Consider the following 71,939-nt stretch of genomic DNA (forward strand, 5'->3'; position numbering starts at 1 on the left):
CCCTGCCCTTGGAACAAGCAATGTGTGTTTACATACATCCGCTGTGAGTTCCAATGTCAGCAATACCTTTAGGGTGTACTGAAGCCAACCGAGGCTTCCCAGGTAGCACTAGTGATAAAGAATTTGCCTGCCAGTGCAGGAGACATTAAAAAAAAAAGATGCAGTTTTGATCCCTGGGTCAGAAAGATCCTCTGGAGAAGCGAATGGTACCTCACTCCAGTATTGCCTGGGAAATCCTAAGGACAGAGGAGCCTGGAGGGCAAAGTGTTGGACATGACTGAAGCGACTTAGCACACAGCACAAAGCGAACAGACCACTTCTCAGCCCCGCGCTGCTGCCTCCAGTCTAAGCGCCTCCTGCCTCCCCGCAAGTCCCCAATTGCCTCCCAGAGTCTGCTTCTCCTCCTGCCCATTCAATCTCTCCACCCGGCAGAGAGAGGGACCTTGTCCAGGCAGGCTGTCAACATCTTCCCCTGCAGGGCTCTCTCCTCAGCCAAAAAGCCCAGGTCCTAGTGGCCCACTGGCATCACACACGTGGGGCCGTCACATCTGTGACCCTGCAGCTCCCTTCCCCTTGCTCACTCCCTGGGACCCCAGGCCTCCTCCAGGTCCTAAGGTCTGTGCACTTCTGTCCCAGAGCCTCACTCATTCAGCTTTCAGATCTCTGCTCACGTGCTACCTCTCGGGGCCTACCCTCCCGTTCTTCAGGCCTGCAGCTGCCCTAGTTTTCTTTGTCCATGCTCTGACTTTCTCTTTCCCACAGCACCAATCATCTGATGCACTGTTTATCTTACTTTATCTTGTTTATCCGCCCCTGTGCTGTGCTGTGCTTAGTCGCTCAATCGTGTCCAGCCCCTGACTATATGGAAGACTTGAAGGCAGAGCTCTCTGTTCAGTTCACTGCTACATCGCCTGTCTTTGGAGCAGTGCTGAAACAGTGAACACTCAGAGCTGTTGGGATCATCTTGAATGGAGAATGCGTGAATGAGAAAATTTCTTCCGGGGTATTCGCATCCCCGCTGCCCCCCCAGAGGGAAATGAGCTGAACCTGGAAGGCCGCAGTGACCGATTTCCTTTTGCTATCTCTCGCTCACTCCCCTCAGGCCCTCCTGCACCACTACTTCTTCACAGCTCCCCTGCCTGTCCACCCCTCGGAGCTGCCGATCCCCCAGCGCCTGGGGGGACCTGCCCCCAAGGCCCACCCAGGACCCCCGCACGTCCATGACTTCCACGTGGACCGGCCTCTCGAGGAGTCACTGTTGAACCCGGAGCTGATTCGGCCTTTCATCCCGGAGGGCTGAGATGCAGGGCCAGGCCCGGTTGGCTTGTCCCCCCAACTTCCCGCCCCTCCCAAGGACAACCCAAGCCACTCGTTCCTCTGCTCCAGCCTGATTTGGACCACGGTGGCCCTGGTCCTGGCCAGACGATGAGGCCATCCAGCAGAGGGCGCCCTCAACCTGTGCTGTCGGCCTCCCACCTGTGCGCTGCCGAGGGATGCATCTGAAGGAGGCTGTGAGTTCCACTCCTATGCCTGCCATCATCAGGGATTCCACCGGTCAGGGATTGTCCCAGTGGAACCATCTAACGGAGCACTGAGTTTACGATGTCCTCATGTTGGAAACCCAAGTGAGAAGGAAAGTTTGGTTTGATTTTGTTCTCAGACATTAAACACTAGTTCAATTTTGAGATTTATTATAAAAACCCTGAGTAGTTCTATGTGACGTACGCCCCTCTTCCATAGTTCATATAGAGAGAAGTGGCCGAGGTGGCATCATCTCTTGACCCTTGTTTCTCTCTGGTCACTTGGAAAGTGCCCCCATTCATGGCTACTTTAGTCTTGGGGGCTTCCTAGGTTCTTCGTGTAACAGAGCTCCTTTTAGAGGTGAGGTGGCAGAAGGCAAGGGCCAGGGATGGCTCAAGTTGGGGACCCAGTAGCGACCCTCCACACCTTAAACTGGTTTACCAGCATCACCCTCAGGATAAGGGTAGGCTGGGACCACATGAACCTCCTCTTCACTCAGAGATATCTTGCAAATAAGACAGACATTCCTGGAATTTATTTGTTAATTCAGTAAATACCAAAACAATCCAAACTTGCTTTTGTCTTTCTTATTTAATAATTTGGTAAGCCAACTCTAAAATATATATGTGGAAATGAAAAGGTTAAGAGGAGGGAGAAGCAGAAGAAAAAGAGAAAAGCAATGAAAGGATTTACTGTATCAGATACATACCAAGACATATCACAGGGCTATAGTAAATAAGACAGTGTGCTACTTGTTCATGGATAGATTAAAAACAGACAAGTGAGAGAAACTTACTAGCAGTGTTTTATTCAAAATATACATTTTGTGCTCATATGTATAAACTTCTGCAAGCGCTGAGGTTACAGAGGTGACTAACTGCCACCATCACTGCCCTCTAGGCTCTTTGAGGGTAAAGCACAGTAAATTCAGTTGTTGCTTGCAGGGATAAGTTTAAGTGTCTCATGTGACTTTAAAGGTGTTTTAAGGATCTGGCCTCTGCCTGTTTGTCCAGGCACATCTGAAGACTAAGCTTCAGTCTAGCTCAATTTCTGGTATCTCTTACCTCCATATGAATGTGGGTCTGGACCCAAACCCTGATCACTGACACTCAGCCAGTTCTGCTCACAAAGACTCTATAAACCTTACCCCCACCCCCGACACAGACCCTAGCCTTGACCTTGAGTCTTATATTTAACCTGACTCTATTACCCTGACCCTGGCAAATACCCTCACTCTCAACTTCACTCAGTTCTTTAGCAGCCCCTTCCCCACCCCACCTCCCGCCCAGCCAGTGGCCTGGATTTGATCTTAGCACTGACTCTGACCCTCATCCAAACGCTGACCTCATTTGACCTAGAACTTAACCTTGTCCTTGAACTTGGCTCTCATTTTCACCTTAACCATGACTGTCTAATTGATATTTATCTTACATTGTTTCTCATGTTGACCCTGGGATTGATCTCGGGTCTCCTGCATTGCAGGCAGATACTTTACTGTCTGAGCCACTGTACTCAAGCTGAAACTGAAACTAGTCTGCACCCTAAACCTGATCATGACTCTGGTTCTGACACTCATCTTGCCATGGTCTCACACTTGGCTGACACCACTGACACCCTGATCCCATCATGACCTTGAACTTGACCTAGACCTTAACCCTGAAATTGAACTTCAGGGTGATATAGCCCTTCATGATTATGATGACTCTGATCCTCAGCCTGATCATCACCTCCATCTTCACCTATCCTCACGTTGAAACTTAAGCCTGATTTTGACTATAAGCCAAACTCTGACCCTCTGTGGTAAGCAGACTAATGTTCCCCTAAAAATGCCCATGTCCTAAGCTATGAATATGCTGTTTTACACACAGAAGGGATTTTGCAAATGTAATTAAAGGAATGAGATGTAAAGAGTGTCCTGGATTATGCATATTGGGCCAGTGTAATCGGAGGAGGGGAGGGAGAGTTGGAGGAGAACTTAATTCCTGCCAGCAGTAGAAATGGAACCCCACCTTGACTTTTTATTGACCTTGACTTTCATAATGTCATGCTCACCCTGACACTGACATTATCCTCACATTGATCTTGACCCTGAATCCAACACTGATTCTAATTCTGAACATCAACCTCATCCTCAACTTGACCCTGAATCCTACTCAGAACTGGACATGCATTGTCAACCTGAACCCAACTTTTACTTTCATCCCCAAAATACCATCTTTCTTATCCTGACATTCATCCACTCACTGACCCTTTGCAATGGAGGCACAACTTGATCTTGACTCTCACACTGATCTCAAACGAACTGGATCTTGAACCTAACCCTGGATCTAAAATTTCCCTCACACTGATCTTGTCCTTGAACCTGATTCCAATGACATGTCCCTGACCTTTTTCTTATCTAACCCTTAACCTGACATAGAATTTTACCTTGAACTAGACAGTCACCCAAGTTCTGATCTTCATCAATCTGTCCCTGATCTTACCCTCATCCTGACTGTGACCCTAACTGCTCTGACACTGAGCTAGATCATGATCCTCACCCTTACACTAACTCTGATCTTTGATATGGTCATGACCAGGGCTTCCCTGGTGGCTCAGAGGTTAAAGCATCTGCCTGGAATGCAGGAGACCCGGGTTCGATCCCTAGGTCGGGAAGATCCCCTGGAGAAGGAAATGGCAACCCACTCCAGTACTAGGGAGGAGCCTGGTAGGCTACAGTCCATGGGGTCACAAAGAGTCGGACACGACTGAGCGACTTCACTTTAAGTCCAGAGTGATGTCCGGGGTCAGGTCCAAGGCGCAGGGGTCATGACAAAGGAGACACTAGGTGAGGGCCAGTGCCAGGGTAAGAGGGAGGCTGGGGGTCTCTGTGAAGGTGATTGTGAAGGTGAGAGTCATGGCTAGGGCAAAATTCAGGGTGAAGAAATGTTAGGGTGTGTCAGGGTCAAGTGAGGGTAATAAGAATAGGGGTGGGGTAGATGTCAGATGCTAATGAGGTCAAGGGCGATGATTAGGGTGAGGCTGAAGAAAAGGGACAAGGTCTGGATAAGGGCCAGCACCAGGGCAAGGGCTCAGGAGGTACTTGGTGCAGGGGCACCACAAGTTCCAGTGTAAGGGTCAGTGCAAGGGCCAAGGTCAGAACGAGGATGAATGTCAGTATAAGGGGATGAGCGAGGTTCTGGGTTACTGTCAGGACAAGAGCAAGTGCCAAGGGGAAGCTCAAAAGCCAGTTGAAGACTAACAGAAGCGGAGCCGGCGTGCTATTACTGTGAGGAGCCAACAGCACCGCGGCTGGGCAAGAATTAAGGGGAAACCGGCGGGCTGGGCGGGGCGCGGCCTGCGGAAAGAGGTTCAGCTTGAGGGGCGGGGCTCGGCCTACGGGGGCGGGGCTCGGCCTACGGGGGCGGGGCTCGGCCTACGGGGGCGGGGCTCGGCCTACGGGGGCGGAAGCGCAGCGAAGGCGTGGCCAAGCCCCGGCGTCCTGGGCGGCGGGCGCCATGGAACCGCAGTTGGGTTTGCATGAACTATTGCATGTCTTTTCCTTCTTGGAGGCTCGCGACCTGCTCTGCGCCGCCCAAGTGGACAAGGTAGTGCGTCCTGTCCCAGGTGGGAGGCAGGGCTGGGTTCATGGTCACGGGTGTGTCCACGGTTGGTCCGTTCCCTCTAGGCCTCAGTTTCCCAAATCTGGGAGGGGGCGTGCGGCGGCCCTGAATCCGCCCGGAATCAGCAAGAGGACGCTCGTGGTCCCCGGGGTGGTGGACACTACAGCGTTTGAAGGGGTCGCTCAGAAAGCCTCTTACTCCTGCGCCCTTCCATCTGTCTATAGTGTGTCCAGAGCTCCTATTGGGTTGACCTGCTCTGGGTACCTGTGAACAGAGTTCACCCCCAGATTGACTTAAGAGATCCCGCCTCTTCTGGATTGTTCTGAAAGTTCCCTTCTGGGGCCTGCCCGGAAATCCTTGCTCTCCCTGTGAGTGGCACCTCCTCCTGCAGGCTCGGGCTACCCCTTCTCAGCCAGTTGAACTCCCATACTGGCTGTGTTCCCTAAGTGCCTGTTGAATGTGGCAGTCTGGTCTGCGCTTCTGCGCATGTTACAGGTGTTGTGAGCACTTTCCCCTCTGTGCGCTCCCTCAGCACAGCTGTAACCAAATGATCGTACAGTGTTGTGAATTTGTTAAATATCTGCTCCTCACCCCCTACCCCCACTAGACTCATTTCTAAGAGTGGGGAATTTGTTTCTTGCATCACTGTGTATAAAATCACTGTATAATCATTGTGTGTATATACTCAGTATATGGCTTGATATTTAATTGTTCAGTCACGCCAAGTCGTGTCCCACTCTTTGCAACCCCGTGGACTACAACACGCCAGGCCTCTCTGTTGCTTACCATCTCCCAGAGTTTGCCTAAATTCATGTCCATTGAATCGGTGATGCCATTCAACCATCTCAACCCCCTTGATATTTAGGGTCCTCAGTAAATGTTTGTTGAGTGAAAGAATTTCTTCACTTTTAAAAATACATTATTGTATCACTTTACAAAAGGTAAACAGACCTTTACCTGCTTTGTGTAATTATAATTCAAATGTGTAGAGTAAAATCCTGGGTTGTTATCCCCAATTGTACCTGTAACGTATTAGGGTGTCTTTTTGGTGCTCCAAAATTACTGCAGATGGTGACTGCAGCCATGAAATTAAAAGACACTTACTCCTTGGAAGAAAAGTTATGACCAACCTAGATAGCATGTTGAAAAACAGAGACATTACTTTGCCAACAGAGGTCCGTCTAGTCAAGGCTATGGTTTTTCCAGTGGTCATGTATGGATGTGAGAGTTGGACTGTGAAGAAAGCTGAGCACCGAAAAATTCATGCTTTTGAACTGTGTGTGGTGTTAGAGAAGACTCTTGAGAGTCCCTTGGACTGCAAGGAGATCCAACCAGTCCATTCTGAAGGAGATCAGCCCTGGGATTTCTTTGGAAGGAATGATGCTAAAGCTGAAACTCCAGTACTTTGGCCACCTCATGCGAAGAGTTGACTCATTGGAGAAGACTCTGATGCTGGGAGGGATTGGGGGCAGGAGGAGAAGGGGATGACAGAGGATGAGATGGCTGGATGGCATCACTGACTCGATGGACGTGAGTCTGAGTGAACTCTGGGAGTTGGTGATGGACAGGGAGGCCTGGCGTGCTGCTATTCATGGGGTTGCAAAGAGTCGGACACGACTGCGCAACTGAACTGAACTGAGGTGGTGCTAGTGGTAAAGAACCTGCCTAACAGTGCAAGTGACTGTACGTGGTCAGGGACGTGGGTTTCATCTCTGGGTCAGGAAGATCCCCTGGAGGAGGAAATGGCAGCCCACTCTAGTATTCTTGTGGGGAGAATCCCATGGAGGAAGGAGCTTAGTGGGCTATGGTCCATGGGGTCACAGAGTCAGACACGACTGAAGCGACTTAGCATGCATGCACACCAGTAGGGAAAATGAGTATCAGGTAGTGAGTGCGTTGGCTGAGGTCACCCAGGTAGTCCCCCAACAGATTTAGAAAGGGAGCTGCCTTTTACCCTTTGACAGGAGCAGGTTCTCTAGGTTCTGGTTAGGTAAAAGGAGGTCAGTAAACCCTGCCTCACAGTGTCATCATGAAGGTCAGGTTCTAACAGAGAGATTCTCAGAGGACTTGAAAGTGAAAATATTAGTCGCTCAGTTGTGTCTACTCTTCTGCGACCCTGTGGACTGTAGCCTGCCAGACTCCTCTCTCCATGGAATTCTCCAGGCAAGAATACTGGAGTGGATAGCCATTCCCTTCTCCAGGGAATCTTCCTGACCCAGGGATCAAACCCAGGTCTCCTGCATTGCAGGTAGATTTTTTTACCATCTGAGCCACCAGGGAAGCCCAAAGGTGGGTAGCATCTATTTTGTAGGTTCCATTACATTTTATAATTATTAGGGATTATAAGTATTAGGGAAATAAGATCTCAGTTGGGTTTTGAACTGGGAACTGTGTAAAAGGAGAATGGATAATCTTGCCAGGTTTGATCTTTGCAAAATGTCAACTTTACATTCCTTCCAGCCAAAAATTCCTTTTTTTTTTTTTTTTTTAAATACGACTATACTGATTCTCAGTTGTCACACACAGAATCTTCAGTTTTCATTGCAGCATGCAGGATCTAGTTCCCTGATCAGGAAAAACCCAGGCTCCTGCATTGGCAGTACAATGTCTTAGCACCTGGACTACCAGGGAAGTCTCCAAAAAGACTTCTTAAGGGCTGAAATATTTTGAACTTGGATGAGTGAGAGCTGCAGAAGTAGGAGCCTCGGCTCAGACAGGATGGTTGTTACTTCTACCAGGGCCTGGTAAGCCACATATCTGGATGGGAGCCTCAGTAGGTCTGGGCCACAAAAAGCTCCTCAGTGGGTTCCATGAGGATGGGTAGGCTCCTGAATCCAGGGTGGCCCAGCTAGAGAGGCCAAGAGGTTCCAGGATGCAGGTGTGGCCTGAGGGAGAGGGAGGCATGGCACTCTGATCCTGTCCCAGGGCCACCTGAGCCTCTTCCAGACATTTCTGCAGAGAGTAGTTTGTGGGAATAGGGCCTATGTACCCTCCCCAGATAGGAGTTCCGTTCTGCCACCTTGACATCTCTGGGACATCTCTTTAGCCAGGGCCTTAATTTACTCAGTTGTAGCAGCCTTCTTATGGGTCCTGCTGCTCTGCCTTCTTCAGTTCTTCCTTTCATAGCATCTAGTGACCTTCATGAAACACACTTTGGCTTGTCAGTCTGCCGTTTACAATTCTCAAGTGACTTCTCACTGTTTTTGGCCTTCCAAGAGTTGGTTTAAGCCTGTCTCCAGCTCCTTTCTCTGTGTTCTGATGAAGGCAACCTGCTCATCATCTTTTTCACACTTGTGAATCTTTGCCAAGGTGGATGTCTCTCCCTGAAATTGCTTCAGGCATTTTCTTAGAGGACAGCCACTCATCCTCAGGGTTTGATCCATCATTTCTTCTGAACCTCTTGGCCCCAGTTGAGCTGGTCGTTCTTTCCTTCCTCGTTCATTGTTCGGTGGGTTTTATTTGATTGTCTGAATGTGTCACCTCAGGGTGAGTGTTCTTGAATGCCAGCACTGGACCTCATTCAGCGCTCTGTTGCTTCCACAGGGCCTGGCAGGCTAGGCCCTGATTGCTTGCTGACTGAACAGATGACTGTCTTCTCTCCCCTCCTTTTCTAGGTCTGGAATGAGGCTTCAAGGACCAAGGAACTGTGGAGGTGAGTGAAGGAAAAACCAGGCCTCTCAGGAGAGAGTATGCCTTGAAGGAGAGAGGGGTGGCCCTTTTCAGCACTCACTGCAATTCTGTTAAGGAAACAGGAACAGACAATCCACGGCTCCTACCAGCAGAAAACTCCTCCCTACTTGGAGAATAAGACTTTTCTTTAATAGTGAAGTGAAGCTCACTCAGTCGTGTCTGACTCTTTGCGACCCCATGGATTGTAGCCTACCATGCTTCTCCGTCCGTGGGATTCTCCAGACAAGAATACTGGAGTGGGTTGCCATTTCCTTCTCCAGGAGATCTTCCCAATCCAGGGATCAAACCCGGGTCTCCCGCATTGCAGGCAGATGCTTTACCATCTGAGCCACCAGGGGAGCTCATATAATATATAATAGTATATTGAAATAAAAGAGACTTTATTAATCAAGTGGAGGTTAATCTTAGGGGCGAGGGTACCAAACTCAGGGGCAGACGTGGATAGCAGATTGAATGCAGCTGGCTGATAGACAAATTGATGGACAGATAAGCCATTTTGATTTCATCTTTGCTGTAACGGCATTGTTCAAATGGGTATATCTTTCCTTTTCTCCTTTGCTTTTCACTTTTCACAGCTATTTGTAAGGCCTCCTCAGCCATTTTGCTTTTTTGCATTTTTCTTGGGGATGGTCTTGATTCCTGTCTCCTGTACAATGTCACGAACCTCTGTCCATAATTCATCAGGCATCATCAGGCACTCTGTCTATCAGATCTAGTCCTTTAAATCTATTTCTCATTTCCACTGTATAATCATAAGGGATTTGATTTAGGTCACCCCTGAATGGTCTAGTGGTTTTCCCTACTTTCTTCAATTTAAGTCTGAATTTGGCAATAAGGAGTTCATGATCTTGTTATTGCTGACTGTATAGAGCTTCTCTATCCTTGCCTGCAAAGAATATAATCCATCTGATTTCAGTGTTGATCATCTGGTGATGTCCATGTATAGAGTCTTCTCTTACGTTGTTGGAAGAGGGTGTTTGCTATGACCAGTGCGTTCTCTTGGCAAAACTGTATTAGCCTTTGCCCTGCTTCATTCTGTACTCCAAGGCCAGAATTGTGTGTGGTTTATTCTGTGTGGATCACAATAAACTGTGGAAAATTCTGAAAGAGATGAGAATACCAAACCACCTGACCTGCCTCTTGAGAAACTTGTCTTAGGTTAGGAAGCAACAGTTAGAACTGGACATGGGACAACAGACTGCTTCCAAATAGGAAAAGGAGTACGTCAAGGCTGTATATTGTCACCCTGCTTATTTAACTTATATGCAGAGTACATCATGAGAAACTGGGCTGGAAGAAGTACAAGCTGGAATCAAGATTGCTGGGAGAAATATCAATAACCTCAGATATGCAGATGACACCACCCTTATGGCAGAAGAGAAGAAGAACTAAAGAGCCTCTTGATGAAAGTGAAAGAGGAGAGTGAAAAAGTTGACTTAAAACTCAACATTCAGAAAACGAAGATCATGGCATCCGGTCCCATCAGTTCATGGTAAATAGACGGGGAAACGGTAGAAACAATGAAAGACTCTTTTTGGGCTCCAAAATCAATGCAGATGGTGACTGCAGCCATGAAATTAAAAGATGCTTGCTCCTTGGAAGAAAAGTTATGACCAACCTAGACAGCATGCTAAAAAGCAGAGACATTACTTTGCCAACAAAGGTCTGTCTACTCAAAGCTATGGTTTTTCCAGTAGTCATGTATGGATGTGAGAGTTGGACTGTAAAGAAAGCTGAGTGCCAAGAAATTGATGCTTTTGAACTGTGATATTGGTGAAGACTCTTGAGAGTCCCCTGGATTGCAAGGAGATCCAACCAGTCCATCCTAAAGGAAATCCATCCTGAATATTCATTGGAAAGCCTGATGCTAAAGCTGAAACTCTAATACTTTGGCCATCTGATGCGAAGAATGGACTCGTTTGAAAAGACCCTGATGCTGGGAAAGATTGAAGGTGGGAGGAGAAGGGAACGACAGAGGATGAGATGGTTGATTGGCATCACCGACTCAATGAACTTGAGTTTGGGTAAACTCCAGGAGTTGGTGATGGACAGGGAGGCCTGGTGTGCTGCAGCCCATGGGGTCACAAAGAGTCGGACACGACTGAGCGACTGAACTGAACTGAACTTGTAGTACAGTGCTCACAATTGAAATGGGTAGAATGCCAACCCTAAACCCTAGTATTTGTTTTCATTTTTACTGATAAGCGGGGGTAGAAATTTCCCTTTGAGTAACGCAAGTGAGTATATTTCTTGCAGCAATTCAAAACAATCTCTGCAGCAGCTTATCACCTAACCCCCACATATGTGTCGTGTGTCACCATATTGTATGCACCTCCAGGTTCCTGAAGCAGATTGTTCAGCTTGCCAAGTCACAGATGGGTTTGCGGTTGATTATTATTTTTCGGTGTCTGGTGTTAACTCTTTTTAGCATAAAGTCGTTGCTTAAGATTGTACCTATGTTCATATAAAAACACTGGGTTTCTGTTTCTGGGACAACACATGCCAGGAGTGTTGTCACATGCACATAGCATTTCTGATGCTGTTCCTGTGTGGGTACCAGAGCCCAAAATTCCTCAGGCCCAGTGAAATTCTTATGGACACAGTAAATGAACGTGATTAACTGATCACGTGTTTTTAATATGTACTCTAATTTAAAATACTTCATGTTACTTCTTTAAAATTCTTCATGACCTTTTTTTCCCCTTTGACCTTTTAATTAAATTGTGCCATTTCTTTAACACACTAAGCATTCGTTTTTTGGTTAAAAGTAAAACTGCAAACATTTCCTTTTAAGGTACGTAATTTCTGTTGGGTACATTAGATTGTTTTGCTATCAGTTGGTATCTGAAAGGTTTTGATGCCCAGGGTTTTGATTTTTTCACTTGATACATCTTTGTATTTCAGAGATGTATAAACTTTACCCATACGCACACTTCAACCGTATTGACAGTGTGCCCTTTTTTAGTCAGATCCTTTGGTTTTATTTCTTCTGAATATTCATCATGGTTCCTACTTACGGTTTGATGTATAATGGCCTTAAAGATGTAGAAACAGGCTTCACTTCCACAAAGAAACATGCTTTCTCCCTTTTTTCCTTAAAACTACATTGTCTTCTTGGTCTAGTTTTTATTTTCAAACTGTTTTAAGTTGACATATGTGTACAAGAAATTTCCCTTTGTGCTTATTTCACCTAAATGAAAATCAGCAACATGAGAGTAATGATGTGAGGCAGCTGACATTCAGCTGCTTAGTCCAGGAGATGACACAGAAGGCTCCTGGCGGAGCTGCTGCTTTTTTTTTTTGTTGGTGCCATTCAGCTTGCGGGATCCTTGTTCCCCACCCAGAGACTGAACTAAGGTCCTCAGCAGTGAAAGTGCAGAGCCCTCACCACTGGACTGCCAGGGAATTTCCTGAAAGCCCATTCTCGTCTGAAGGGAACAGTTCTCTGTGACCCCAGACAAGTTTTATCAGGTGGTAATTTGATTTCAGTATAGCTAAATCATCATCTTTTACCTGATTTGTGTGTGAAATTTGATTTTTAAGTGTGTGCAACTACTTCATGTAGGCCAGTCCTATGCAAAGGGATTCCCTAGTGGCTGAGATGGTAAAGAGTCTGCCTGCAATGCAGAAGACCCAGGTTCAATCCCTGGGTTGGGAAGATCCCTTGGAGAAGGAAATGGCAACCCACTCCAGTACTCTTGCTTGGAAAATCTCGCAGACAAAGGAGCCTGGCAGTCTGTGGGGTTACAAAGAATTGGACATGACTGAGTGACTTCATTTTCGCTTTCAGTCCTAAGCAGACCAAACAAGGTAATCTGGCTACCCATTCTGCCCACAGGCTGTGAGTATGCTACTTCTGGTAGAATAAGCAGAGTTTCAGTGAGTATAGGAAAACCTGCCTCCCACCTCAGCACTGGATCCCTCAAAGGAGATTGAGGCCTACATAGACAAAGTGAGTTGTCCAGGCTAATGTTAATAGATGCTGAAACTGGGAATTGAAACTAGGCCTACTGATGCCAAAACACCTTCAAATGACTGACTCCTCTTCTGCCTGGGACTGGGGCCTGTGTTTCAGGCAGCTGTGTCTGAGACGCTGGTCCTCCTGTAAAGTCTCCCAGATGACGCTGGGCACACAGACATGGAAACAGTACTATCTCCGCCGATCTGAGCTCGAGTTCCGAATGGCATCTGGGCGGCCAGAGGACTTTACCTGCAGAGCCCTTGCTGGGCACAAAGGTATGGGGTGACAAGTGGTAACTCTGTACATTTCCCACGGCTTCCCTGTCACATCTCCAGGGATTTGGTCTTTCAGCCAGTTAGTTGGAAAGTGCCTCTTAATGAGGCTATGCCCTTGCTGGTTTCTGTACTTGTTCTTTATAATTTGATCCTCACAGAGATCATTACATCTGTTTCAGAGTAGAAAGAAACTAACATAAGGAAGTCGTTCACAGTTACATGACCAGTGGGATGGTAGGCAGTCCTGGGCATGATACCCGGGTTGTAAGTCTGAAGCCCTAACTCTGTGTGTCCACTGCTGTGCTCTGAATCAGCACTGCTTCTGAGAGAGAAAGAGGGATGACTGTCCCACCTACCAAGGTGAGTGTTCATATCCTGAGCACCCATATGTGTGCTCAAGGCAAGTCTGTGTTCTCTTTCAGGAGAGATAGATGATCTGGCCTACATCTCAACCAGCGAGTACCGGTTTGATGGTCAGGACAAGTCCGTGGTGTGCACCGTGTCCTCAGATGGCACCGTGCGTGCCTGGGATCTGCATGAGGTGAGCTGCCTGGGAGGGGGCCAGGATGAGCGCTATGGATTCTGCTGTGTCCTCAGTCTTGCAGCCCTTTGCCTTTATTCTCTTTAACCATTACAGTCAACTTGTGAGGTGTGGGAGTCCCACTGTACGGTGAAAAGTGTGAGCTGCAGGAGGCTCAGTCACTGTGCCAGGTCACTCTTCAAGCTTGAGTCTGATTGATCGCAGGTGCCCTTAACTGTCTGCTGCCCTGCCTCAGGGAGATGGGCATTTTTACAGTGCCTGATGGAGGCTGTTCATGCAAGGGGATGGCAGCTGGCTTGCCCAGTTTTGTGGTGTCCACGTTGGAGCTGATGTTGGCCTCTGGGTGGTTTTGCCCAGATAAAGCAACTTTTACTCACCCATTTGCAAACTAAGTGTTAACAACTTCAATAACTATTAGTAATTTCAGACTTGGTTGGCACTTATAGTTAAAAAGTTTCCCTATCCATTTTCTCATTTGATTCCCACAGTAGCCAGTATTCTTCACAGTATTCATTATTATTATCATCCTGATTTTATACAGGTTTAGACTGAGACAGAGAGGAAAAGCATCTGAGTTGAGCAACGTGGTCACTTGCAGATCCAGGGCTTCTGCCTGGGCCCATGGATCTTTTCCTGGAAAACTAGATAACTTATGTTTTCAGACACCCTAGACAAGGAGAGGTCCCTCTAGGGCCTTGCGTTATTAAGTAGACAGACTTGGTGAGGTGGTTGCTCATCTTGTGCTATTGTTCGGGTTTGCTGGACATGACAGATTCCTTCCACGTGAACTTACTGTAGAGCGAGCAGAGGGCGAGCTCCTGAGGAGGGCACCAGGAAGCCCTACCTAACGTCCTGCAGATTGCCCCCGTGAACAGGGCACGGTGGTCAGAGACCTGACTGTGATCTGGGGGCTTGACTTCTCAGTCCGTGTGGTAGCCGCATTCTTGAGTCCCTGTGCCTGCCTTGGGGGTTGCTCCTCGGCCCAGACTTCATGGTAGAAGCCATGAGAGAGAATGGTGTGAACCGTGTTAGGTGATGGGGGTGCTTGGCTGCCAGTGAGTGAGTGAGTCTGAAAGCCCTAGTTGGGCTCCAGCCCAGGATTCGACAGATGCCAGATGACAAACCAGGCCATCTGAGGGACTCTAGAAACTGGGATAGGAACTCAGAAAGGGAGGAAGATTGGGGGCACTGGATGGGAGCAGTGAGAGGACAAAGGGGCAGAGCAATTTGGGAATGAGTTTTGGGTAGTTCTAATTTACTTTGATTTTCATAAAACACTATCAGCGCTTTTATATGAAAGGAAAAATGGGACAAAACGATAATTCTTAAGAAGTAAAAAAATCGCCCTTCCTTCCGCTTTTCTAAGGTTATATTTCCAGAGGTAACTACTTTTTTATTCATTTCTGATCTTATTAAATTTTATATTTTATTAGTGGATTCTGTTTCTTGGTCTGTATACTTTAGAGAGTATCTGTTGACTGCTTTACAGAAACATTTTTAATTACTAGGAACCCTTTCATATTCTCTGATTATAATGATTATTTTTGTTTGTTTAAAGGATACAGTTATTTGCATCGTATGTCTCTCCTCCATAGTCAGTTTTTCAATTGTTTATCACGGATTTTTCTCTTCCATGTGCTTTATTTTCCTCGTATATATGCCATGATGTTTGACATAATTCCACGTGAAGGTCTCTGGTGACCATGGGTGCATGTAGCTGGTTTCTGTCTCATTGCAGTTGTGTTGCCCTGAAAGAGACCTGCCTCGGGCTGTGGACATGAGACCTTGGAGGCTCAGTAGGTTAGGGATCTTGGGCAGGAATGAGACCTAAAGGCTGGGAGGTTCCATAGTTGCCAAAACAAAAAGATCTTGACTTGAAAGAGCTTTGGTGCAGGGGTTGAAGACCTTTTGTGTGAGACCTTTTCTTTCTCTGGTCAGCAGACCAGAGAGCAAATATTTCAAGCACTGTAAACCATGTGATTCTGCAACAACTTAACTCTGTGGCTGTAATGCAAAAGCAGCCACAGATAACAGGTAAACAAAAGGGAGTGGCTGTGTTCCAACATAACTATTTATGGACACTCAAATGTGAGTTTCGTGTCGTTTTCAAGTGTCATGAAATGCTCTTTGTTTTTTTTTCCTTTAACTAAAATTCAAAAATGGGCAGTAGGCTGGGTTTGGGTACAGGTCGTGGTTGAACTTTACTGTGGTCTGTTTGTTATAGGGCTAGACCACTCTGCATCCATTCTCCCTGCTTCCCTATCTTAATCCCTCTTGTGAGCACATATCCAATCTTACTTTATTTTTTAAAAGTTCAGTCATTTGGTTGGAGTCATGCAATATGTAGCCTGTTTCCATGCTCTCTTTCCCTGGTCACTGCTTTTGATTCTGACATGAGAAGGGAAGTTTCACTGCTACTTTGCCTACTTCCATACCACTGGCCACTGGGGAGTAATGTGTGGTCTCCGAGACCTACTTGACATGAGCCAGTCACCAGTGCAGAGTTTCTACTAGTGATGGTCTTGTTAGCTGTTCCAGCAACAGAAATCAGCTGTTGATATGTTGACGTGAGGGGGAAGAAAGAAGAGAAAGGAGGAATACTGGGATATCATAACTGGGAAAAGATTGTGCTAACAAGATAACACCTGATACAAAAAGGACCATAATAACTACAAATTGGAAGGAAAAAAAAAAAAAACTTTGTCACCATTATGCCCAAGTCGCAAAATCTCCCAGTGACCACCAGGGAGCGATATCCGATGCAAAAGCAAGAGAGTTTTTATTACCAAGCTCGAGCTCGGGCTCCCACAGTTACCAACGCAGCGGCTATAGGGAGGAGCCCCAGGTTTTGGATTACATTGCTTATATAGGGAGTGTTCATGAAAAAAAAGAATTTCTAGGTAGGGGACGTCTGATTGGTCACTTTCTTTCAAAGTGTTGTGTGTTGGTTTCTGATTGGTCCCTATTACCTAGCTAGACCACAAGTTCCTGAACGTTAAGTCAGGAGATTCTGGTCTGGGGTCTGATTGGCTCGTGGGTGGTGGGGTGAGGTCAGGGGATTTCCAAAGGCTCTTTTCCCGGAACCTTACAAAGTGGAGTTTTTCTGTTAACAAAATGGAGTAGCTTAGGTTCTTCAGTCACAGCTCTGGAAAACTCTGAAACAATGGCTAGAGGATTGGTTCTCTGATGCCCTTTGTTAATGTGCCATGGGCCTGCTCTTTACCTCACTCTTCTAGCTTTCAGAATCCTGGGGGGAGAGACCGTGGAGCTGAGAGTCAGCCCATCTCAGACCAGTTGTTCTCCTCTGTGCTAATGGCCATGACAGGGTGTGGACCTTGGCCAGGCCAGGCCCGTGGTAGCACCACTGGGCATCCCGATAGGAATGGCGTGTCCCGAGCAGGGCAGCTGCAGTTATTCAACAGAAACTGTTTGCATCCATGAGCCTAAATTAGCTTATCTGTAAACTTGGGCTTCCTGGGGACCAAGTGGGATGCTCTGTGTGGAAGTTCTCTGTATGCAGCCCTCTGGAACTCAGGTCCTGAGTACAGCTCCAGTCCAGGGCAGGGTGGAGGGTGGGGTTGATCCTGCCCCCCTGCCCAGCCTTCCTCAGTTAAGCCATAGACCAATGGTAGGGCTTCAGACATCCCAGTGTGCACCCCAGACCCCACCTTCAGTCCTGGCCATGGCTCTAGCCCCAGGCAGTCTCCGCACCCACGCTCAGCCACTGCTCTCCTCTAGGACAAATGTGTCCTTTGTGGTAGAACATTACTTTTTTTTTTTTTTAATAAACATTATTTATTATTTATTTAGTTTATGGCTGTGCTGGGTCTTCATTGCTGCATGATCTTCTCTTGTTGCCAGGCAGGCTCTAAGGGTGCACAGGCTTCAGAAGTTGGGGCACGCGAGCTTAGTTTCCCTACGGCATGTGGAATCTTCCTGGACCAGGAATCAAACCCCTCTCCTCTGCATTGGCAGGCAGATTCTTAACCACTGGGCCACCAGGGAAGTCCAGGGGAACATTGCTTTTGTGTTGTATCCCATATGCTGTGCATCCTGTGAGGATGGGGGTCACACCCCTCATCCTGCGTGTCCCCAGTGTGCCCTGGGTGATGGTTGAATGAATGAAACTAGTAAGTGTTCAGGAAATAATGAGCCCTGTGTGAGCTCTTATATTCATTTTGTTGTTGTGCAGGGCATGGAGCTCTGGTCGAGCCCTGTACAGTCTGCTGCTCTGGTGAATCTGGTGACCTACCCTCGACTGCAGCTGGTTGTCACTGTGGACGAGCGGGGGCTGATCAAAGTATGGGAAGCAGAGAATGGGTGTGAGCAAGCCGCCTTCTTGCTGCCCATGTATTCATCTGCATTGGAGGCCTGTGACATTCCAGAGGGTCCCCTCTTGCTGGTGAGTGACTCGGCTCCTAGAAGCCTCTCCTGTTTCCCAGCATCTGTGGGCCTGGCACCAGACCACCATGTCAGGTGGCACCTCAAGCTAGGCCCTCCATGTGGCAGACCAAGTGACCTCGTTATTCTGCTCAGTGCCCCCTGCTCCTCCTTGCCTGCCGTGTGGAGGGCAGACTCCACATCCTCCTTCAGTTCTAACATGCCACAGCCTGCTCCCTGGACCCGTCTCTGCAGCCTCTCACCCTCTCCCAGTGAGGTCCAGCCCCATGGGCTGCCGGTGCTTTCTTGTCCACATGCCCCTGCTTTCCTGTCTCCTGGTCCTGCTCATAGTCTTTCTTTCCCTTCTGGTTACTTCTCACTACTGCATTCTCACCCTTCTCTCCCGCTTTCAAGTCTCAGCAAGGGCCCAACTCAAAACTGAGGCATGTTCTACAGAATGCAAGCATTCGCCTGAGAGGATGAAGGCCTTCTGTTGCCATGACATTTGGTTTGGAGGTGATTCTTGAATATTGGGAGCATTTGACCAGAGAGAAAGGGTGAAAGTGGGTGTAAGTTGGCAGGTCGAGGATGTGGCTCTCACTTGGCGGCAGTATCCTCCTGGAGGGAAGGAGGTCTTGGAGAGTGTGGACAAGCTGGCCTCCCACATACCTAGATGAGGACACTCCCCAAGAACAGTTTCATATGTAAACAGGGCTAATTCTGTAAAGGAACTAAGCTCATGAACAAAAACAGTAAGACCTGATGAAACATATTTCATATAAGTAACTCTATAGTTGTTTAAAGGAGACTTTGGAATAAGTGTAATTAATACCTCCAGAGCAATTTGAGAATATATTGTAGAGAGAAAGAGGAAGCCACTGTAGTTCTCTCCAGGGAATGAGAGACCACATGATTCACACTTCATTGTTGGTGAAGGACAGTTAGCAAAGTTAGAATATATATCATATCAGAGAGCTAAAAATAGCAGACAGTTTCTCGGCCAAGATTCAGAAGATGGCAGAAAGCAAAGTGCTGAGCCTAGCACTGGGGCTGCTTTTGTTCTGGAGATGTTTACTCCAAGGCCAAGGAGCTAAGCAGGGAGATAGCCAAGTAGATAAAGGTTGGAGTGCAGGGCCATGAAGGGTTGGAGCCCTGTGAATCCTCTTACATTGGGTGTGTTATTGAATGTTGGAACCTGAGAGTTGTGGGGGAGGGTCTAAAAATAAACAGTTCTTTCAATGGCTGCAGCTGCCCAGTTACCTGGTGGTAGTAAATGAAAATCCTTTCTAGAGAAAGATAAGACTCCCCATGCCTCTCTTTTCAAATACAGTGTTTAGCACTCCCTTAGAGATAAAGGATGCTTTGGCTCAGAGGTTAAAGTGTCTGCCTGCAATTCGGGCATTTACTTCACTAGAGATAAGTAGCGATAAGATAACATGACCTACCCAAGGCAATCTACAGATTCAGTGCAGTCCTTACCAAACTACCAATGGTGTGTATTCTTGGGCTTCCTTTGTGGCTCAGCTGGTAAAGAATCCACCTGCAATGCGGGAGACCTGGGTTCTATCCCTGGGTTGGGAAGATCCCCTGGAGAAGGGAAAGGATACCCACTCCAGCATTCTGGCCTAGAGAATTCCGTGGACTGGATAGTCCATGGGGTCCCAAAGAGTGGGACATGACTGAGCAACTTTCACTTTCAGAGATAAGTAGAGATAAAATAATATGACCTACCCAAGGCAATCTACAGATTTGGTGCAATCCTTATCAAACTACCACTTTTTCTCAAAACTAGAGCAAAAAATTTTTAATTTATATAGAAACACAGAAAACCTTGAATAGTCAAAGTAATCTTGCAAAAGAAAAAGGGAGCTGGAGGAATCAGATTCCCTGACTTCAGACTATACTGCAAAGCAACAGTAATCAAAATAGTATGAGACTTGCACAGAAACAGGAATATAGATTAATGGAAAATAGAAAGCCCAGAGATAAACCCATGTACCAATGGTCAATTCATCTATGACAAAGGAGGCAAGAATATACAATGGATAAAAGACAGTCTCTTCAATACGTGGTGTTGGGAAAACTAGACAGCTACATGTAAAATAATGAAATTAGAACACTCCCTAACAACATACACAAAAATAAACTGAAAATGAATCAAAGACCTAAATGTAAGGCCAGATCCTATAAAATTCTTACGAGGAAAACATAGGCAGAACACTGACATAAATCGCAGCAAGATCCTTTTGGATTCACCTTCTAGAGTAATGAAAATAAAAACAACAATAAACAAATGGGACATAATTAAACTTAAAAGCTTCTGCACAACAAAGGAAATTATCAACAAAATGAACAGACAGCCCACAGAATGGGAGAATAATCCCCCAAATATGCAAACAGCTCATGGAGCTCGCTCTCTGTCTGTCTCTCTCATATATATATAAACAATATATACACAAAACAATAAAAAATGAGCAGAAGACCTAAATAGACATTTCTCCAAAGAAGACATTCTAAAGGCCAAAAAGCATATGATAAGGTACTCAGTAATTATCAGAGAAATATAAATCAGAAGTACAGTGAGATATCACCTGAAACCAGTCAAAATAGTCATCATCAAAAAGTCTACAAACAATAAATGCTGGAGAGGGTGTGGAGAAAAGGGAACCCTCCTACAGTATTGGTGGGAATGTAAATTGGCACAACCACTATGGAGAACAGTATGAAGATTCCTTAAAAAACTTAAAAATACAACTTAAAATATGATCGAGCAATTCCACTCTTGGCCATACACCTGGAGAAAACCATTATCCAAAAGAATTCATGTATCCTAATGTTCACTGCAGCACTGTTCACAATAGCCAAGACATGGAAGCCATGGGTGGTGATATGAGTATTTACTTTGTAATGATTTACTGAGCTCTAATGACTAGAGATCTCTTCAAGAAAATTAGAGATACCAAGGGAACATTTCATGCAAAGATGGGCTCGATAAAGGACAGAAATGGTATGGACCTAAAAGAAGCAGAAGATATTAAGAACAGGTGACAAGAATACACAGAACTGTACAAAACAGATCTTTACAACCCGGATAATCACGATGGTGTGATCACTCATCTAGAGCCAGACATCCTGGAATGTGAAGTCAAGTGGGCCTTAGAAAGCATCACTACGAACAAAGCTAGTGGAGGTGATGGAATTCCAGTGGAGCTGCTTCAAATCCTGAAAGATGATGCTGTGAAAGTGCTGCACTCAATATGCCAGCAAATTTGGAAAACTCAGCAGTGGCCACAGGACTGGAAAAGGTCCGTTTTCATTCCAATCCCAAAGAAAGACAGTGCCAAAGAATGCTCAAACTACTGCACAGTTGCACTCATCTCACATGCTAATAAAGTAATGCTCAAAATCTCCAAGCCAGGCTGCAGCAATACGTGAACCATGAACTTCCTGATGTTCAAGCTGGTTTTAGAAAAGGCAGAGGAACCAGAGATCAAATTGCCAACATCCACTGGATCGTGGAAAAAGCAAGAGAGTTCCAGAAAAACATCTATTTCTGCTTTATTGACTATGCCAAAGCCTTTGACTGTGTAGATCACCATAAACTGTGGAAAATTCTGAGAGAGATGGGAATACCAGACCACCTGACCTGCCTCTTGAGAAATCTGTATGCAGGTCAGGAAGCAACAGTTAGAACTGGACATGGAATAACAGACTGGTTCCAAATAGGAAAAGGAGTATGTCAAGGCTATATATTGTCACCCTGCTTATTTAACTTATATGCAGAGTCCATCATGAGAAACGCTGGACTGGAAGAAACACAAGCTGGAATCAAGGTTGCCAGGAGAAATATCAATAACCTCAGATGTGCAGATGACACTACCCTTATGGCAGAAAGTGAAGAGGAACTAAAAAGCCTCTTGATGAAAGTGAAAGAGGAGAGTGAAAAAGTTGGCTTAAAGCTCAACATTCAGAAAACGAAGATCATGGCATCTGGTCCCATCACTTCGTGGGAAATAAATGGAGAAACAGTGGAAGACTTCATTTTTGGGGGCTTCAAAATCACTGCAGATGGTGACTGCAGCCATGAAATTAAAAGACGTTTATTCCTTGGAAGGAAAGTTATGACCAACCTAGATAGCATATTCAAAAGCAGAGACATTACTTTGCCGACTAAGGTCCATCTAGTCAAGGCTATGGTTTTTCCAGTAGTCATGTATGGATGTGAGAGTTGGACTGTGAAGAAGGCTGAGCACCGAAGAATTGATGCTTTTGAACTGTGGTGTTAGAGAAGACTCTTGAGAGTCCCTTGGACTGCAAGGAGATCCAACCAGTCCATTCTGAAGGAGATCAGCCCTGGGATTTCTTTGGAAGGAATGATGCGAAAGCTGAAACTCCAGTAGTTTGGCCACCTCATGCGAAGAGTTGACTCCTTGGAAAAGACTCTGATGCTGGGAGGGATTGGGGGCAGGAGGAGAAGGGGACGACAGAGGATGAGATGGCTGGATGGCATCACTGACTAGATGGACGTGAATCTGAGTGAACTCCGGGAGTTGGTGATGGACTGGGAGGCCTGGCGTGCTGCGATTCATGGCGTCGCAAAGAGTCGGACACGACTGAGCGGCTGAACTGAACTGAATGTTTACGCTTTGTACAATTTTCTCTGTGTGTTACATACATCAATTAAGAAGTTAAGATTATAGAAGAATTAGTGAACTGGAAGATAAAAGTAATTCTGTTGAATGCAGTGGGAATATCAGGAGTGGTAAATGTGGAAGAGAGGGTGCGAGACAGAGCCCAGTTCTTCTCAGACTTGAATGGGCTGTTATTGCCTGTGGACCTCGTTTAAATGAAGATTCTGATTCAGTGGGTCCATGGGAATACCTGAGATTCTGAGTTTTTTAGGAGCTTCTTGAAGGTATTGATGCCGTCAGGTTACAGACCACATTTGGAGTAGCAAGGCCATAAAGGCCCCATGAAAAATTTTAGTATTTGTTTATTTGATATCTTAGGAGTAGGTGAGTCAGGGTGAAACCATTTAGTGTCATTTCATGGGGCTCCAAAGAGCCCTGATCTTTTATGTCTCCACGCAAAAAGAATCCAGCGAAGGGTGAAGTGATAGATAAGTGATTTATTAAAATAGGGTGCTTGTGAGGCTTACAAGCAAATGGGCGAGAGAGCGCTGTGTCCTGAGAACTTAGTGGGCTACAGTTTTATAATCAAAGGAAAAGTGAGGAGGAGATCTTCTTTGTCTTTCTTGAATAGATGTCACACTTCCATCATCAGCTCCTCCTCCAGGTTGAGCAGGGGAGCTTTCTTGTCCCTACATGGTCCAACCAGGTCCACAAGCTACTGTTTTCATGTGTGCAGAGAGCATGTCCTGGGCATCACCAGCTGACTGAGCTCCCTGGGCAGGATGTGGATTCATGCCACCACTGGTTTGCAGTTTGGGGGCATGACTCATGCTTCTGTCGCTAAGCAAGCCAGCTTGCTTTCGAGGTTAACCAAGTTTGCTTTCTTGAGTGATCATTAACTCCCAGGGGTCTCCCTAATTTTTAAAACTTAAAATCCCCTAGTGGGAATTAACTATTTTATGACCTACTTTGTCCCTTTACTCTTTCCCTATCAAGCTGGGCGGGTGGGGGTGGGAGCATAAGAAACATTTGACAAGATGGTAGATATTTTTCCAAAATAGACTGAGGACATTAATCCATGGAGGTCAAGAAGGTCCTGCAAACCCCGAGTAAGGTAAATAAAAATAAATTTGCACATAGACCCATCAGAGTGAACTGAGATAATTGAAGACTAAGACAGATCTATTTAACAGCAGTGAGGGGAACTACCTTAAGTGTAATAGTAATGAGACTGCTTCAGGCAGTGAGAGAATGATCACAGGTGAATTTTCAGAAGAAGCAGGAAAGATTATTGAGCAAGAATCATGGTAAATCTTAGGAAATCTAAACGAATATCCTGTATAAAGCAGCAGCGACAATGCCAGGTGGATTTTATATGTAGAAATAAGATGAATGACTTCACCATTTAGGTTAGGAGAAGGTTATGAGGAACTAGGTCTACTAAGCTCCTTGAACTGTCCAAGATTCAGTTCAGTTCCGTTGCTCAGTCGTGTCGACCCTTTATGACCACATGAATTGCAGCACGCCAGACCTCCCTGTCCATCACCAACTCCCAGAGTTCACTCAAACTCAAGTCCATTGAGTCAGTGATGCCATCCAGCCATCTCATCCTCTGTCGTCCCCTTCTCCTCCTGCCCCCAATCCCTCCCAGCATCAAAGTCTTTTCCAATGAGTCAACTCTTCGCATGAGGTGGCCAAAGTACTGGAGTTTCAGCTTTAGCATCATTCCTTCCAAAGAACACCCAGGACTGATCTCCTTTAGAATGGATTGGTTGGATCTCCTTGCAGTCCATGAAACTCTCAAGAGTTTTCTCCAACACCACAGTTCAAAAACATCAATTCTTCGGCTCTCAGCCTTCTTCACAGTCCAACTCTCACATCCATAACGTGACCACTGGAAAAACTATAGCCTTGACCAGATGGACCTTTGTTGGCAAAGTAATATCTCTGCTTTTTAATATGCTATCTAGGTTGGTCATAACTTTCCTTCCAAGGAGTCAGTGTCTTTTAATTTCATGGCTGCAGTCACCATCTGCAGTGATTTTGGAACCCCCCAAAATAAAGTCTGACACTGTTTCCACTGTTTCCCCATCTATTTCCCATGAAGTGATGGGAATTAGTCATATACTTTATAAGGCAGTTTGCAAACAGTGATCTCTCACCTAACTCCCAAAATAGTATACAGCAAATAGCTTCTAAATCATAAGAGGAAGATCTCTTGTGATCTTGTGGTGTCTTGTGTCTTGTGGTTTCCCTCTAGGGGCAGGATCAACCCGACCCAAAGTTTGGCTTGGTTATTGTCAACTGGGAAAAAAGAAAAGCACAACCTAGAAGCTGAGAGTTTTGTTTTATTCAGCAGCCTTTCTGAAGATAGAGCATTTCAGATGACCTTAAGAAAACTGTTCCAAGAGGCAAGGGTGGGGACCCAGGATATATAGGATTTTTTTTTGCAACAAATGACCAGGTGGTTGGAACATTAAAAGATTACTGTTAATTAAAGAAAACCAGATATGATATCTCAAGGAATTTAACACTCTTCTATGTATGGGAAAATGCAAGAGTCTGGGCTTACTGAATTGTTCCTTTGATATGTACCTTCCTTTGATGTGGGCGTCCCTTGTGGCTCAGCTGGTAAAGAATCTGCCTGCAATGTGGGAGACCTGGGTTCAGTCCCTGGGTTGGGAAGATCCCCTGGAGAAGGGAAAGGCTACCCACTCCAGTATTCTAGCCTGGAGAATTCCATGGATGGTATAGTCCACGGGGTTGCAAAGAGTCCGACACAACTGAGCAACTTACACTTTCATTTTATGAACCTTCACTGTCTGAGGCGAATATCCTGTGTTTTCACATCCCAAGTCCCCTCAGAGCTCACCATTGGGGGTGGCGGTAATGTGCTGGCATAACGGCCGCAACATCCTTTGTTTACAGATATGGCAGGCAGCATTTTTAGTTCTCATTATCCCGCACATGCTCTGAGGGGATGTGAAAAGATCCATTGGTTTCATTACCAGACTTCCCTGGGAGAGCAGGGCGGGCTTCTAGGAGTCAGCTCTGGAAATGGCTTGAGGGAATAGGGAGGAGTGACTGGCTCTGGTCTTCCTTCAGAGGAAGCAGAGCCCTGCTGGCATCTTGATCTGGGGGCTCTGACCTCCAGAACTGTGAGAGAATACATTTTTTGTTTTTATAAGCCACCCTGTCTTATTACTGCAGCCAAAGGAAACTAATACAAGACTCCTATAAGATAGAACACTTAAGGAAGGGTTGGAATTAAAATGATGGGAAAATGATAGGTATTAGAGGTGTTACCAGAAGCAAGCTGATACAGCTAATAATGTTAGACGAGAAGACTGGAAGATGAAAGTCTTTCCTGGATCTTAGGGGTCTTATATCAGAATAGTAATTAGGTAAGCCTCCTGGGAAGATACAGCAACACTATTTTTTTTTTTTTTTGGCCTCATGTTTTTGGTGTGGCTTTCGGGATCTTAATTCCCCGACCAAGGATCAAACCTGTGCCCCCTGCATTAGGAGTACAGAATCTTAACTATTAGACCACCAGGAAAATCGCAGGGCTAATTTTGAATGCATTTTAGAATATGGTCTAAAATATATATATATATTGAAAAATAATGTGTAGGATTTCAAGGAGAAATGGTCAAAGTTACATGCATCATGAGACATTTCTTTTTTTAATATAAATTTATTTATTTTAATTGGAGGTTAATTACTTTACAATATTGTATTGGTTTTGCCATACATCCATGAATCCGCCACAGGTATACACATGTTCCCCATCCTGAACCCCCCTCCCTCCTCCCTCCCCATACCATCCCTCTGGGTCGTCCCAGTGCACCAGCCCCGAGCATCCAGTATCATGCATCGAACCTGGACTGGCGATTCATTTCACATATGATATTATACATGTTTCAGTGCCATTCTCCCAAATCATCCCACCCTCTCCCTCTCCCACAGAGTCCAAAAGACTGTTCTATACATCTGTGTCTCTTTTGCTGTCTTGCATACAGGGTTATCATTACCATCTTTGTAAATTCCATATATATGCGTTAGTATACTGTATTGGTGTTTTTCTTTCTGGCTTACTTCACTCTGTAAAATAGGCTCCAGTTTCATCCACCTCATTAGAACTGATTCAAATGTATTCTTTTTAATGGCTGCATAATACTCCATTGTGTATATGTACCACAGTTTTCTTATCCATTCATCTGCTGATGGACATCTAGGTTGCTTCCATATCCTGGCTATTATAAACAGTGCTGCGATTAACATTGGGGTTCACCTGTCTCTTTCAGTTCTGGTTTCCTCGGTATGTATGCCCAGCAGTGGGATTGCTGGGTCATAAGGCAGTTCTGTTTCCAGTTTTTTAAGGAATCTCCACACTGTTCTCCATAGTGGCTGTACTAGTTTGCATTCCCACCAACAGTGTAAGAGGGTTTTCTTTTCTCCACACCCTCTCCAGCATTTATTGCTTGTAGACTTTTGGATCACAGCCATTCTGACTGGCCTGAAATGGTACCTCATTGTGGTTTTGATTTGCATTTCTCTGATAATGAGTGATGTTGAGCATCTTGTGTTTGTTAGCCATCTGTATGATGAGACATTTCTGTTACCTGGTTAAAGAGAGATGATCTGGGTGGGCCCACTCTAATTCCATGGGTGCTTTAAAGGCAGAGCATTTTCTCTGGCTGGTCACAGAAGAGGAAGTCAGAGACACAGAGGGTGAGGGCATGGGGGCCTCCTATGCTGGCTGCCAGGTTGTTGGTGGGCCTGGAATGGGGATGGTCTCTGCTGCCAGCCAGTGGGCAGGGAAACCTCAGTTCTGCAGCCACAGTGACCTGAATGGGCTCTCAAATGAGAACCCAGCACCCTGACACCTTGACTCAGCTTTGTATGACTTTTTATACATTCCACGGGTTATTTGGAAGTTGTTAGGTCAGTGGCTCATTTCAAGTTAAATTACATTTGTGTGCAAAGTCAGCATCAGGGTTCATTTTTACTTACAAATGGTCATCCAAAACTTACAGGAAAGACCATACTTTCTTCATCGAATTACATTATCACCTTCGTTTTGTCAAAATATCAACTGACCAAATGTGTCATGGGTGTTCTATGTCAAACCTGTGAGTCAGTCTCCACTGATCTGTATGTCTGTCCTGATGACAGTCACATGGGGTCTTGTTTCCCACAGATTTTAGTTAAGTCATGACCTCCCACATTTCCTTTCTTTGAAAATATATCTATTTTCATAAAATTTTTCCAGTGAGCTCGTCAATTTCCATAAAATTTTTCCAGTGAGCTCATCAATTTCCATAAAATTTCCATAAAATTTTTCCAGTGAGCTCGTCAGTTTCTGTAACACTGCTTCCTTAGTTTTTGGTTACTTTGACTCTGTACATTGATTTGGGAACAACTGACACCTTAGTATTCAGTCTTCTAAGCGATGAATACGGCATCAGTTCAGTTCAGTCGCTCAGTCGTGTTGGACTCTTTGCGACCCCATGAATCGCACCACACACCAGGCCTCCCTGTCCATCACCAACTCCCGGAGTTCACTCAAACTCATGTGCATCGAGTTGGTGATGCCATCCAGCCATCTCATCCTCTGTCATCCCCTTTTCCTCCTGCCCCCAATCCCTCCCAGCATCAGAGTCTTTTCCAATGAGTCAACTGTTCACATGAAGTGGCCAAAGTATTGGAGTTTCAGCCTCACACCAGTCCTTCCAGTGAGCACCCAGGACTGGTCTCCTTCAGAATGGACTGGTTGGACCTCCTTGTAGTCCAAGGGACTTGCAAGAGTCTTCTCCAACACCACAGTTCAAAAACATCAATTCTTTGGCACTCAGCTTTCTTCACAGTCCAACTCTCACATCCATACATGAGGAGGGACGGGCTTCTCTGCTGGTTTCCCTGGTAACTGACAAGCCAGCCTGATGTCAGTTACCTCTGTAATTGGTCTCCCTCCTATATATGGACATTACCAGATGGTCTGTACCAAAATCAGATTGATTATATTCTTTGCAGCTGAAGATGGAGAAGTTCTATATAGTCAGCAAAAACAAGACCAGGAGCTGACTGTGGCTCAGATTATGAACTCCTAATTGTAAAACTCAGACTTAAATTGAAGAAAGTAGGGAAAACCACTAGGCATAAAGGAATGATCTAAATCAGTTCCATAACTCTGACCATAAACTGGACCATAGACAGGAGGAGTTATAGGAGTATCGAGGGACAGAAACAGGCTTGAATGAAGCATGAGCCTCCTGAGCAGAGAGCACACAGGCTGATAATACAGCTTTTCCTGGGAAAGCACAGTCTTCAGCAAGGAGAAAGAAAGGGGAAGGAAAGAGCAAGAAGTGGGATGCAAGAGGGGTGGGATGCAAGAGGGCTGGGAAGCAGGGAAATGAGTAAACTGTTATTATTAAGTCTGAATAAAGGCAATCCTGGGCTTACCTGGTGGCTCAGACAGTAAAGAATCTGCCTTCAATGTGGGAGATGCGAGTTCGATCCCTGGGTCGGGAAGATTCCCTGGAGTAGGAAATAGCAATTCACTCCAGTATTCTTGCCTGGAGAACCCCATGGAGGGAGGAGTCTGGCAGGCCACAGTCCATGAGGTCGCAAAGAGTCTGACATGACTGAGAGACTAACACTTACACTTTAAATCAAATCCCTTACAATTATACATTGGGAAGTGACAAATAGATTCAAAGGATTAGAGCTGAGAGAGTGTCTGAAGAACTATGGACAGAGGTTTGTAACATTGTACAGGAAGCAGCGATCAACACCATCCCCAAGAAAAAGAAATGCAACAAGGCACAATGGTTGTCTGAGGAAGTCTTACAAATAGCTGAGAAAAGAACAAAAGCAAAAGGCAGAGGAGAAAAGGGAAGACATACCCATCTGAATGCAGAGTTTCGAACAATAGCAAGGAGAGATAAGAAAGCCTTCCTCTGTGAACACTGCAAAGAAATAGAGGAAAACAATAGAATGGGAAAGACTAGAGATCTCTTCAAGAAAATTAGAGATACCAAAGGAACATTTCATGCAAAGATGGGCAATTCTGAAAGAGATGGGAATACCAGACCACCTAACCTGCCTCTTGAGAAATCTGTATGCAGGTTAGGAAGCAACAGTTGGAACTGGACATGGAACAACAGACTGGTTCCAAATGGGAAAAGAAGTACATCAAGGCTGTATGTTGTCACCCTGCTTATTTAACTTATATGCAGAGTGCATCATGCGAAATGCCGGGCTAGATGAAGCAAAAGCTGGAATCAAGATTGCTGGGAGAAATATCAGTAACCTCAGATATGCAGATGACACCACCGTTGTGGCAGAAAGCAAAGAAGAACTAAAGAGCTTCTTGATGAAAGTGAAAGAGGAGAGTGAAAAAGCTGGCTTAAAACTCAACATTCAAAAAATTAAGATCATGGCATCCAGTCCCATCACTTCATGGCAAATAGATGGGGAAACAGTGAGAGAATTTAGTTTCTTGGGCTCCAAAATCACTGCAGAAGGTGACTGAAGCCACGAAATTAAGAGACACTTGCGCCTTGGAAGAAAAGCTGTGACCAACCTAGACAGCATATTAAAAAGCAGAGACATTACTTTGCCAACAGTGGTCTGTGTAGTCAAAGGTATGGTTTTTTCCAGTAGTCATGCCATGTGAGAGTTGGACCATAAAGCCTGAACTCCAGAGATTGATGTTTTTGAACAGTGGTGTTGGAAAAGACTCTTGAGAGTCCCTTGGACTGCAAGGGGATCAAACCAGTCAGTCCTAAAGGACATTAATCTTGAATATTCATTAGAAGGACTGATGCTAAAACTGAAGCTCCAATACTTTGGCCACCTGATGCAAAGAACTGACTCATTAAAAAAGACCCCGATGCTGGGAAAGATTGAAGGCATTAGGAGAAGGGGATGACAGAGGACAAGATCGTTGGATTGCATCCTGATTCAATGGACGTGAGTTTGAGCAAACTCCAGGAGATGATGAAGGACAGGGAAGCCTGGCATACTGCAGTCCATGGGATCGTAAAGAGTTGGACACAACTGAGCGACTGAACAACACCAACTGCCCCCTCAATAGTGAAGACTGCTGCTATGTCCTGCCTGCTCCCTGCTGCATATGGTAGAATGTCACTTAAGGGCCTTGCTTCAGACATAAGCTCCCCCATCCACTAAACCATTGTTGACTCCAGACCCTTCTGTCTTGAGGCTACATAAGTGGGTAGGGTGCAGACCAAGGGTAATAGGAGAATGTATGGTTTTGTATTTATAAAGAAATTGCCATGCATCACTCTGTAGCATACATAGAAATAATTTCTGTATAAATATACATAGAAGTGCATTTGACTTTTGTGTAGTTACCTGTATCCAACAGCCTTGCTAAATTTACCTATTAATTCTTTGGTAAAAAAGAAAAAATATTTTTATTATTTTTTGCCCGCACTGTGCGACTTGCGGGACCTTCCCAACCAGGGATTCAACCTGTGCCCCTTGCCCTAGCAGTGCAGAGTCTTAACCACTGGCTCACCAGGGAAGTTCCACCTATGAATTCTAACTGGTTTTGGGGAGAATAGATTAGTAGAAAATTTTCAAAGGTAACAATTTCTTAGGACTCACAAAGGACTAGCCGTGTAATAAAAAATGAACAGATTTGATTTCATCAAGTTCAAAACTTTTACTCTTTAGAAGACGTTGTTAAGAAAAATAAAAGGCAAACTTCAAACTGGACTAATGTATTTCCCATGTTTAAACATGACACAGGACTGTGTCCAGAATATATAAAGAACTGGTACCACTCAGGAAAAAGAGGACAACGCAGCTTTTACATTACACAAAGGATTTGAACACTCCTCAGTTCAGTTCAGTCGCTCAGTCGTGTCCAGCTCTTTGCGACCCCATGGACTGCAGCACGCCAGGCTCCCCTGTCCATGACCAACTCCTGGAGCTTATTCAAACTCATGTTCATCAAGTCAGTGATGCCATCCAACCATCTCATCCTCTGTCGTCCCCTTCTCCCGCGTTCAGTCTTTTTCAGCATCAGGGTCTTTTTCAGTGAGTCAGTTCTTCACATCATGTAGCCATAGAATTGGAGTTTCAGCTTCACCATCAGTCCTTCCAGTGAATATTCAGGACTGATTTCCTTTAAGATGGACTGGTTGTATCTCCTTATGTCCAGGGGATTCTCAAGTGTCTTCTCCAATACCACAGTTCAAAAGCATCAGTTCTTCAGCATTCAGCTTTCTTTATAGTCCAACTCTCACAGCCGTACATGACTACTGGGAAAACCATAGCTTTGACTAGACGGACCTTTGTTGGCAAAGTAATGTCTGCTTTTTAGCATGCTGTCTAGGTTGGTCACAATTTTTCTTCCAAGGAGCAAGCGCCTTTTAATTTCATGGCTGCAGTCACCATCTGCAGTGATTTTGGAGGCCCCCCCCCCAAATAAAGTCTCTCCCTATTTCCATTGTTTCCCCATCTATCTGCCATGAAGTGATGGGACCGGATGCCATGATCTTAGTTTTCTGAATGTTGAATTTTAAACCAGCTTTTTAACTGTCTTCTTTCACTTTCATCAAAAGGCTCTTTAGTTCTTTTCACTTTCTGCCATAAGGTTGGTGTCATTTGTATATCTGAAGTTATTGATATTTCTCCCAGCAATCTTGATTCCAGCTTCTGCGTCATCCAGCCCAGCATTTCTCATGATGTACTCTGCGTATAAGTTAAATAAGCAGGGTGACAGTATACAGCCTTGATGTACTCCTTTTCCTATTTGGAACCAGTCTATTGTTCCATGTTCAGTTCTGTTACTTCTTGACCTGCATCCAGATTTCTCAGGAGGCAGGTCAGGTGGTCTGGTATTCCCATCTGTTTAAGAATTTTCCAGTTTGTTGTGATCCACACAAAGACTTTGGCATAGTCAGTTAAGCAGAAGTAGATGTTTTTGTGGAACTCTCTTGCTTTCTCAATGATCCAGCGGATGTTGGCAGTTTGATCTCTGGTTTCTCTGCCTTTTCTAAATCCAGCTTGAACATCTGGAAGTTCACGGTTTATGTACTGTTGAAGCCTGGCTTGGAGAATTTTGAGCATTACTTTGCTTGCGTGTGTGATGAGTGTAGTTGTGCAGTAGTTTTAGCATTCTCAAAAGCATATAATCAGATGGTTATTAGCACATGGAGAGGCATTCCACATGGTCAGGTCATCAGTAGAATGCAGTTTTTTCTTTTATCTGGCTGCATGTGTTCAGTCATGTCCAGCTCTTTGTGACCTCATGAACTGTAGCCTGCCAGGCTCCTCTGTCCATGGGATTCTCAGGCAAGAATACTGCAGTGGGTTGCCACTTCCTATTCCAGAAGATCTTCCCAACCCAGGGATCACACCCAGGCCCTCTGCATTAGGAATGGGGATTCTTAGCCACTGGACCACTGAGGAAGCCCCGATTTTCTTTACCTTAACACTTTCTTTCTCCTTTTTCCTTATTTAGGCCTGTCACCTGTTTTATTTTTTGTCTTTACTCCTTTACTCCCATGGCAGTCAGTGAGTTACTCTGTTTTGATCCTCTTCACTTTTTAAAGATGTATTATTTCCAGCTTTTTGAGAACATAAAATATTTACACCTTGTTCTTCTCTTGTGTCTACCTTTTTTTTAATTAGCTCTTTGATTTACGGTTTAGTGTATCTCATAACACTAGTTCTTTTGGTGACATTTTCGTTGGATCTTGTGATTTGATGAAGCCCATCCCCTGGTCAGGTCCCGAGGAAGGGCCCACGGATTCAAGTCCTGCCTTAGCATTGTGTTCTGTAGTCTGGGGGCTTGAAGAGTGGCCTGGCTGGATACTGCATCCCTGGCTCATGCTTTCCTTGAATTTTGTGGAGATACTATGCCACAGTGTTTCTGTTGGCGAAGTCTGCTGCCACCCTTACTTCTCTTGTTAGATACTAGAGTTTTAAACATCAAAGGCCTAAAGGATTTTTTGAAAGATTTAAAGCCTAGTAGTTAGTTATATTGTAATGTGTCTGTGGTGACCATCCCGGCTCAACTTCCCCAGGATTTATTTCCAGAAAGTTTTATTGCACATGAATTTTGTTTTTTTGACTGTGCCACGTGTTTGTGGCAGCACATGGACTCAGAAGTTTCAGCGCTCAGACGTAGTTGCTCAGGGGCGTGTGGGATCATAGTTCCCCAGTCAGGGTTCAAACCTACGTCCCCTGCAATGAATTGGAAGGGGGATTCTTTACCATGGACCACCAGGGACGTCCTTGTACGTGGATTTTCAGTGTTAGTCTGTTAATTATTTGACTTTTCTTCTGTAGGAACTTCATTTCTGTGTTTCTTAGACCTTTGCTTATCTCCTTGGACACTTTCTGATTCTTTTTGGCTCTTGATCCCATTTTTGTTCTGTTGCTTGCAGGCCGCCTGTGCTGAAGGGGCACTCTACACACTTACGGTGCCCTGGCTGCAGCTGCTCTCCAGAGTCAACGTGTTTCCCGGCAACCCCACCAGTCTCCTCTGCTCACCTGACCGGCAGTGGGTGTTCGCGTCAACCCAGAACTCAGACCTGAGCCCGGAGGTCAGTAGTAGGCTGTGTCCCTTGCCTCAGGGGTCTGGCTTTGTGCACAAGGGTGGTGGGTCCTGTGCCCTAGGCTTTTGGGGTGCATCTGGTGGGGGCAGCTTCTCATGTAGGACCAAACCCCACAGCCTGCATGGGTGATGCTGAGTCATCTGTGACTTTTCACAGCAGTGACTGCCTTCTCAGGGCCACCAGCTGAGCTGAGAGCCATGGCAGCCTCACCCAGGAGCCTCTGTTCTTTCCATGCTCCTGTGTTCCCCACAGGCTGGAGGGGGTCAGCTACCTTACTGAAGATGACAGAATTCAGTTTTGAAAAGGTTTGGGACTTACTGGTGGAAATGCTCATGAGGTATTGGTGGCCTGAGAACAGGCTTCAACAAGAGTAAGGAAGACGGTGTCTGGGCCAGCATGGAGGAGATGCTCACAGCGTGGGGACTGTATCCATTACCTGGAGGCCCATACACAGCTTGCCTGTGAGAATGGTTGCCTCTGCCAGTGGTTCATGGGCTCAGAGATGCTCAGGCTGAGTGCCAGGGTGTGAATTGGAAAAGTGTGTGTGTGTGGGTGTGCAGGTGCACCCATGAGCTCTATCGTTTAGTTGTGTCCAACTCTGACACCATGGATTGTAGCCTGCCAGGCTTCTCTGTTCATGGGATTTCCCAGGCAAGAATACTGGAGTGGATTGTCATTTCCTACTCCAGAGGATTTACCCAACGCAGGGATCAAACCTGCATCTTCTGTGTCTCCTGCATTGGCAGGCAGATTCTTTACCACTGAGCCACCCGGAAAGCCTGAGTTAGAATATTAGACCAGAGTAAAAAGCAGGCAGCTGAAGCGGGTCTTGAGACCCTGATTCACTGGGGTCGGTGAGCAAGGAAGGACAGAAAAAGAGAAGCAGTGGCCAAGCTGGACAGAACTGGCTGTGCCGGGACCTGAGAGTCAGGGGAGGCCAGGGGTCAGGGAGGGCAGCCAAAGGAGAGAGGCCATAGGATCGGTGGGCAGCCTCAGATCACTTCCAGGGACCAAGAAGGGGGTTGGAGGCAGACTGCAAGAAGATAGGAAAGGAATATGGAGGAAGACATTGGAGGCAGAAGCAAGATGGTGACAGGCGCTCAGGAAAAGAAATCCATTTATTTGATTCACCCATTATGCTGACCTCACTGGGACTGGTGTCCAAGATCTTTCCAGCAGGGCCAGACACGGGGCGGGGTTAACCTCTTTACCCTGGTAAGGGCGTTTGAGAAAGGCGGGTCCACATGAGGCACCCTGTGAGACCCAGTACAGTCACGGTGGATGTGGTCCAGTGGGGGCTTTTGGAGTGCTCCTGGTTGGAGAAGTCTCTTCCCTCACCAGTGATGAGTCGTGCGGTGCTGTTTCCCAGGTGTTCTACACTCAATCCTTGCTGTGCCGGTCGGAAGATGAGACTCCTGCCTCCACCACTCTCCCCATCTGGCTGACGTCCAGAGCCTGCTGGGCCCCCGACGAGGCAGCCAGGCTGATGGTGATGCACAGAAATGACAACGGCATGCAGTTGGTCATCACCACCTTCGAGCTAGGGACCAGGAAGTCCAGGGATAGAGTGGAGATTCTTGGTAAGGATCCCCATGTCACCACCACTACCTTACAGTGCTTCCTCATGTTTCCTTTGGGGCACTTTTTCTTTCCTCTCAGTGAATCATAGTGACCCACAGATGTTTTCTAGTGCTGTTGTGTGCTGGTGGAGTGGGTGAACACTTGCTGTGTGTTGGGGCCCTCTGCATGGCCGTGGGATTCAGAGGTTAACTGCTGTCCACTCTTCTCCCTCCTCTGCGTCCATTCATCCCCACCTCTCCTTCTACGACTGTGTCCAAGTCACCACTCTCAGCACTGAGTGCACACAGAGATGAGTAAAAGCCACAGCTGTCCCTTCCCTAAGGAGCTCCTAGTCCAGTAGGAAAATAGGACCCACATTTTTGTCCTTTCCTGTCTCCTCTGTTTTCCAAACCCCACATCACCCTGATAGGCCTTTTCTTTGTTCCTTAGCATTTTTTCCTTTGTATTATATTCATTTGTTTTCCTATCATCATTTGACCATAAATTTTACTCTGAGCTTCCTGGCAGCCGAGGAAAAAAAGGGAAACAGGATGTGTAATATAATCCCTTGTCTGATACGAGAAAACGCATGAACTCTTCAAAAGAGGTAATTTTGTTTTCCTGGTGCTAACTAAATTCCATAAGGAAATGATCGAATTAATTTTTTTTTTAACAAGGAATGCTGTACAGTATAAAAGAATCTTCAACAGTAGTTTTCAGCAGATGTCATAAACATCATAGTTCTCATGTGGTCATGTCTTACATCCCCCTGTTGTAGATGGGGAAGGGTAGAAAGCAGGGTGGAAGCCTCACCCCTGGATAGTACCATGGGCCGGATACTATCACTTTCATGTGCGTACCACCTTGAACCTCACCAGCATTTGACAGCTGATGACCAGTAGACTAGAGGAGTCAATGCATGGGTCAGACTGATTGCAGATGCAACACAAAGCCGTTGCTCTTTTCATTATTCCACATCCTCGTAGGTGAGGCATGTCTATTCCAGACCCCCAGCTGCTTCTAGGACATGACAGTCTATGTGCCTTTATTTCAAAAAGTACGACAGATTGCGAGCTTCCTGCTGCCAGACACCATGATGCCTCCTCACCTCATGAAGGGCCACGGCTCCCAGGTGATCCTGCTGGTGTCCGGCTCAGAGCTGGTGCTCTTCACCATTCACGGCCTGCAGCTGGTGGCCTTTCAGGACCACCAGAGGCCCATCACATCCATGTGGGTGGTGAGTGTGGCCCCTTGCCTGCCTGCTGCCAGCCTCATAGCTCCATGCCTTGGAGCCCACATTCCTCCCTCACTTGGTTTTTTGTTTCAAGGACCAGACTCGAGTCATCACCTCTTCCTTTGACCTCTCCCTGCGAATCTACATGTGGAGCAAGGAAAATAAATTTCCTGTCCTCAAGAGCTGCTATCATTTGCTTGGTGGGTCCCACAGATGGGCCAGGTAATTGCTTCTGACTTTTTAAATGTTACCTACACAATGGCCTCTCCTGGCCTCCCAGCAAGAGGATACCATTGGCAAGAATGTGAATGGGACTTGGAATCTTAGCCCAGCCTGCCCGTCCCTATTTGGGGACCTAAGGCAAGTCACTGTTCATATTTATCCTCTGGTTTTAAAAAAGACGCTACACTATGCATCATTCGCATCATCTCCTTTAATATACAAAGCCACCACCTGCAGTTAGCATCACCCACATTTCCCAGATGAAATCAGCCACGTGGGTCCTGCCCAGAGGCCCACGGGGATGCACAGTGAAGCCGGGGTGAGCCTGGATGCAGCCCTTACCCCGCCTCTGTAACCTGTACAATGCCAGGTCCATTTACCAAACCTAGGTGGCCGTAGGGGCAAGACTATAAAAGTTGAAAAGAATGTGATTTTTGTGCTCTGGTTTACAATTAGAATTGGGGATGCTGTGCTTAGTCGCTCGGTTGTGTCTGACTCTTTGCAACCCCATGGACTGTAGCCCACCAGGCTCCTCTGTCCCTGGGGATTCTCCAGGCAAGAATACTGGAGTGGGTTGCCATGCCCTCCTCCAGGGGATCTTTCAACCCAGGGATCAAACCCAGGGCTCCTGCATTGCAGGTGAATTCTTCACTGCCTGAGCCACCAGGGAACCCCAAGAATACTAGAGTGGGTAGCCTATCCCTTCCCCAGGGGATCTTCCAGACCCAGGAATGGAACCGGGGTCTCCTGCATTGCAGGTGGATTCTTCACCAGCTGACCTACCAGGGCAGCCCAGAATTGGGGGATGACATGTTTTTTCTTATCAGAGTAAGTCCTGCAAAGTAAGGACAGGGCTTCCAGATTGTCTGTTTCACTGGGTTACTTAAGGTAACACCTCCTACTTCATAACCATCAGTTGTCATGAGTTATGGGATTAATTCATCCTCTTGTAGCAAACATCTTACAGTGTTAATTTAAAAAAATACAATGCCTCAAACTAAATATTTTTACAATTAAAGATTTCTATAACAAACCTGCTTCCCTAGTAGCTCAGATAGTAAAACTTCTGCCTGCAATGCAGGAGACCCAGGTTTGATCCCTGGGTCAAGAAGATCCCCTGGAGAAGGAAATGGCAACTCACTCCAGTATAACAAACCTACCTAGTTGCTGAGTTTGAGAGCCATAACATTCCATCTCCACACTGCAGGCCATGAGGGGCTGTATATTTCCTACTCAAGACCCTAATATGTTGCTATCTACCCTCTCCTGTGCTCAGGGGAGGTGGCCTTGCTCTGTTCTGTCTGTACCTGGGCCGCAGGCCAGCCATAGTGAATCAAGCCCCCCAGGCCGATGGAGGCCCTGATTACACGCCCCACATCCACTCATGACCCCTCAGTAATGATTTTTTTCCTCCAGTGGCAGGAGATGTGTGTGAACAAACACTTGTTGCCACTGGAAGGAGGCCACTGAAGAGCTTGCCAGTGATGCTGGTCTCCCAAGATGTGCTTTTTTTTTTCCTTTCCTTTTTTATATGTGCCTTTAAAGAATTCCCTGTATCATTACTGAATGGTTAGAACATCTTTTCACTGAAATAACACTGTTGTCAACTTAGTAAGCAAGTAGCACTTCTAGAAACTTCTTTTTTACACGTTTTTAAACACTGCTCTGCATGCATCACACAGAGCAGAACACATTTATTCACTGAAATATTCTTTGAGCACGATTAGACACTTGTGTTTTTAATTCCTGTTTATTTACTTACCTCTGCGCTGGGTCTTCATTGCTGCACGCCGGCTTTTTCCGGCTTTTCGTTGCAGAGCTCAGGCTCTAGAGTATGGGCTTAGTAATTGTGGCACACGGGCTTTGTTGCCCTGTGGCATGTTGGATCTTCCTGGACCAGGGATCAGATGTGTCCCCTATATTGTTGGCAGGCATATTCTTAACCACTGAGCCACCAGGGAAGTTCCAGAAACTTTTGTTTTATAAGTGTTTTTAAACTGTGCTATTCTAAGGCTTCCCTGGTGGCTCAGATGGTAAAGAATTTACCTGCAGTACTGGATACCCAGATTCAATTTCTGGATCAGGAAGATTCCCTGGAGAAGGGAATGGCTATTCTTGCCTGGAGGATTCCATGGATAGAGGACCTTGGCGGGCTACAGTTCATGAGGTCACAAGAGTCAGACACAACTGAGTGACTAACACACCCATTTTATAGGATGGTAAACCATTCACTGAAATGACATTTTCTCAATGAGCAGAGCACACTTAGTAACATAAATGTGCTTTAATCAGAACCCTGGAATGTGTTACAACCTTGAATTCTGCTCTTTGCTAATTCATAAGAGATTCCTCAGAAATCCTTAGTTGATGCAAGTGGTAATTTCCCTTTGAGGGCTTCATTTGGCAATCATAAATGCAGCAACCTAGCTCCGTGCTGATCCCCACAGGATGGGCAGCTGTGGACTGCATTTCATCTATCTTCATTACTTTTTAGGAGCTTTTCAGTTTCCTAAAATGTTATAATGTGTGAACACATATTCTGATTCTCCAAAGAAAATGGGTGTGTTAAATATAAATTTAGTAGCAAACCTAGCAGCATACCCCTAGGAGAAATAAAACATGTCTACAAAGACTTATACTGGAATGTTCTTAGCAGATTTATTCAGAAAACCCTAAAGGTGCAAACAGTGCAGATGCCCGCCAACTGGTAAATGGAGAAATCCACTGTGGTGCGTCCATACAGGGGAATGTTATTCAGCCGTGAAGAGACATACATGTGGGTGAACTGCCCACATATTGTGCTGGTGAAAGAAGCCAAAGGTGTAAGGTCACATATTGAATGATTCCTTTAATAGCGTACATACAGAAAAGGCAGGTCTATAGGAACAAAAGGTTAATTACTGCTGCCCAGGGTTGAGTGTAGGATGAGATTTACTGCAGATGGCTACAACAGATCTTTCTGGGCCAATGGAAATGTTCTTAAAACTGGGTTTTAGTGATAGTTACAGAGTTCTGCAAATTTGCTAAAGATGAGTTGAGGGGGTGGGGGAAGATGAAGAGGAAGTCTATAAAGAGAAAAAGAAAGAAGATAGGCGCTAGTTCAACCTTATTTGCAAACAAACCAAGGAGACTGGTGACTGACTGCTTGTATCAGGGAGCAGTTGTTGCCCTGCTCAGCCCCACGCAGACCAGCCAGTCCTGCAATTTTCCAACCCAATCCTGCAGTTTTCTGACACAGTCTGCAAACTGCCACATTCCACTCCTGTTATTAATCTCGTTGTTGTTGTTTGCACAAGATGCATTTTTTAAAATTAATTTATTTTAATTGGAGGCTAATTCCTTTACAGTATTATAGTGGTTTATTAATCTCTTAAGTTGAGTAAGTCAGCATGGGATTTACGCTAAGCTAAAAGGTAGTTCATGAAAGCCAAAGCTTGTTTCAGAAGCAATCTATATAGACAAAAACTAGGCTTCTGTGAGAAACTAAGCAAGTTCCTTCTGTTTTTGTTTGTTGGTTAGTTCTTTTTTTTTGTTTGTTGGTTTGGTTCTCTACACACTTGCTCCATTTTTCTATAGTGCAACAAAGCAGCATTGTGTTTTTGTGGAAACTGAAGGCCCCATTGGCTCCTGCAGTTACATCTCCTTCACTGAGACTGGTTAGGAATTGATAGTAATTCTAAATTCTGGAGAAATGACTCTGACCTGCCCAGATTGGATGAGGTACCCCCCACTCCTGTATCAGGAGAAGTTTCTAGAGTAGCTGGAATCATTGTGATTCAGGCAGCTACCATCAGGAGGACCTCAAACTGATCACACTCAAGAATGTGATGATTTTTGCTACTTGATACAAATGAACGCAGGTCCTCAAGTCAAAGCCCCGTATACTCAGAGATGGGGTGGACTGGGTGGAGAACATACAAGGTTAAGCTCCATCTTTGTGTAAAAGCTTTGTGACTTAAATGTTTGTCCTTTTCCAAAGTTAACATATAGCGTGTCCCTTCCTTTACAGTGGATTCACTCATGTGGAGAGTGACAGTATGAGCATTGTAGGCGTGGAAGCCAGAAACATCGGAACTAGTATTCTGAGGTCATATTACTTCCAAGTGCAGTGCGGCTAAGATGACGGCATCAGCTGGTGATTGTCACCACAGTTGGTGAGGGGCTTGTCTGCATACAGAGACTAAAGTAATTATTATATCAACATCGGGGAAAAGAAGGAATGATTCTCAAATACCTACTGTGGGCCACACAAGTATGTGAGGTGACTTTATTTTTAAATCCTCAGCAGAAGCCAATGAAGTGTAGATATTACTGTCTGTATTTTTCAAAGAAGTTGAAATGTAGTAGAAGAGTAGTTAACCCACTGTTAGTCCATTTTCCAGCTATCAAACAAACTGTCCAAGGTTATTCAAATAGTAAGTAGCCAAGAAGAATGAATGTAAGACCTTGGGTACTAGAAAACCCAGGTTTAAAGTACTCAGATTGTAATATAATTGTTTTTTGTTGTCCAAATATGTAATTAATGAAGTAGATTTTTTTTTATCTTCCTAGTCTTGTTACGTGCTTTAGATACACATTAGTGAACAGCTCTGGGTGTCCTACAGATGTTCTGTGGCACAACGTTGCATGGCTGCAGGGCGTCATTCTGTGCCTGTGACGATGATGCCTCTGGAGTTGGTCCACTTGGAAGCCCTGACTGGGTTAGCGGGTCTGTCTTTAGAGTTCTTAATTGCGAGCAATAGGAACACCAGGCTGGATCACTAACAACAAAAAAGGAATTTATTAGAAAGAGTAGCATACAGGGGCAGTGTGCAGGCTTGAGAAGTAGGCCTGACACCATGGGAAGCTGGCAGCAGGTGACAGCCAGGGCCGGCTCCAGCAAGGCCTCGCTCCCTAGCTCTGCTGTTCATATCCCTGTTTCCCTTCCAGCTCCATCACATCTCTGCCACCAAGCTCCCATCGCTGTCACTGAACAGGCATCACTGCCATTATCTGAAAACTTCCCTAAGGAAGTGTGACTCTTTGAGACTCAGTGGAGTGTGTGTATGGGATTTACTGGCCTGGGTCACTCGCCCACACCATCAAGTTGAGGATGGGAGAGTCTGGCCCATTCAGCTTTAATAGTAGGTACTCACAACCAAGATTCATACAGTGAAAAACTCCTCAAAAATAGAAAATAGAAATTAAAACGTTCTCTACTACATTCTGCTGTTGTGGCTGTCTAGTACCCAATATACCCTACTTCCTATATTTGCCTTTTAACAATAGTTTTTTTGCCTAACACAGCACCTATATACTATGTAGCCAAGACCACATGCAGTCATTTCACCCAGAGGAGAAAATCTAAGGTTTTTCTCTCTCTTTTTTAATCTTAAGGTAAGGTTTATTTTGGAGTTATTTTAAATTTACAGAACATTCGCAGAGATAGTACAGAGGGTTCCCATATGCCCTTTACCCAGCTTCCGTAATTCATTAAATCTTGCATAACTGGTACACTTAAAAACCCAAGGTCTTTGTTAGCTGTGGGAACCGGTTTCAAGTCAGAACTCTTAGGGGTGTGGATCTCTCTTTTAGTTATATCACAATTTTGCTTGATGTTCCAAAACTCATGAACTAAGTACTAATGCATCATATATGTAGCAGTGGGGAAAGGGGAAGGAGATGAGAAATTAGCTGAAATAAATATACACACACACACACACATGCGACACAGCAGGAAAGGAAATGGCTGTTCAGAGATGAAGGGAAAACTTCAGATAAATTGAGATATAGGAAGGTTTTCTGAAGACACAGGGAAAGGGGTTGGGGTGTCATCGGCAAGAGATTGGAGATCAGACAAGGGAACTCTTGAGTGTGTGGATCCACCTAAGAAACTTGGACACATGATGGCTAGGAAAGCAGTCCTGGTCATTTCTTAGGGGAGGCCAGCTAATCAGATCCAGGCACTCTGTCCTCAGCTGCTACATTAGGTATCATGCCTGGGAATGGCAGCCCTACCCAAGAACAAACGCAGTTCTAGGGGTCCCTGCTTTGGTTGTGTGTAGGAGGTTTGTAAGGGACTCTGTGGGAACATAGGGAGCTCTGGGGATTTCTGTGGGTCTTGACAAGGGTAGGTCCTGAGTCTGGCAGATGGGCTTTTGTTAGGAAAAAATGGCCTACTGGGGTGTGGTGCCGTGGCCCCAGGAATAGGCACTTAGTATGTCATGCTCTAAAGTCCTCTAAGTCCAAGTCCTGAAGGCTTGTTTTACAAGGTGCAATGGGCACTGTTCTAGTTAAGGAGCGTAACTGGTCCTCCTCGAATCCTACAGAAGCATCCACATCTCTGTGAGACCTTCCATTAACTCCTGGTGTAGGCATATGTATTCTCTGTTAATTTTTAAAAAATTTCCCTAGTCATTGGCTACAGGTCAAGTCTTAACAAACTACAAAATACTGACTGCTAACTGTGTATTCTTGGCTATAGTCACACTGTCAGTCATAAAGATCCCTAGTCATTGGCTACAAGTCAAGTCTTAAACTGCAAAATGCTAATTGCTAACCATATGTTTTCGCTATAGTCACATTACTGGCCATTGGTTCAAAGCACGCACCATATCTTGTATTGGAAGATTGTATCCAAACCTCACTAAGTATTATCTCCCTAGCCAGCACCTTAGCTGAGCCTTCAGTAGGCCATCCCATATTGTATCAGGCCAGTTACTTCTGGATGATGGATACATGACAAGATCAATGCGTTGCACAGTCATGAGCTCATCGTCACCCCTCTGGATCCTTCGTTCTGAGGCAGTGTTTTGCAGGATGTCTGGATAAGGCATTTAGCAAGTTTGGGAGATGATGCTGACAGAACTGTGGGCAATTATGACAAAGTAGGCAAGAATATACAATGGGGAACAGACAGTGTCTTCAATAATTGGTGTTGGGTAAACTGGACAGTCTCATGCCAAAGAAACAACTACTTTCCCACATCACTAAAAACCTCAAAATGGATTAAAGCTTAAGTCTAAGACTTGAAAACATAAAACTTCTAGAAAAGCATAGTACCTTCTTTGACATTGGTCTTGGCAGTATTTTTTTAATGTGTCTTTAGGCAAGAGAAAAGCAAAAATAAACAGGACTACATCAAACCAAAAAGCTTTTGTACCGCAAAGGAAACATAACAAAATGAAAAACAGCATGCTGAATGGGAGAAGGCATTTATTTGCAAATAATACATCAGATAAGGGGTTAATATCCAAAATACACAAAGAACTCATAGAACTCAACACCAGAAGGACTAACAGTCCCACCAAGGATCTGAATATAAACATTTTTTCCAAAGATAGATACATACGACTAAGACACATGAAAAGATGCTCAACATAAAAAAGCTCCCATTACTAAACATCAGGGGAATGCAACTGAAAATCACAATGAGATAACACCTCACACATGTCAGAATAGCTATTACAAAAAGATAAGAAATAAGTGTTGGTGAGGATATGGAGAAAACCCTTGTGCACTGTTGGTGGTACAAGTTGGCTCAAGCATTATGGAAAACAGTATGGAGATTACTTAAAAGTAGAACTACCATCAGTTCAGTCGCTCAGTCATGTCCAACTCTTTGTGACCCCATGAACCGCAGCACGCCAGGCCTCCCTGTCCATCACCAACTCCCGGAGTTCACCCAAACTCATGTCCATTGAGTCAGTGATGCCAACCAGCCATCTCATCCTCTGTCACCCCCTTCTCCTCCTGCCCTCAATCCCTCCCAGCATCAGGGTCTTTTCAAATGAGTCAACTCTCCACATGAGGTGGCCAAAGTATTGGAGTTTCAGCCTCAGCATCAGTCCTTCCAATGAACACCCAGGACTGATCTCCTTCAGAATGGACTGGTTGGATCTCCTTGTAGTCCAAGGGACTCTCAAGAGTCTTCTCCAACACCACAGTTCAAAAGCATCAATTCTTCAGTGCTCAACTTTCTTCACAGTCCAACTCTCACATCCATACATGACCACTGGAAAAACCATAGCCTTGACTAGACGGACCTTAGTTGGCAAAGTAATATCTCTGCTTTTTAATATGCTATCGAGGTGATCCAGCAATTCCACTTTGCATATTTTTTAAAAAGGAAAAAAAAAAAACACTGATTAGAAAAGATGTATGCATTCCTATGTTTATTGCAGCATTACTTACAATGGGCAACATATGGGAACCACCTGAATGTCCAGCAATAGATGAATGGATGAAGATATGGTATATTATACATAGTGGAATATTAGCCATAAAAAGAAAAATCTTTTATGATTTCAATGTGACAGCATGAATGGTCCTAGAGGTTATTATGCTAAGTGAAATAAGTCAGAAAGAAAAATGAAGTGTGATTTTAACCTATATGTGGAATCTAAAAAAAACAGCAAATGAAAAAAGGGAAACAATAGATACAGAGAAGAAATAGTGATTTCCATAAGGGAGGGAGTGGTGGGTTGAATGTAATAGGTGAAGAGTAAGAGGTACAGACTTCCAGTTACGATATAAATGAGTCATGAGGATGAAATATACAACATGTGGAATATACTCAGTAATACTATAATATCTTTGTATGGTGACAGATGACTTACCATAGTAAACATTTTGTAATGTATAGAAATATTGAATCACTATGTTGTGCCCCTAGAATTAACAAAGTATTACAGGTCAATTATGCTTCAGTTAAAAAAAAAAAAAAAGATAGTTCTTTGAAAAGATCAATAGAATTGATAAGCCTCTAGTCAAGCTAACTGAAAGAAAATACAAATTAGTAAGATCCAAAATAAAAGAGGGACATTACTACAGATCCCATGGATATTAGAAGGATAATCAGGAAATACTGTGAACAACCATATGTCCACCAATTTGGTAACCTAGATTAAATGGAGCAATTCCTTAAAAAATACATCTGCCAAAACTTACACAAGAAGAAAAAGACTGAATAGGCCTGTATCTAATAAAGAAATTGAATCAATAATTAAAAACCTTTCAGAACAGCAGCAGGCCCAGATAGGTTCACTGGTGAATTAAAACATTTAAGGAAGAATTTATGCCAATTCTATACAACCTCTTCCAGAAGATAAGATGCAGAAGGGAACCTCCTAACTCTTTATATGAGGCCAGCATTATTCTAAAACCAAAACCAGATAGTCTTTAAAACTATAGAGCAGTCTCTCTCATGAATACAAATGCAAAAGTTCTCAACAAAATATTAGCAAATCAAAATGAAAATGTATGCAAAGAAGTTATTCCAGGTATGCAAGTTTGGTTTACCATCTGGAAATCCATTAATCTACCACATCAACAGGCTAACAAAGAAAAATCACATGATTATATCAATAGATGCAGAAAAAGTATTTGACAAAAATGCATCACTCATTTTTTATAAAATTAGTAAACTAGGCATAGAGGAGAACTCTCAACTTGATAACATCTACAGCTAATATCATAATGGCAAGAAACTAGAAGCTTTTCCACCAAGAGCAGGAACAAGGCCAGTGTCCTCTCACCATTCCTTTTCAGCGTCATACTAGAAGATCTAGGTAATGCGGTAACAACAAAAAAGGGAAATAAAAGTTACACAGGGTGGAAAAGAGGAAATAAAATGTTCATTTATTACATGATGGTCTATATAAGGTTATTAACACTTTTATTATACCAGCAATAAACATGTAGAATTTTAAATTTAGAATGTGTTACCATTTACTTTAACACAAAAAATGTAGTTATATGTAAATCTAAGAAAATAAATATAAGATCTATATGGGGAAAACTACAAAACTCTGATGAAAGAAATTTTAAAAGAACTATAGGTAGAGAGATGTTCATGGATGGGGAAATTCAATTTTGTCAAGATGTTCATTCTTCACAATGATTTATAGGTTCAATGCAATTCCTATTAAAATGCCAGCATGTTATTTTGTGGCTGTCAACTAAGTGATACGAAAGTATATCTGAAGTGACAAAAGACCCAGAATTGCCAGTACTGAAGTTGCAGGACTGACACTGCCTGACTTCACGACTTACAATAAAGCTGCAGTAACCAAGTGTGGTATTGGATGAAAAAACAGTAATATAGATAATTGGAACAGAATGAAGAACCCTGAAAGAGACCCACATAAATATCACTGTATTTCTGTGAAAACATCACTGATCTTGATGAAATACAAAGGCAGTAAAATGGAGGAAAGACATGTGCTAAGTCACTTCAGTCGTGTCCGACTCTTTACGACCCCATGGACATATGTACAATTTAAAAATATAAGCAACTTAAAGTATACATGAAGGTATACAAATAGCTGACTGTGGCTCAGATCATGAATTCCTTATTGCCAAATTCAGACTTAAATTGAAGAAAGTGGGGAAAACCACTAGACCATTCAGGTATGACATACATCAAATCCCTTATGACTATACAGTGGAAGTGAGAAACAGATTTAAGAGACTAGATCTGATACAGTGCCTGATGAACTATGGACAGAGGTTCATGACGTTGTACAGGAGACAGGAATCAAGACCATCCCCAAGAAAAAGAAATGCAAAAAAGCAAAATGGCTGTCTGAGGAGGCCTTACAAATAGCTGTGAAGAGAAGCGAAAAGCAAAGGAGAAAAGGAAACATATACCCGTTTGAATGCAGAATTCCAAAGAATAGCAAGAAAAGATAAGAAAGCCTTCCTCAGTGATCAGGGGAAAGAAATAGAGGAAAACAATAGAATGGGAAAGACTAGAAATCTCTTCAAGAAAATTAGAGATACCAAAGGAACATTTCATGCAAAGAGGGGCTTGATAAAGGACAGAAATGGTATGGACCTAACAGAAGCAAAAGATATTAAGAAAAGGTGGCAAGAATACACAGAAGAACTGTACAAAAAAGATCTTCACAACCCAGATAATCATGATGGTGTGGTCACTCACACTCACCTAGAGCCAGACATCCTGGAATGTGAAGTCAACTGGGCCTTAGGAAGTATCACTACAAACAAATCTAGTGGAGGTGATGGAATTCCACTTGAGCTATTTCAAATCCTGGAAGATGATGCTGTGAAAGTGCTGCACTCAATATGCCAGCAAATTTGGAAAACTCAGCAGTGGCCACAGGACTGGAAAAGGTCAGTTTTTATTCCAATCCCAAAGAAAGGCAATGCCAAAGAATGCTCAAACTACCACACAGTTGCACTCATCTCACACACTAGTAAAGTAATGCTCAAAATTCTCCATGCTGGGCTTCACCGATAAATGAACCATGAACTTCCAGATGTTCAAGCTGGTTTTAGAAAAGGCAGAGGAACCAGAGATCAAATTGCCAATATCTGCTGGATCATCGAAAATGCAAGAGAGTTCCAGAAAAACATCTATTTCTGCTTTATTGACTATGCCAAAGCCTTTCACTGTGTGTATCACAATAAACTGTGGAAAATTCTTCAAGAGATGGGAATGCCAGACTACCTGACCTGCCTCTTCAGAAACCTGTATGCAAGTCAGGAAGCAACAGTTGGAACTGGACATGGAAAAACAGACTGGTTCCAAATTGGTAAAGGAGTACTTCAAGGCTGTATATTGTCACCCTGCTTATTTAACTTCTATGCAGAGAACATCATGAGAAACACTGGGCTGGATGAAGCACAAACTGGAATCAAAATTGCTGGGAGAAATATCGATAACCTCAGATATGCAGATGACACCACCGTTATGGCAGAAAGTGAAGAAGAACTAAAGAGCCTCTAGATGAAAGTAAAAGAGGAGAGTGAAAAAGTTGGCTTAAAGCTCAACATTCAGAAAACGAAGATCATGGCACCCAGTCCCATCACTTCATGGGAAATAGATGGGGAAACAGTGGAAACAGTGTTTTTATTTTGGGGGGCTCCAAAAACACTGCAGATGGCAATTGCAGCCATGAAATTAAGAGACGCTTACTCCTTGGAAGGAAAGTTATGACCAACCTAGACAGCATATTAAAAAGCAGAGACATTACTTTGTCAACAAAGGTCCGTCTAGTCAAGGCTATGGTTTTTCCAGTAGTCATGTATGGATGTGACAGTTGGACTATAAAGAAGGCTGAGCTCTGAAGAATTGATGCTTTTGAACTGTGGTGTTGGAAAAGACTCTTGAGAGTCCCTTGGACTGCAAGGATATCCAACCAGTCCATCCTAAGGGAGATGAGTCCTTGGTGTTCATTGGAAGGACTGATGTTGAAGCTGAAACTCCAATACTCTGGCCACCTGATGCGAAGAGCTGACTCATTTGAAAAGACCTTGATGCTGGGAATGATTGAGGGCAGGAGAAGAAGGGGACAACAGAGGATGAGATGGTTGGATGGCATCACTGACTCAATGGACAAGGGTTTGGGTAGACTCTGGTAGTTGGTGATGGACAGGGAGGCCTGGAGTTCTGCGCTTCATGGAGTCGCAAAGAGTCGGACACAGCTGAGCAACTGAACTGAATTTGCCTGAACTGAAGACAGACGCTTTACCCGCCTGCAATGCAGGAAACCTGGGTTCGATCCCTGGGTTGGGAAGATCCCCTGGAGAAGGAAATGGCAGCCCACTCCAGTATTCTTGCCTGGAGAATCCCATGGACAGAGGAGCCTGGTGGCCTACAGTCCACGGGGTCACAAAGAGTTGGACATGACAGCGACTTCAGTTTTCACACTATAGCCTTGCAAAAACCAAGGCCTAGGAATGGAAATGGACTTGTTTGGAGACAGGATGTTAGTAGAAGAGCTAAGAAGAGAATCTGAGTTATAATTTAAATTTAATTATTATATAGTCATAAAATAATATTTAAAACAAAATTAACTACAATGCCAACTATTACCACTTGGGGGTGTCTGCAATATCCCCGTACATATATTGTCTTATTTAACCTATATATAGATTGTCTTGTTAAAGCAGTGTTTTGATATAAGTGTTATTATTTCTATCTTGGGTAAAAGAAAAGAGTTTCTAAATCCAGGATTACACAGGTAATGCATGGCCAAACCTAAATTTGATCAAGTTCCCTTAAAGAATCAAATTATTTTACCAATAAAAATCCATATAATAATATGGTTTTTCCAGTAGTCATGTATGGATGTGAGTGTTGGACCATAAAGAAGGCTTAGCACTGAAGAATTGATGCTTTCAAACTGTGGTGTTGGAGAAGACTCTTGCGAGTCCTTGGACTGCAAGGAGATCAAACCAGTCCATCCTAAAGGAAATCAGTTCTGAATATTCACTGGAAGGACTGATGCTGAAGCTGAAACTCCAGTACTTTGGTCACCTGATGCAAAGAGTAGTCCCTGATGCTGGGAAAGATTGAAGGCAGGAGGAGAAGTGGGTGACAGAAGATGAGATGGCTGGATGGCATCACCAACTGAATGGATATAAGTCTGTGTGAGCTCTGGGAAATGATGGACAGAAAGCCTGGTGTGCTGCAGTCCACGGGGTCACAAAGAGCTGAACATGACTGAGTGACTGAACAACAACAAACAACTAAAGAATCAAGATTCTAGGTTTTTCCTACTATATCATTACATTCAAACCAACTTTTAAAAAATTATTTTATTGTTCATATTTTATTTATTTTTATTTTCTGACCCTGCCACGTGGTATGTGGGATCTTAGTTCCCTGACCAGAGATCAAACCTGCATCCCCTGCATTGGAAGCATGAAGTCTTAACCACTGGACCATCAAGGAAGTTCCTCAAACTAACTCTTATTCATGCTATTAAAACCATAGAAAAACAATTGAAAATGACATCAATGAGAAAAAAACAGAATTAAGACAAATATATGCATGCTACCATCAATATCAGAAAGATCTCTACAATGACTAAGCTTTATTCTGGTCTCAAGGAAAAGTTTGAATGGACATAATATATGCACTGCATATTACCACTTCAAGTTGTAAATATATGGAATCATCTGGAAAAAATAATGCTCTAGTCTCTTTTATAGGAGATACTTGTTGATTTTCTTCTAGACATTTCATTTTTATGTTCAATTGTATCGTCTTTTTTTTTTTTTTTTTTTTTACTTGTCCCAATGGTTTTTTGTAATGCTTTCTTGGGTCACAGCGATAACAGGAGACACAGATGTGTTTTGTATTGGACCTTTCACGGAACTCCTCACCTACAGTGGCATTGGTCACCAGAAGGGCATTTGAGGAAAATACCCAGTTGTCTTCTGAAGCTTAACCAAAAACTTCTTCAAGGCCTCTTTCTCTTTATCGATCTCCCTGAACCGCATATTTAAAGCCTGCTGAAGTTTTTGAATGTGGATCCTGGTTCTCTTCTCCTCTCCAAGGTTGTACACAAGGGCCTTCCGCAGGTATACAGGATCTCCTGTTTTTATTGTGCCCTTCTTCACTGTGTAGCTCATTCCACCCATGTTCAAACTTCAGTAGAAGAAGTCCAAAACAAGAGAGTAGGACTTGCCTGTTAATGTCTCAGTAAAATGATTCTCCTCTGGTTTGGAATATTAGAACCATGGCACCATGGGAACAGAGGCTCACAGAATCTTGGAGCTAAGTGGCATCAGAGATACACTTAGCTCAAACCTTATATTTATTGATCAGGAGTTTTTAAGCTTCATATATTCTTAGTTTAGAAATACAAATGAACACTTCAGTAGACCAGAATGGCAACAGGATGGCTGCTGTTATTTTGCGCTTACAGTTAGGTATGTGCCTTTCAGTTCAGTTCAGTCGCTCAGTCGTGTCTGACTCTTTGTGAGCCTATGGATTGCAACACACCAGGCTTCCCTGTCCATCACCACTCCCGGAGTTTACCCAAACTCATGTCCATTGAGTCGGTGATGCCATCCAACCATCTCATTGCTGCTGCTGCTGCTGCTAAGTTGCTTCAGTCATGTCCGACTCTTCATGACCCCATGGACTGCAGCCTACCAGGCTCCTCCATCCCTGGGACTTTCCAGGCACGAGTACTGGAGTGGGGTGCCATTGCCTTCTCCGAACCATCTCATTAGGTGTTTCCTAATTAGGACATTAGGGCTTCCCCAGTAGCTCAGTGGTAAAGAACCCTTCTGAAGTGCAGGAGCTACAGGAGACATGGGTTCGACCCCTGGGTCAGGAAGAGTCTCTAGAGGAGGGCATGACAACCTACTATAATATTCTTGCCTGGAGAATCCCATGGAAACAGAGGAGCCTTGAGGGCTACAGTCCATAGGGTCGCAGAGTCAGACGCCACTGAAGCGACTTAGCACGCACGCCATCAGGACCAGAATGTTCATGGACAAAGAAAAAAAGGAAAACTCAATAATTCAGTTTAGTTTCTAAAGCTATTTGTCATTTCTTTATATATCCACTTGAAGTTGCTAAATAATTGAGATTTTATCATTTGTTTAGGTATTAGATTAGACTTAAAGATAAGAACTTCCTCACGAACTGTCTACTTTTAATATAAGGACAGGAAACAGCAAAATATACATATGTGCCCCCCCCCCAAAAAAACCCACAGAAAATGTAAACTAAAAGCGAATGAGGTGACAGAGATGGGAAGGGGTAAGTGGAAAGGATGGGGAAGTGGTAATAGAGGAACAGGAAGAGAGGCGCTTTAAATATAAGTTTAATTGTTCTTACATTTAGAAATGTGTTACCTTTATGTGTTCAAAAATAATTAGAAAAGGATTGGAGCTGGTGCCAACATATGTGTATTCTAGGAGTGAGTAAGAAGTGAATATGGTATGGATAAAGAAACCCTCATCCTCTCTGTATGAGAACGAAACTAAAAATAAAGGAAGAAGGCTATAATGTACTCTGTGGTGCTGGATTAAGAATTAGAGATGGCAGTATGAAATTATGGTTCTATCACTCAGTTTGAATTTATGATCCTATGAATCAGATGAATCCATGCTTCTGTGAGTCAGTATGAATTCATGGTCTGATGAATTAGCTGAATTCATGGTTCTATGAAGCAGTATGAATTCTTATGAAGACTAGACCTCTAGAAAAACTCTGGTCTCCAAACATGTCTTAGAAACATGGGACTTTGTGACCCTCTCCAAAATGACTCGAGCCTCATTTATTCCTAGCCTCAAAATTCTGGAATTTGCAGATAACGGATTACATGTCCCCTCTCTTTCTGTTTTAGCTATGATTTTTACCTAAGACTTGATATGCTATTTTATTCTTTTTAACCTTGTTATGAGCAGAAACGTGCATAATTCTTCCAGACTTGTTTAGTCAAGAGCAGAAAACCTGAACAATGTGGAATGTTCCTAAGTAAGAGAGCACATTTTTTCCTAACAGGAAAAGTTTACTAGTTTTCTTTTTAAATTTGGGGTATAATTGACATATAACATATTAGTTTCAGATGTACAACATAATGACTTCATACTGGTGTATACTGAAACACAATAAAAGTCTAGTTAATATCCATCCCCATACTTGTTACAATATTTTTCTCTTGTAATGAGGACTTTTAAGACCTACTCTCTTACCAACTTTCCAATATGCAATACAGTATTATTAACTATAGTCACCATGCTGAACATTACAAGCCCATGATTTATTAAATAACTGGTCTGCACATTCTGATCCCCTTCACCAGTTTCACTCCTGTAACTTCCTGACTCTGCCAACCACCATTTTTTGGTCTGTATTTATGTGCAAAAAAATATCTTAAGGACCCAGATAACCATGATGGTGTGACCATTCACCTAGAGCCAGACATCCTGGAATGTGAAATCAAGTGGGACTTGGGAAGCATCACTATGAACAGAGCTAGTAGAGGTGATGGAATTCCAGTTGATCTGTTTCAAACCCTAAAAGATGATGCTGTTAAGGTGCTGCACTCAATATGCCAGCAATTTGGAAGATTCAGCAGTGGTTACAGGACTGGAAAAGGTCAGTTTTCATTCCAATCCCAAGGAAAAGCAATGCCAAACAATGTTCAAACTACCACACAATTGCACTCATCTCACATGCTAGCAAAGTAATGCTCAAAATTCTCCAAGCGAGGCTTCAACAGTACATGAACCGAGAACTTCCAGATGTTCAAGCTGGTTTCAGAAAAGGCAGAGAAACCAGAGATCAAACTGCCAACACCCATTGGGTCATAGAAAAAACGAGAATTCCAGAAAAGTATCTATTTTTGCTTTTATTGATTATACCAAGTTATGTGACTGTGTATCACAACAAACTGTGGAAAATTCTTAAAGAGATGGGAATATCAGACGACCTGGCTTGCCTCCTGAGAAATCTGTATGCAGGTCAAGATGTAACAGTTAGAAACAGACATGGAACAACAGACTGGTTCCAAATCAGGAAAGGAGTCCGTCAAGGCTGTATATTGTCACCCTGCTTATTTAACTTATATGCAGAGTACATCATGAGAAATGCTGGGCTGGATGAAACACAAGCTGAGATCAAGATTGCCAGGAGAAATATCAATCACCTCAGATATGCAGATGATACCATCCTTATGGCAGAAAGCAAAGAAGAACTAAAGAGCCTCTTGATGAAAGTGAAAGAAGAGAGTGAAAAAGTTGGCTTAAAACTCAACATTCAGAAAACAAAGATCATGACACCCAGTCCCAATACTTTATGGCAAATAGATGGGGAAACAATGGAAACAGTGAGAGACTTTATTTTGGGGAGCTCCGAAATCACTGGAGATGGTGACTGCAGCCGTGAAATTAAAAGATGCTTGCTCCTTGGAAGAAAAGCTATGACCAACCTAGACAGCATGCTAAAAAGCAGAGACATTACTTTGCCAACAAAGGTTGGTCTTGTCAAAGCTATGGTTTTCCTAGTAGTCATGTATGGATGTGAGAGTTGGACCATGAACAAAGCTGAGCCCGAAAAACTGACGCTTTTGAACTGTAGTGTTGGAGAAGACTCTTGAAAGGCCCTCAGGCTGCAAAGAGATCCAGCCAGTCAATTCTAAAGGAAATTAGTCCTGAATATTCATTGGAAGGACTGATGCTGAAGCTGAAGCTCCAATACTTGGGTCATCTTGACACTGGGAAATATTGCAGGCAGGAGGAGAAGGGGACGACTGATGATGAGACGGTTGGATGGCATCACCAACTGAATGAACATGAGTTTGAGCAAGCTCTGGGAAATGGTGAAGGACAGAAAGCCTGGTGTGCTTCAAGTCCACGGGGTCACAAAGAGTCAGACATGACTCAGCGACTGAAATGAACTGAATTGAATTGAATTTATGTGCTCAGTTTTTGTTTTTGTGTTGTTTCATTTTTAGATTCCACATATAAGTGACATTTCATAGTATTGTCTTTCTCTGACTTAGTTCATTTAGCAAAATGTCTTTAAGGTCCATCCAGTAGTCTCAAATGGCTTCAGTTCGGTTCAGTCGCTCAGCTGACATGGTGACTGCAGCCATGAAATTAAAAGACGCTTGCTTCTTGGAAGAAAAGCTATGACCAACCTAGATAGCATGCTAAAAAGCAGAGACATTACTTTGCCAACAAAGGTTGGTCTTGTCAAAGCTATGGTTTTTCTAGTAGTCATGTATGGATGTGAGAGTTGGACCATAAACAAAGCTGAGTGTCGAAGAACTGATGCTTTTGAACTGCAATCTCCAGTGATTTCGGAGCCCCCCAAAATAAAGTATCTCACTGTTTCCATTGTTTCCCCATCTGTTTGCCATGAAGTGTTGGGAGTGGGTGCCATGATCTTTTTTTTTTGAATGTTGAGTTTTAAGCCAACTTTTTCACTCTCTTCTTTCACTTTCATCAAGAGGCTCTTTAGTTCTTTGCTTTCTGCCATAAGGATGGTGTCATCTGCATATCTGAGGTGATTAATATTTCTCCTGGCAATCTTGATCCCAGCTTGTGTTTCATCCAGCCCAGCATTTCTCATGATATATTCTGCATATAAGTTAAATAAGCAGGGTGACAATATACAGCCTTAACGTACTTCTTTACCAATGTGGAACCAGTCTGTTTTTCCATATCCATTTCTAACTGTTGCTTCTTGACCTGCATACAGATTTCTCAGGAGGCAAGTCAGGTGGTCTGGTATTCCCATCTCTTTAAGAATTTTCCACAGTTTTGTGATCCAGACAGTCAAAGGCTTTGGCGTAATCAATAAGGCAAAAATAGATGTTTTTCTGGAATTCTCTTGCTTTTCCTATGATCCAGTGGATGTTGGCAATTTGATCTCTGGTTCCTCTGCCTTTTCTAAATCCAGCTTGAACATCTGGAAGTTCACAGTTCATGTACCACTGAAGCCTTCGTTGGAGAATTTTGAGGATTACTTTTTTAGCATATGAGATGAGTACAATTGTGCAGTAGTTTGAACATTGTTTGGCATTGCTTTTCTTTGGGATTGGAATGAAAACTGACATTTTCTAGTCCTGTGGCCACTGCTGAGTTTTCCAAATTTGCTGGCATATTGAGTGCAACACTTTCACAGCATCATCTTTTAGGATGATTTCCTCAAATGGCATGATTTTCTTCTTTTCATGGCTTAATAATATCTGTGTTTTATCTATCTATCTATCTATATACACACACACATACGTCACATTTTCCTTATCCATTCATCTGCTGAGGGACACTTGTCAATGTCCTAGCAACTGTGAATACTACTGCAATGAACATGGGGATGCAGATATCTCTGGAATAGTGAGTTCACTGTCTCCAGAAAAATACCCAGAAGTGGAACTGTCGAATCATATGATGGTTCTCTACTTAATTTTTTTGAGGGACCCCCCATACTGTTTTCCATAGTTGTACCAATTTACATTCCCACCAACATGCACAAAGATCCCCTTTTCTCCATATTCTTGCCAACACTTCATACTAGCCATTCTAACAGGTATGAAGTGATATCTTTGGAATTTTTCAAACTTCCCTAGTAATTAATGCTGTTGAGCATCCTTTAATGTCTCTCTTGATGATTTGTATGTCTTTCAGAAACTATTCAGGTTTCTGTGCATTTTAAAATCAGATTACTTCTTTTTGCTAGTTGTATCAGTTCCTTATATATTTTAGGTATCAGCTCCTTATCAGATAGATGGTTTGCAACTATTTTCTCTCATTGTGTAGGCTGCCTTTTCATTTTGTTCACTGCTTCTTTAGCTGTGCAAAAGCATTTTGGTTTCCACGTTTTTCCTGGTTCATTTCAATCAGTGTGATGCTGCTGCTGATGCTAATCTCCTCAGTCATGTTTCACTCTTTGCAACTTTATGGACTGTTGCCCACCAGGCTCCTCTGTCCGTGGGATTCTACAGGCAAGAACACTGGAGTGAGTTGCCATACCCTCCTCTGGGGATCTTCCTGATCCAGGGATCAAACCTGTTTCTTCCACATTGCAGGCAGATTCTTTACTGTCTTGAGCCACCAGGGAGAATTGTCTTAAATGTAAATCAATCTCAAAACCAACGTTCCTTTAGATACTGAATATTGTGGAGAAAACCTTTTACCTGTGCATTAAAAATCATAAGTTTTAATAAATGAGGGTGCAGAGAAAAAGGAACCCTTTTACACATGCACACTAGTACAGCCACTATGGAGAACAGTGTGGAGGTTCCTTAAAAAACTGGAAATAGAACTGCCATACAACCCAGCAATCTCACTGCTGGGCATACACACCAAGGAAACCAGAATTGAAAGAGACACGTGTACCCCAATATTCAATGCAGCACTGTTTACAATAGCCAGGACATGGAAGCAACCTAGATGCCCATCAGCAAACAAATGGATAAGAAAGCAGTGGTACATATACACAATGGAATATTACTCAGCCATTAAAAAGAAGGCATTTAAATCAGTTCTAATGAGGTGGATGAAACTGGAGCCTATTATACAGAGTGAAGTAAGTCAGAAAGAACAACACCAATACAGTATACTAACGCATATATATGGAATTTAGAAAGATGGTAATGATGACCCTATATGCAAGACAGCAAAAGAGACACAGATGTATAGAACAGTCTTTTGGACTCTGTGGGAGAAGGCAAGGGTGGGATGATTGGAGAGTTGAAACGTGTATATTATCATATGTGAGGTGGATCACCGGTCCTGGTTCGATGCATGAGACAGGGTGCTCAGGGCTGGTGCACTGGGATGACCCTGGGGGATGGGATGGAGAGGGAGGTGGGAAGGGGCTTCTGGATGGGGAACACATATACGCCGTGGCTGGTTGATGTTGATGCATGGCAAAAACCACTACAATATTGTAAAGTAATTAGCCTCCAATTAAATAATTTTTTTAATCATATATTTTCATGTGAAAATGTAAAAAACAAAGGGGTTTTGTTATGTTCTCCATTATCTTATTTTTTTATATCCATTTCTGTTTTGTACATATAAATGGTAAAACATTTATATGATTTACAGTAGGTGAATCCTGTTAAAATATGGGTGAATGTAAAGTCTGGAAATATCAACAATATTTTGAAAATAGATAGAATCCTCATGATTGCTTCATCTAGGGTAAAGGTGCAAGTTTATGCTGTGGAATTTGGGCACATAAATCATCTGAGACAACATATGAAGATGCAGGTGCAATGACTGACGGGAACGTTGCTTTAGTGCTCATTGTTCATTGCAGTTTCGCACAGTTTATTGCACTATGAATTACTAATGAGGGGCAATGCAATCACACATCATTGCAATAAACTATTATGTATGTTTGTCTATGTTTTCAGTTTGTTCAACTTAAATTCAAAGGACTGAATAATAATCAGTCTAAGACAGTCAACTTGAAAAGGGAATAATACATTTTGTAAAGCATTTCCTGTATGGAATTTTTCTCAGTAGGCCCCATTTTGTTATCAAACCTACCTGCGTAATTTTCACTACAAAAAAAAAAAAAAATCACATAATAGAATACAATGGGACATCCACAACCATATTCCATCACGTTGTGATTCGTTAAGATTGTAAGAAGTAAGGTAGAAAATTAGTTATACATTTGTAATCATAAAAAAAATACAAGAAGGGAATTTTTGTTGAAATAAATAGGCCAAAAGAACCCTCACATCAGCTCTGTTTCTCTTAGAAACAGACTGTGATACTGTCATCCTGAGGGATAATCTGACTTAACCAATGACTAACACTCGACAGCTGTCATTAAAGTAAATTTTAACAAGGCAAGGACACGTAGTTGCTTATGAGCAACAACAAATATGTATATAGTTTCACTAAAGTGCCACCTTTGGAAAGGGCTGAACATACAATGTGAGGATTTTGATGATTGATGTACATTTTGTGTACATTAATACATTCTTTCTTTATGTAACCCTATCTTCAATTCAGATGTAAAGAAGTCCCTTCTGGTCATTTTATTATGCCATGTGTATATATCAAGCATAGGTTAAATGATCTTTTGTAAAACTCCAGACTAGTTGAAGCAAAGTCCTTTTTTAGCCCTGTGCTTGGTTGCTTAGTCGTGCCCGACTCTGCTACCCCACGGACTGTAGCTCACCAGGTTCCTCTATCCAGGGCGATTCTCCAGGCAAGAATACTGGAAGGGGTAGCCATTCCCTTCACCAGCGGATCTTCCCAACCCAGGGATCAAACCCAGGTCTCCCTCATTACAGGCAGATTCTTTACCATCTGAGCAACCAGGGAAGCCCAAGAGAAGTGGAGTGGGTAGCCTATCCCTTCTCCAGGGGAACTTCCTGACCCAGGAATTGAACTGGGATCTCCTGTATTGCAGATGGATTCCTTACCAGCTGAGCTACCAGGAAAGCCCCCTTTTAGCCCTAGAATGATATAATGAATAAAAAGTGGAGCCTACCTGAGTCTTGAAAATTGTACATTTTTAAAGAATTATTTAAAAAATGATTCCTCCTAAATATTCATCAGTTTCGCTATGTTACCTGGACATTAGGACTTTGTCATATCTTTGAAATATGTGTAACACCATTTAAGGGTATTACCAGATTTTAAGGGAAAAAAAATTCCCAATGGATAGAAAAGGAATATTGCCAGATATATAATTCACCTGAAAAACTTCACATAATATTTAGCTTGTTTCACTTAAAAATAAAACCAAACCCACAAACCTGACACAAGCTGTACGCACAAAATAATGTGTTAGTTGCACAGCCAGCTGGGAGATGGGTGAGACTTCACATGCGTTTGTTACCTTGTTTTCAAAATAAAGAAACCTGACATTTTGAGTTCTCATCTTGTCCACAAGGAAATTAATATGATATTGACACCATCTGACTGGAAGATAACTAAATTGGGACAAATTTTTATACTTTCTCTCATTAGAGGTTGGCAGCATTGTATTGATGTTTAAAATTTGTGATTCTCAAAGCAACGAGCGCTGAAGAATTGATGCTTTTAAACTATGGTATTGGAGAAGACTCTTGAGAGTCCCTTGGACCACAAGAAGACCCAACCAGTCCATCCTAAAGATCAGTCCTGGGTGTTCATTGGAAGGACTGACTGAAGCTGAAACTCCAATACTTTGGCCACCTGATACAAAGAGCTGACTCATTGGAAAAGACCCTGATGCAAGGAGGGATTGGGGGCAGGAGGAGAAGGGGATGACAGTGGATGAGATGGCTGGATGGCATCACCGACTCAATGGACATGAGTTTGGGTGGACTCTGGGAGTTGGTGGTGGACAGAGAGGCCTGGCATTCATGGGGTCACAAAGAGTCGGACATGACTGAGTGACTGAACTGAACTGAAGCAATGTGGCAGAGCTCAAGGTAATGAAGACCTGAGGAGGAAAGACATTTGCAAGTCTGCATGTGGAAAGTTATAATTCTTCTGTTCAGAAGCAATGTTTACAAAAGTACAAGAAAGCAGGAGCATTTCTCCAAGCAGAGAACCCCATCTGGGGACATGCTGACAATGTCTGGATGTCTTAGAGTTCTGGACAAGGGGTAGGGAGGAAGTCGGGACACGGCCACTGGTCTTTCTCCAGTGCTGCAGTTTGTTAACTGACATCAGACCCACCATGAAGGACTTGTCAGTAGGGGCATACTCAGATCCTAAAGAACACCAGTGAGGTGTGTGGGGGAAGTCTCAGAGAGGGAGGTCTCTGGGATTTCTCAGAGTGGGTGTGTGGGAGGTCCGTGTGTGGGGTCAGTGTGGGACTCTTAGTGGGGAGACCTCTATTGCTGGTCTTTCTGCCCCTCATGGCAGATGGACACAGAGACTTGCCACTTCTTGTTTCTTGTGTCCGTTCTGGTTCATTCCTCTGGATAGGTGCCTAGGGGGCCTACCTCCCCTCATCCCTCATACTCACCTCTTGGTGCCTCTGAGAGGACCAGGTGGCAGCCAGTCTCAGGGTCTCAGCTCTCTGTGCTCCCTTCTGCTGAACTCCAGAGGTCACTGTCTGTCCTGGGCCCGAGCTCGTCCGTCAGCCCTTGATAAGCCCCCAGTTCTATGCTCACCCCAGAGGATGGGGCCCAGAGGGCACCTGTCTTCAGGGAGGAAACACAGCACAAGCAGGCCTGTGCCCGCTGCCCCTGCAACCCTGATCCTGGTCCCACTTGTGGGAGTCCTGACAGCCGTGGGGCAGGACTATTCTTCCTGTCGCCTGGATCGGGGCCCCTCCTGGAGCAGGTCTCTCTACTGTGGGAGTAACGTGACACAGGGCCCCAAGCTGCTCCAGAGAATTGCTCCTGTCTCCCCACTTTCCCCTGTGGATGGGTCCAGGGAGGAAAGCTGACAGCATACTTGTTCCCCACAGGTCACCTCCCGCCCATTGGGTGACACGTCCTGTCTGCGAGTCTCTCCCCTCCCCCACCCCGGGCTCAGGTCAGCACAGCTGGGGGCAGGTGAGACTTGCTATGATCCCTGCTCAGGCCCTGGGCCTGGTAAGTCCCGCCTGTCCTCTGGGAGCCTCCTTGGGCCACACATGTAGGTAGAGGTCACGGACCGCGAGTCTGTCCCGAGCTTCCAGTCCTGTGAAAGCTGATTATTGACACTGTGAAAAAGTGAAGCTTCCATTCTCAGAGACTCCACTGTCTCTGGGAGCCTGGCCCTCTATGGAGGAGCTCCAGGTAGCCCCGCTCTGTCTGGGCTCTGGGAGCTGGAATAGGGGGAGACTGTGGGGTGGGGCCACCAGAAAGCACTGGACCCCTAACTTCTTTCCTCTGGGCCTGTAGTTGGTGGTGGGACGCCAGGGGCTCCGTGGTAACTGCACTGTCTACAGACACCTCTGCCACCTGCCTCTTTTCCCTGCATCCCACCCTAGGGGCACAGCGTTCCACCCTCAGGCAGTGAGGTGACTGTACACGCAGTGACACCCCTGCCCCTTCCCCAGGGGAGGCGGGTGCTGTGAGCAGGGCTGTCCTCTCATCCAGGGCAGGGGTAGACGGGCCCTCAGGGACCTCCACACTTTACACCGCACATCCTCAGAGCTGGGAATGTGGTCCTCATCGTCACCTCTGCTCCAGAGCATGAGAAAGGCAGAGGGAGTTTGATGCTCCTGGTTCATCTCAATTCAGCTCCATCATGGAGAGAAGGGGCTTCCAGGACAGTGTCATCTAATTCCACCAAGATGTGGGGACGAGGTTTCTCCCATCTCTGGACTTGGGGCCAGCACTGCCCCTAAACTCCCCTCCTTATTCTGACATGTGAACTTGTCTCTGACACTTTCCGGGGTCTGAGGGGAATTTCAGCCTCTGCAAACCCCTCTGCTCTATAGCCCCACAAGCTCAAGGTAGAGAGGGAGGTAGAGAGGACTGAGTCGGATCCTAAAAAGTGGGAGGTCTTTAGGTTTTGTTCACCTTGACACGTACTGAATGCTGTTGCTTGTTCCTGTAATGCTTCGATCATGGAAACTGAAGGTGCAGTGAGGAAATGTGGTGGCGGTGAGTATCCACGAGGGTGTGAGTATCACACCCTCCCTCCATGGCCCCGTCCCATCTGGGAAACAAAGCAGGCACCTGGGAAGAGTGGACCCTGCTCCCTTCCCTTCCCCCCAGCAGGGTACAGACCACCAATTCTCATGAGAAAAAAACATTTATTTCAGCAAACAATAAAATTTGTGGTAGGAAGAAGTCATTAGGACACAGAAGATGTGTTAACATGAAAGAAAAAGTTTTTCTCTGCACGATATGCAATTTTTTTTTCTTGGAGAAGAGTTTTCCTACCAGGAAATCTGTGACAAGCATGTTGATTGACCAGAAGAGGTGTATTTCTAAAGGAAACAGTGCCTTAGATAGTGGATAGCCTGGGACATTTGCTACTCTTGATCTATGCTGGAAGGCTCTCACAAGAGGAGATGAACACACATCCTTCTACTCCATTAGCTTGAACCCTCTTAGCTTACCTTACCTTTTTGTTTGGAACAGTCCTTTGTTTCTTTGATTTTCTTCACTGTCTGTTGGTTTTAAACATTAGAAAAGACAGCCACCTTTCCCAGTCTTGACAGAGTGGTTTCACATAAAAGATGAAACTTATTCATCAGCTCACCTTGGGTTCTTGATTGCCTCTCAAATCCTTGACTGTTTAAGCCACACTCTTTGTCCATGGTACTTCTCAGTCACTGAGGATGTTCAAGGGCCCATCAGCGTCCCAAAGGGGAGGATCATGTCAGGACCTGAAGGTAGGCTGATTGGAAACTGGCAAAGTATGTAGTTAAGCCCCTTCCAGTGATATACTGAAAGACTGACATTACTGCCTGTTCCTTCTGTGCTTGTATAGTTGTGAGGAAGAAGGAGGGGCTGTCCTGTGCCCATTCAGAACTACTTCTTCATTTGCTCCAGTTCTGTGGGATTTATGAAAGCAAACCCTACTGGCTGTCAAAAAGTCCAGTGGCCTGTGACTTGCGCAGTAGCCGCAAAAGCTGGGGGATACGTGTACAAGCTTCTTGTAAGAGATACTAGCAACTTCAAGTAAGCTTGAGGAAGAGGGCAAAGGGTAGGACATAGGCTCTTGGAACTCTGGGGAGGCTCTCATTCAGCCCATAGAAGGATGCTAAATTAGAAAAGTGATACTTGCAGTGAATTTTAAAGTACGCAAACAGACTCTTTTCAGGAAAAGACTAAAAGATGTGTATTTCTATTTGCTCCCTCTGCTCCTGAGTCCCAGGAGGACAGCCAGTGAAAACTGCTTCTTTGTTTGCTACTGTCCTATGGGACCAGTGAATGCAAACCCTGGTGGCTATCTGAGCCAGGTAATCCAAGGACCCATCCCTCAGTAGCAGCTGCTGAAGCTAGGACATAGACCTGTGCCCAAGCTTTGTCCAGAGACATAACAGGATTGGAGTCAATTAGAGGGATAAGCTGGATGAGACCAATTTTGGATCTTTAATCATACTTAAATAAGTACTTTGAATTCTAAGTTTGAAAAATATATCTGAGAATACTCAAAGACAATTTTTACTAATTTATTTCCACCCTAGTATGAACACATTTTCCTGCTTCTTTTTATGTCTTATAACTTACTATTGAACACTAGACATTTTAGATAATTTACCATAGATATCTCTGCCCAAATATTTTGCTTGTTTTAATTATTATTCTAAAGTTTCCAGACATAATGCCTCTTTTTTTCTCTTTTTTTTAGTATATTTACTTATGTTTCTTTTTTTTTTCTTCCAGTTTTATTGGGATATAGTGGACATACAGCACTGTGTAAGTTTAAGGTGATTAGACTTACATACATCATGAAATGATTACGATAAAAGTTTAGTGAACATTCTCACCTAATGTGTTACATATAACTAGAGAAACAGAAAAAAACTTTGTGTGTGATGAGAACTCTTAGGATTTACTGTTAAAACTTTTATATATAAAATGTATCAGTGTTACTTATATTTATTTGTGAGGTTTAACTATTTCAACTTTGTACTTCATAACTTTGTAAATTTCAAATAATTGTTTCAGTCCCTATAGTTGAATACAGTTAAGATTAGCATAAAATTTAAATTTTTCCTTTAATGTTTTCAAAATTCACATGGCTAAGTATGGGAAAAATTTAAGTTCTGTGCCTGGGTTGATGCAAGGCATAAACATACCATGTGGGAAACTTGGAATTACAGTCAAGGGCATCCTGGGAATAAAAATTCCTGGGATTAACCAACACTACAGGGACAACTCCAGATTTTTCAGACCAACTGACGGGGCTCAAGTGGAGATCTCAAAGGAATCAAGTATTGTCTGAGTCCCAAGTGGAATTAATTGAAACTTGACTTACGTCTCTCTAACAAGATGAAAAGGTAGGACGGGAAGGCTCAGAGAAGGGAGATGAATGGAGCTGTGGGTCTGGATGGTTAGGGAGGGGCCATGGTCCAGCCCTTCCTCCAGTACTCCCTCCCCACCTTCAGGAGCCCATTGTGACCAGACCACAGCTCTATGATGGGGATCTCAGACTTTCGTCCCCAGTGCACACCCTGTGCTTAACTGCCTGAGGGCAGCAGTGTGATTCAGATTTTGGAGAATCCTCTCTGTTCTCTGAAAAGCACTTTTGATACTTGCCTGAACTCCAGTTCTGCTTTGGAGGTGATTAATGATTGATCAGGAGGGTAAGGAACCCTTGGCCCAGACTCACAAGCACATGATTCCCTCTTCTTTTCTATTATTATTTCCATTTTATTTTTTATTTTTTATTGAAGAATAATTACTTTACAGAATTTTGCTGTTTTCTGTCAAAGCTCAACATGAATCAGCCATGGGTATACATATATCCCCTCCCTTGTAAACCTCCCTCCCATCTCCCTCCCCATCCCACCCCTCTAGGTTGATACAGAGCCCCTGTTTGAGTTTCCTGAGCCATACAGCAAAGTCCCATTGGCTATCTATTTTACATATGTATTTCCATTTTCTGAATCAACTAGAGAGACTCCTGGGATGGAAAAGAACAGGATAACTATTCTCAAGGAAGAACAGAACATCATCCCTCTAGGGACAAACCAGGCTGGGCAGGGGATACAGTGAACACTAGGATTTCTATCCAAAGTTCTCAGACCAGTTGACCAGGTGTAGCAGAGAGCTCCAGGACTAGTCCCCAACATAGTGACCAGGGTCTGAGGACTGGATACTGAGTTCACTCTCAGCCAGAGGAGAGGCCTTTGAGCATCTGTTCACCAGACCTGACCAGGTATCTCAGACCAGGACTAATCTGAGGGCACTGCTGAGGCCCCCAGAGCCTCAGAGCAGGGGCTGGAGGAGGGCCTGGTCTCAGGAAGCAGAGACCTACCTGATGGAGTTCAGATTCACCCACAGGTCTGAGAATGTGTGTGTCTCTTGAGCAGAGGAACGGTGACAAACGAAATTCAGGGTGAATCTCACACTGAAAATCCTTTATGTTCTTCAAAGAAGGAAAACATAAAACACTTTTATCTTCTTTAAAAATGAGTGAAAGGAAGGAAAACCCACAAAGCTGTTAGTAAAATGTAGGAAGTCATATTATGTATGGCCTCTGAGTGATGCTTGTCTCGAGACGGGAGAGCGAGACTTGGTCCCAGGTCCTCATTTTTTTCTGTCTCTCAGCATCAAATGGAGCTGAGGGGAAGAAGCAGGGGCAGGAGAAGAAACAGAGCTTTGAAAGGTGAGTTCTGCCATTCAACCCTGTGTGCCCCAAGCATTAGCTCCACCTCTCCCTACCCTGAGGGCCCAGGTCCATGGACTCCGAGGAGGCCAGTGGCAGTACCTGTCACTCAGGAAACAGAAGCCTCAGGGAGACTCCTGGGATGAAGAGCAGAACACAGATACTTCTGAGATTCCATGTAGAGAATGAAGCCGCGAGGGGCCTGGAAAAGGGTGTGGCCGAGCAGGAGCCTGCAGCATTAAACCAATAGTGCCTAGATTGGGAGGTGGGACTCCAGGTCCAACTATGGACAAATTGTTGCAGTTGTTTTTTAATTGGAGTATGATTGCTTTACAATGTTGTGTTAGTTTCTGCTGTACAATGAAGTGAATCAGCTGTATATATACACACAGACCCTCCCACTTGGACCTCTCTCCCACTCCATCCCCATCACACTCACCTAAGTCACCACGAAGCATTGAACTGAGCTCTCTGGGCTCTATGCAGGTTCCCACTATCTATTCTGCACATGGTAGTGTATTTACATCAAACCTAATCTCCCAATTCACCCCACCCTCCCCTTCCCCACCCTCTGTATCCACATGGCTCATTCTCTAGTTCTGCATCTGTATCCCTGCCCTGGAACTAGATTCACCTGTAACATTTTTTTCTAGATTGGCCATCATCAAAAAAATCTACAAATAGTAAGTGAAGAAGAAGGTGTAGGAAAAAAGGGAACCCTTTTGCACTGTTGGTGGGAACGTAAAGTGATACAGCCACTTCGGAGAACAGCAATGGAGTTACCTTAAAAAACTAAAAAGAACTACCACGTGACTCAGGAATATCACTACTGGACATATAACCTAAGAAAAGCATAATTCAAAAAAGACACAAGTATACCCCAGTGTTCACTGCAACGCTGTTTACTATAGCCAGGTCATGGAAATAACGGTGTTCATGAACACATGAATGGATAAAGATGCGGTACCTATATACAATGGAATATTACTCTGCATAAAAAGAGAAAAGGTGTTTAACTCTGCTAAGATTCATCAGCAATGTGACCCCTGCCCACTCTCCTCCATATCAGGGTTGTAAGGACAGCAAACGGTAATGGATATGGAAGCACTTTGTAAATGATAAACCTTTTCATCAACTTCACCATCACTGTCAGGGATCATGTGTCCTTGGGCTCCAATCTCCCAATTGTGTCCCCTTAAAGGGACACTGCACTTAACTTCCTGTACAACCCCTAGACCCCTGCCTTCACCACCGTGACCCAGTCTGCTGATTTCTAGCTTTGGAGAAACTACCAGGAAGAGCTGGAAGAGATCTGGGACCTGACTTCACCTCTGCACAGGTAAAGAATCTTCCCGTTCTCTCCCAGGTTCTTCTTCCCAGATCCTATACAGGCCGCGTGGGGCTGAGCTGGGAGGGAGAGCCCTGGGGGTAGGGTATTGATTAAGTCCTGGGGTAAGGACAGCAGGAGCATTGTAAAGTCATCATGGGGGCCAGGGAAGGCTGCGGGCTGCAGGTGCCCACCCCAGCCTGGCCTGCCCAGCCCTCCTGGCACTGGAGGCTCCTGGTTGCAGCTTGCTCCTCCGGTCTCCTGCAGCCACCTGGGGAGGTTCCTTCAGAAAGGCAGCTTTCATCAACTCTTGTCAAGTCCCCCCTTGTAAGAGTGTAAAGCAGCACCTACTAAAGCCCATCAGCCATGCAGGGAAGAGGCTCCGCCCACCATGTCCCCAGCTCCTCTGACCAAGAAGCCTCTAACTCAGGCCTCCACCTGTTCTCCAGGCTCAGGGACCTCCGTTTCTGTTCAATCATGTTAATCCCTGAGTGCCTCTCCAACACCAGAGACTTTCCTTCCCCTGGACAGACTTTCATCCTGGCCACTTTTGCTCTTTTCTTTCCCCACCATGCTCCCCTGATGAGACTCCATGCTGAGTCTCACTCAGGGTGACTCCATGGCACTCCCACTTGGTACCATTCCATGCAGCTCATCTCCACACTCCCCTTGGAGACCAACCATCTCAGGACTTGTGTGTTCAAGCTGTGCCATTTCAGGCCTGTCTAGTTGGCACCCTGAGTCAAAAAGAGAGCTGTGTCCAGGCAGAAAGCATCCAGAAGAAGTCTCAGGAGTTCTTATGGGCAGGAAGGCACAAGAGATCCAGAGGGTCGGTTCCCTGTAGAAAGTCCACTGTAGGAAGCTTGCTGAAATCCATATATTAGACTTTCCTGGAGACTCAAATTTTCATGAGGAAACAGAAAATCCAGACTCCTCTCAGGGTGGGGAAACCTCCATGAACTCCTCCCATGAATCTCTTGTCCTCAAATCCTTATATTCAACAAGAGCTGGAAGCACACAGAATAAGGTTTCAAGTGATCTTTCCAGGTGGTGCTAGTGGTGAAGAACCCACCTGCCAATGCAGGAGACATAAGACACGGGTTCAATCCCTGGGCCGGAAAGAACCCTGGAGGAGGAAATAGCAACCCACTGCAGTATTCTTCCTTGGAGAATCCTCATGGACAGAGGAGTCTGGCAGGCTACAGTCCATGGGGTCGCAAAGAGTCAGACACAACTAAAGCGACTTAGCACACAAAGGTGAGGTACAGGTGGGGTGTACCTCTAGAGTTACTCAAGTTCATACTTAGCTTAAAGTTGAAAAAGGCTCAAGTGCACCTTGAAAGTCACCTGTGACTCTGGGGACCACTCAAAATCCCAGTTAACCAAGATCTTAGAAAAGCCCCTGCAGGCTCATCTGGGAGAGAAAGTGATAACAACAAGGGCAGTTTCCCCTCTGAAGAGTCTCTTTCCTGCCCCCTCATGGGTGAGTGAAGAAACCCCGGGGCCCCTGGGAGGACCCCCACCTGGTGACATCCATAAGCCCTCAGAGGTCCCTCTGACTGGACAGGAAGACAAGCCACCCTCACAGGCCCCCTCATACCACTCTGTGGGCAGAATCTGTGACAGTGAGTCTGTGGTGGGGACTGACAAAGGCAGCCTGGAGCCCAGCCCACGTCCGGCATTGGCTAGGAATGAACCACAGGAAGAAGCTGGGGGGCAGGCCTCCCCAGACGACTGCCCTATCACGACAGTCATAGGCCTCGACACGTGGTCCCAATTTTCCAGGGCCCAGGAGGTCATGGAGGGGGCCCTGCTTGGAAAAGTACTTTCAAACCTAGTGTGCTGATTAAATTCCAAGTCCACAATATGGATCTGAGGAGATCATGGTCCCGAAGGCCCATAAAAGCCCCTCATTGAACGGAGTCCACAGCCTCAAGTCCAGAAAATCTACACTTTGAGGCCTGGTGGTGTAAAGCCTGAGTTCCAAGGGTTCAGAGACCGGCAGAAACAGGCTCAAGTCTGCGTCACCGCTTGCTCCTTCAAGATGGCGCCACCGAGACGTTTCTCGGACTGTGACTCAGATGTTTTCATTGCCCCAAACATCTTGGTTTCTCAGGAATCTCTGTCTGGCTTCCAGCCCTTGTCTTGTGGGGACTCATCCAATTCCCAGAAGCTCCATGACCTTGAGTGGAGGGAATAGGCATGGCCAGCAGGAGGCCCTGAGACAGCAGCCCAAATATAAGAGCCTGAGCAAGACGTTTGTCCCCACTGCCGGGAGACTTACAGGAGGCCCAAACTAGGACAGCATAAAAAGGGCTGGCAGTACAGAGGGCCGACCAGGCCTGCTAGAGAGCAGGACTGCTGAGGCCCAGGCTCTTGGGACAGCTGTTGGATGGATCCTAAGGGAGAAGATGGCACTTCACTGTGGACCTCGTGCCTCCGAGTTTAACTGGTTCAAAAGAAAACTCTGGGCCCCATTAGTTCTGCGTTACTACTACCACAGGTTTCTCTCTACCAAGTTAAGAGTGAGGCAATATACAGGCCGGGATGACCAAGCCACCCCATGGGTCATGGCTGCCTTAGGGACAGCAGGTGGACCTTCCCATCCAGGGAGCCAGGTTCCCCCCCCACCCCCACCAGGCAGAACCTTGATCATGGATCAAGAGTGACAGGTGTCCCAGGCCATCCTCTCCACTGTCCAAGGTACTGCCTCTTGCAGAAATAGACCTCTTTTGGTCAATCAGAACATGCCTGTCACAGCTTTCCTGGTAGAAAAACTCATCTCCAAGAAAAAAATGCATACCATGCAGCTAAAAACTTTTTTCTTTCATGTTAGCACATCCTCTGTGTGCTAATGGCTTCTTCCTACCACAAAGTTTACTGTTTCCTGGAATAAATGTTTCTTTCTCATGAACAGTGGTGGCCTCTCTGCACCCTGCCGGGGGGAAGGGAAGGGGTCAGGGTTCACTCTTCTCAAGTGCCTGCTTTGTCTTTCAGATGGGACATGGACATGTAGGGAGGGTGACCCCAGTGTGGATACTCACCCTCACCCCAATTCCCTCATTGGACCCAATTTTCCACAATACCAGCATTACGGAAACAAGCAACAGCATTCAGGACATGCCAAGGTGAACTAAACCTAAAGACCACTCCTTCTCAGGATCCAGCTCAGTCCTCTCTTGCTCTCTCTCTACTTTGAACCTGTGCGGCTGTGGGTGGGGGTTGGATTGCAGAGGCTGAAATTCCCCTCAGGCTCAGAAGGTGTCAGAGAGAACTTCTCCTGTCAGAATAAGGACGGGAGCTTGGGGGCAGTGCTGGCCCCAAGTGACAAGTGGGAGAAACCTTGTCCTGGTGTCATGGTGGGATAGATGATGCTGCCCTGGAAGTCCCTCCTCTCCCAGATGGAATCGGAATGAGATGAACCAGGAGCATCACCCTCCCTCTGCCTTTCTCATGCTCTGGAGCAGAGGCGAGGATGAGGACCACATTCCTGGCTCTGAGGGTGTGCAGTGTAGAGCACGGAGGCCCCTGGGCTGGTCCACCTGCCCCAGAGGAGAGGACAGCCTTGTTCACAGCACCCACCTTCCCTGGGGAAGAAGCAGGGGTGTCACTGTATGTGCAGCCACCTCTCTGCTTGAGGGTGGGACGCTGTGCCCCTAGGGTGGGATGCACGGGAAGGAGGCAGGTGGCAGAGATGTCCATGGATGGTGCAGTGACCGAGAGATCCCTGGCGTCCCACCACTGTCTACAGGCCCAGAGGAAAGAAGTTAGAGGCCCGGTGGCTCCTGGTGGCCTCACCCCAGAGTCTTCCCTTCCTCCAGCTCCCAGAGCCCAGACAGAGGGAGAACGCCTACAGCTCCTCCACAGAGGTCCAGGCTCCCAGAGACAGCGGAGCCTCTGAGCAGGGAAGCTTGACTTCTCCACAGTGTAAATAATCAGCTTTCACAGGACTGGGA

The 71,939-nt window shown here is 44.6% G+C and overlaps 2 protein-coding genes across 4 annotated transcripts in view; both read left to right on the plus strand.

The window, feature by feature from the left end:
- CDK20 (cyclin dependent kinase 20) overlaps positions 1–2,088 on the plus strand; it is an 8,719-nt gene extending 6,631 nt beyond the window's left edge. For both annotated transcript variants that reach the window (XM_040240557.1, XM_040240566.1), the window contains exon 8: positions 1,103–2,088. In XM_040240557.1, coding sequence (XP_040096491.1) covers positions 1,103–1,300 — 198 coding nt within the window. In that variant the 3' untranslated portion in view covers positions 1,301–2,088. The remainder of the gene's footprint in view (positions 1–1,102) is intronic.
- A 2,895-nt stretch (positions 2,089–4,983) lies between these two features.
- FBXW12 (F-box and WD repeat domain containing 12) lies at positions 4,984–41,764 on the plus strand. Of its 2 annotated transcripts, XM_040240535.1 has the most exons (10): positions 4,984–5,108; positions 8,738–8,775; positions 12,889–13,049; positions 13,472–13,590; positions 17,783–17,992; positions 34,031–34,189; positions 35,571–35,781; positions 36,820–36,998; positions 37,090–37,217; positions 41,227–41,764. In XM_040240535.1, exons 1-10 carry the CDS (start codon positions 5,019–5,021, stop codon positions 41,333–41,335), a joined length of 1,404 nt encoding a protein of 467 aa, XP_040096469.1. In that variant the 5' UTR covers positions 4,984–5,018; the 3' UTR covers positions 41,336–41,764. The 2 variants fall into 2 exon arrangements, with proteins under 2 accessions (XP_040096469.1, XP_040096478.1); XM_040240544.1 differs by lacking the exon at positions 4,984–5,108 and having other exon boundaries at positions 12,893–13,049.
- Positions 41,765–71,939: the final 30,175 nt, after the last annotated feature.

The sequence above is a fragment of the Oryx dammah genome, unplaced genomic scaffold, assembly GCF_014754425.2.
Source record: "Oryx dammah isolate SB20612 unplaced genomic scaffold, SCBI_Odam_1.1 HiC_scaffold_1, whole genome shotgun sequence".
NCBI lineage: Eukaryota > Metazoa > Chordata > Mammalia > Artiodactyla > Bovidae > Oryx > Oryx dammah.

Excerpts from the sequence above, each read along its gene's own strand:
- FBXW12 (XM_040240535.1), top strand. The coding sequence starts at position 5,019 with ATGGAACCGCAGTTGGGTTTGCATGAACTATTGCATGTCTTTTCCTTC. Across the intron at positions 5,109-8,737 it reads GCGCCGCCCAAGTGGACAAG|GTCTGGAATGAGGCTTCAAG; the intron begins GTAGTGCGTCCT and ends CTCCTTTTCTAG. Across the intron at positions 8,776-12,888 it reads AGGACCAAGGAACTGTGGAG|GCAGCTGTGTCTGAGACGCT; the intron begins GTGAGTGAAGGA and ends CCTGTGTTTCAG.